This window comes from Engystomops pustulosus, chromosome 5 (assembly GCF_040894005.1).
Source record: "Engystomops pustulosus chromosome 5, aEngPut4.maternal, whole genome shotgun sequence".
Lineage (NCBI taxonomy): Eukaryota > Metazoa > Chordata > Amphibia > Anura > Leptodactylidae > Engystomops > Engystomops pustulosus.
The window spans coordinates 177,295,382-177,367,470 of NC_092415.1; positions in this window are offsets into that span (position 1 = coordinate 177,295,382).

Here is a 72,089-nt window from a genome sequence, read left to right on the forward strand (position 1 = left end):
AATATGATGGTATCACTGTATCCCTAAATAGTAGATGTGTCAAAATATAAAAACAGATATTCCCAGAGGTGAATTACGTAAAGGAAAATAGTGCTGACACATCTGAAACAAAATTTTTAAACATTTTACAATACATATTTTTTTAAATTTTTTTTTAAAAGCAATCAAAAGGTTGATGGTAGCAATGACAACATCATCACATCCCACAAAGAATGATACCTTACACAAGACCAGACACCAAAGTATGAACATTTTTTTAGTGTAAGAATATGGTGAAACCAAAACATTTTTCTGCGGAGAAAAGGTTTTAAGGATTAAAAATTGATTAAAATATAGTAAAACCTATATACATTAAGTATCCTTGTGATTGTACCAACCCAAAGAATAAAGGGGAGGTGTAATTTGTAATGCACATCAAAATCTGTCAAAACTAACAAGAATATGGTACAGCGTTTTTTCATCATTTTGGAATTTTTTATAGCTTCCTAGTACATACAATACCCTTGCTTAGAAGTACAAGAAAACAAGCCTTAAGACAACAAAAAATAAATATAGAAAAACGAAAAAAGGGGTTAAAAGGTTGCAAGCAGAAAACAAAGCCACCTTTTCAGACAATACAGTAAATCTACAACATCCTAAGACTACAGTGTCTCTCAGCATTAGGCTAGATTCACACGACCGGTGCCCGCCGTACCGTAGCACGGCGGGCACACGGCAGCGTGCGGGGAGAGGAGGAGGGGGAGAGCGCTGCTCACCCCCGCCCCTCTCCATAGGGATATATGGCGCACGGCGCCGTATGCCCTGAAAAAATAGGACATGTCCTATTTTTTCACGGGGCACGGAGCAGTACGGTGCCGCACGTGTGCTGCACCGTACCGCTCCCGTAGGGCGCCGTGCGCTCATTGCCGTCTATGGGGGACGTATATCGGCCGTATATACGTCGGCCGTATATACGTCCCCCTTGCGGTAGTGTGAATGCAGCCTTACAGTTATGATGAGGTTCAATAGTGTGATGTGTGACAACTAACCCTAAATCTTGGATCCTCTGTTATTTACTGAAAGAATGCTAAAATATTTTCTATAGAAACACTGCATGGGATCTTGCTGAGACTTCCTGCTGTGAGAGAAGGCAAGAGCACCTCGTCATGCTCAATTTGGAAACAGATCTTTCCAATATTTTTGATACAAAGAAGATAAATTATTCATGAAGAGTTGGATTCTAACTTCGATTGGTAAATGGCAAATCTGCCATGGCAGCATTTATATTTAAAGCAATGAACATTAGCCTGATTTATTGTTTCAGCTGATCTTGCTAAATAAAATAAAGATTCTATATCGACAATGCCTAAAGACTTAGGGGAGTAGCATCTGTTATGTGAGCCTGGAAAGAAACATTTCACACTTTCTCTGCTTTAATTATGTAATTGCACGCTTTAGCATATGGCACTTTAATACTCTTAAATGAAATTTCTTCACATCAGTAGCCTTAATATCGAAGATTTAACACTGCAGCACAATGAATAACAGGGATATGTTTACATTTTCTTCTAGTTAAATTGCCCTTGGTGATCATTGATCAGACCTAACAGCTCTCACCGACAAAGCTCTTTATGATTCCGAGCAGCAATCAGCAACAGGATCGTTTTTAGAAACTTTTTTAATAACCTTGATCTCCCCAATAACAATTATACATATCTAGTATTTTCTTCATTACATCTAATGTGAGTAAATACATTTATTTGAACATCTGGGTTGACGTGGTAAAAATAAATTCAGTAAATCGACTAATTTGACCGGTACAGGCCAGATTCTGTATGATTTGGGAATTTGAACAGATTCTTTTAACCCCTTAACGCTGAAGCCACTTTTCACCTTCCTGACACGGCCCATTTTTTCAAATCTGCCCTGTGTCACTATAAGTGGTTATAACTTCGGAACGCTTTAACATATCCAAGTGATTTTAAAATTGTTTTCTCGTGACACATCGTACTTCAGGTTATTTGAAAAATTTTGGTGGTATGTTTTGCATTTATTTATGAGAAAATCAGATATTTGGTGAAAATTTGGAAAAATTTTTGATTTTTGAACTTCAAAATGTTCTACTTTTTCCATACATAGTCATAACCGCAAAAAAACGTAATAACTAACATTCACTAAATGTCTAATTTATGTGGACATGGTTTTTTATGCATACTCTTATTTTTGTAAGATGTTATGGGGCTTTGAACATTAGGTGCGATTTTTCACATTTTCATAAAAAACGCTAAATCCTGCTATTGAGGGACCTGCTCAGGTTTCAAGTCACTTTGAGAGACCTAAATAAAAGTAAACCCCATAAATTACCCCATTATAGAAACTACGACCCTCAACGTACGTGAAACAACTTTTATGAAGTTTGTTAACCCTTTAATTGTTTTACAGGGGTTAAAACAAAATCGGATGCAATTTTGAAAGTAAAATTTTTTTGGCTAAATTAATATGTTTTTCAAAAAATGTACAAATTCTCAGTGGATAAAATACCAAAACGCTCCACAAAATTTGATACCCAATCTCTTCCGTATATAATAATACCCCATATGTGGTGGTGACCTGCTGTATGGGCACACGCCAGGGCATCAAAGAGAAGCTGCGCCATTCAGAGCAGATTATGCATTGTCACTTTTTATTGGCTATACAATCTTTATTTTTTTGGCAATTTGGACATATAAGGGCTTATTTTCTGCGACATGAGATGCACTTTACAAATACTTCATTTAAGTGGGTCATTAGCTTATTGATGAGATTTTATTAACTCTTGAATGTATGGGTGAAAAGAAAATTGTCAATTTTGGTTTACTTTCTTTTCATATTTTTTGGGGGTCGTACACCGTACACTAAAAATATTATATTATCTTCATTCTATAGGTCACTACAATTACGGTGATACCTCATTTATATAGTTTTTCATTTATTTTTACAATTTTACTGGATAAAAACTAATATAGAGGAAATCTCATTTGTTTTTGCATCACCATCTTTTCGGAGACATAACTTTAATATTTTTTGGTTGACAGAGCTAGTTTAGGGCTTATTTTTTACGTGTTGAGTTGTTCTTTTCAGTGGTACCATTTTTGCGCACATAACTTTTTTTGATCACTTTTTAGAACATTTTTGTGTAGAGATTTTATGAAAAATGTACATTTTTGGCGTGTTTTTCGGGTTTAGTTTTTACGGCGTTCACTGAGCGGGTCCAATAATGTTTCTGAGTTATTGTACGGATTGTTACGGACGCGGCGATACCAAATATGTGAGGTTTTTTGGCGATTTTGTGTTTTTTTTCACTTTATTGCATGTGTATAGGGAATATTTGTGTTTAGGGGACTCTAACTTTATTTAATTAATTATTTTTATTATGTAGTGTTTTTATGTAGTGTTTTTAACATTTTTATTAACTTTTACAGGTTAGCTTGAACAAGTGATCCACTGATCACTTGTTCAAGCTTTTCTTCACATTACACAGTGTAATACAGATGTATTACACTGTGTAATGTAACACACTGAGCATGCTGCGCATGCTCAGTGTGTTACAGCCGGGTCCTGTCAGAAGGCAGGACCCGGCTCCCGGAAGGAGGATCGCGCAGCCCCGGGCACCGGCAGTCCCGGGGCTGCGATCGGAGCAGCGGACCCCCCCGGTAAGCGCCGCGGGGGGGTCCGATTCTTCTGAAATGCCCCTTGCACGCCGCGGTCAGCGCGACCGCGGCGTGTCAGGGGTTAACACCCGCGATCGGAGAAATCTCCGATCGCGGGTGTTAGAGGCAGGTGTCGGCTATAATATATAGCTGACACCTGCAGCTTCTGGCGCCGGCTCCGTTCAGGAGCCGGTGCCAGAAGCATGACGTAATAGTACTGCATTTTGCGGGAACGCACCTCCCGCGATGCAGTACTATTACGTCAAATGTCGGGAAGGGGTTAAGATTCTCTTTGACGTAAATTGTTTATCATTTACGAAATATGGGTGATGTCAATGCTACGTAGTTTGTGCAGTACAGGCGGTTCCTGGGTTACGCTCAAGATAGGTTCTGCAGGTTTGTTCTCAAGTTGAATTTGTATGTAAGTCGGAACTGTATACTTTATAATTGTATCTCCAGGCAAAATTTTTTGTGTCCCTGTGACAATTGGATTTTAAAAATGTTAGGTTGTCATAAGAACCAGGATTAACAATAAATCTTAATTACATACACCTGAGATAACTGTTACAGCTGTTTATTGTACAGTACAATAAATTACCAAAATACAGAGGTACAATTGTAACTTGGGGTCGTATGTAAGTCAGGTGTTCTTTAGTAGGGGACCGCCTGTATATACTTAGACTTGTGAAGCTTATTAATTGTCATTGTCTTCTAAAACCATCAGCAAATGTATATATGGAAAGAGTATCAGACTACAAAGACCTTTTTTGCAGTCTGTTACTATGGAGACATAGATGTAAACATAATAATAATAATAATAATAATAAAATAATAATAAAAGCTCTATAAAGAAAACAAGTAATGAATAGTTATAAGAGTGGACTGTGCAGTGATCTTATTTTTTAGCTCTGGTGTATCACTTGCACTGGAAGCCAATAACTGCCATAGGTTTCAGATTATGTCTGTATCATTTTTTTGATTTATTGATTACTCAACAAGTGTAGATGTGGTGTGCAATGCATGTTAATCCGGCCCCACAGTGTTTATCAGTTTAGGTGATGCATACAGACTCACACATCAAAAGTTGTTAATCTATACTGAGTTTGGGCTAGGACAGAAGGGCTCTTGGGCTTTCTCTGGCATTATAACAACTTTTTTAATGAAAATATTCTAAAAAATAGCAAACTATGTATTCAAATATCAAATATCTTAGCTACTGTCAAGCTAAGGACTCCATTAATTGAAATGAACTGTTCGGTAGGTTCTACTATATTATTGGCCTACTATCAAAAGTAAGCCAAGGCTGTGAGTAACTCATTGGGACCCCATTACAGTTGAAGTAGGCCATGTTCTGGTGTAACTAGATAAAGGAGATCCCAAATTTAAATAGTGTTTAGAAAAATTAAGATTTCGTCTCATAAGAAAATTGTATTTGCCTACTTATATTAAGACACTCATGACTTTTAATATTTGAACTAAGAGGTGAAAGGGGCTTCTTTTTTGTGTGATGTACCACCATATTCATTGCCATCATTGTGGAATATATACATTTTGATCATTATTAATTAAGTTTTTGGTGTGGAAATTAACTGGATATTATTCATTTTTGCAATGCTTGAGGTGGAATACAGTGGGCACAATTACATTTTTACATAATTTCACCCTGTTTTTCAATTTGACAATCTACAAGGATGATGAGGTTGTAAAAAGAGTGGACATTTTAGCAAGCCAATAATTCCAAAACACTGCTAAGTAAACTTTGAATTGGTTTCAGAAAGTGAGAATAAAGATGCAAGAATGGCGTATCACCTGGCTTCAATTCAATAGAAAATCTATCGAAGGAACTTAAGCTCTGAGTTCATACTGAACCTTCAGTATTTTAAGAGTGTTTAATGGTAATCTACCACCAGGATGAAGGATTGAAAACCAAGCACACTGACATACTGGTGCGTGCCCCCTCTGGCAGGATCTGCTCTTCTTTTAGCTTCTTATATCCTTGTTTTAAAAAAAAGGCTGTAAAATGTTTGCAAATGAAGCTAAGGGGCTCTGGGCTCAATTTACAGCTATGGAGCCCAGAGCCTCTCAGACTTACTTGCGTAACTTGAAATCCTATTTTTTGTAAAAAAAAAAAAAAAAGTGCTAAAGAGAATCTAAAAGAATACCGGATCCGGCCCCAGGGAACACATATCAGCATGTAAGTGTGCTGGGTATACAATCCTTGATCCTGCTTGAAGAATCTGCCAGAATCACACCTGAGCAATCCATGCAAATCCTTTTTCCATATAGGGGGTGTTTTGTCATCACCAACACAAACATTTGTATAAAGTGTTAAAGAGAACCTGTCCACCCACAAGTCCTTATGGTTCAGTAGTTTAGTGTCCCAAATCATCCTTTAGAAAGTCCTCAGCCTTTAACCCTTCCTGACATTGGAGACATTGGACGTAGTACTACGTCACGGGTGGCAAGGACTGAATGGCGACGGTGCCAGAAGCTGTGGGTGTCGGCTGTATATTATTATTTTTTTTTAATTAACTGTGTTTTTCGGCTGTATATTATAACTGACACCTGCCACTAACACCCGCTATCGGTCTGCGTGACCACGGCGTTATGGTCTTTTGCACTAGATTGTGCAAAAGACCCCCCTGCGGCGCTTACCAGGGGGGTCTGTTGCTCGGATGGCAGCCCCAGGGTCTGCCAGTGCCCCGGGGCTGCGCAATCTTGTTTGGGAGCCTATAACATATTGAGCATGCGCATCACTTAATAAACACATTTTTTTTATAAAAAAGAATTAATTAAATAAATTGAAAGTACCCTAAACATCAACATTTCCTATACATTCCCTATACTTTACCTAATAAAGTGCAAAAAACACAAAATCATGAGAAAACCCCACATATTTGATATTGCAACATCTGTAACAATCGGTACAATAAATCATTAACATTATTGGACCCGCTCGGTGAACGCCGTAAAAACAAAACCCCAAAAACTTGTTAAAAATGTAAATTTTTCAAAAAATCACTTCACAAAAATGTTCCAAAAAGTAATCAAAAAAGTTATGTGCACCAAAATGGTACCACTGAAAAGGACAACTCAACACGTAACAAATAAGCCCTAAACCAGCTCTGTCAACCAAAAAATATAAAAGTTATGTCTCTGAAAAGATGGCGATATGAAAATAAATTAGATTTTCTCTATATTAGTTTTTCTTTAGTAAAATTGTAAAAAATATATAAAATCTATATCAATGAGGTATCACCGTAACCATAGTGATCCATAGAATAAAGATAATGGGGCAGATTTACTTACCCGGTCCAGTCGCAATCCAGCGGCGCGTTCTCCAATTGGGGTTATGCCGGGATTCACTAAGGTCGTGCGCCCGATGTCCACTAGGTGGCGCTGCTGCGCTGAAGTCCGCCGGAGTTCACCTTCTCTGTCTCGGTGTATGTGAGTGCTATTATTGCGACACAAATTTTTTTTTTAATTGAAAATTTTCTTTCCCTATATACATTTAAGAGTTAATAAAATCTCATAAATAAGCTAATGAAGTATTTGTAAAGTGCATCTAGTGTCGCTGAAAATAAGCCCTTATTTGTCCAAATTGGAAAAAAAATAAAGATTATATAGCCGTTAACCCCTTAACGCTGAAGCCACTTTTCACCTTCCTGACACGGCCCATTTTTTTAAATCTGACATGTGTCTATTTAAGTGGTTATAACTTTGGAACGCTTTAACATATCCAGTTGATTTTGAGATTGTTTTTTCGTGACACATTGTACTTCATGCTGGTTGAGAAATTTAATCAATATATTTAGTATTTATTTATGAAATAAATGGAAATTTGGCAAAAATTTCTAAATTTTCTAAATTCAAAATTTTCTACTTTTTGGAAAGTTGTTCATATCACTAAAATAACTTGATAACTAACATTTTCCATATGTCTGCTTTAACTTGGCATCATTTTTCAAACATCTTTTCCTTTATTTAGGATGTTAGGAGGCTTATAACTTTAGGTGCAATTTTTCAGATTTTCACGAAAATCATCAAAACCTACTTTTGGAGGGTCAATTTAGTTAGAAGTGACTTTATAAGGCCTACATGACAGAAAACCCCCACAAATGACACCATTTTAGAAACTACACCCCTCAAAATATTCAAAACAACCTTTGGGAATTTTGTTAACCCTTTGAGCGTTTCATGAGGGTGAAAGATAAATGAAAGTAAAATTAGAGAAATGTAATTTTATCTTACTATAGATTCATTGAACACTAAAATTTGCACCTTCACAATGGGTTAAAAAGGAAAATGCATTTTACAATATTTAGGGCAATTCCTCCTGAGTATGCCAATACCCATTTTGTCACTGTACCCTGCTGTACGGGCACAGGGGGGAACTTGGAATGGAAAGAGCGCTGTTTCGTTTTTGCAGGGCAAATATGGCTGAAAAAGTTTTCATGTGTCAGGATGCATTTGGAGAGCCATAATGGTACCAAAACAGAGAAAAGCCCCAACATGAGACACCATTTTGGAAAGTACACCCCTTGGAGAGTTTAGCAACGTGTAATTTGTGTATTTTCCCCAACAGGTGTTTGATTCAATTAGGCCCCAAAAGTGAAAAAAGGTGAAAATTTTCTCAAAAAAGTCACTTTTACCCCAAATTTTTGTAAGCCACAAGGGATAAAAGATGAAACAACCCCATAAATGTGTAAAACTATTTCTCCTAAGCACAGAACTGCACCACTTTTGCATATAAAGTGTGTTATGGGTACACAGTAGGGCTCAGAAGGGAAAGAGGGGCTTTGGCCTTTTAGAAGCCAGATTTGACAATCATCCTTTACATGTGTCAGGATGCATTTGGAGAGCCGTAGTGGTACCAAAACAGAGGGGAACCCCAACAAGTGTCACCATTTTGGAAAGTGCACCCTTTGGAGAATTCAGCAAGGTGTGATATGTGTATTTACCCCTACAGGTGTTTGCTTCAATTAGGTCCCTAAAAGGAAAAAGGTGAACATTTTCCCAAAAAAGTCACTTTTACGGCTAATTTTTGTATCCCATAAGGCATTAAAGATGAAACAACCCCAAAAAATGTGTACTAGCATTTCTCCCGAGTATAAAATTGCCCCACACATGCAAATAAAATGTTGTATGGGTACGCAGTGAAGCTCAGAAGGGAAAGAGGGGTGTTGGCCTTTTAGAAGCCAAATTTGACAGACATCCTTTACATGTGTCAGCATGCATTTAGAGAGCCGTAGTGGTACCAAAACAGAGGGGAACCCCAACAAGTGTCACCATTTTGGAAAGCACACCCCTTAGAGAATTTAGCAAGGTGTAATATGTGTATTTGTCCGTAAAGGTGTTTGATTTAATTAGGACTTAAATAGATAAAAGGAGAACATTTTCCTATAAAGGTCATTTTACTCCTAATTTTATATAGCCACAAGGGATAAAAAAATGTAATAACCCCCCAAAATGTGTAAACCTATTTCTCTCGAGTGTAGAAGTACCCCACATGTGTATATAAAATGTTGTATGGGCGCACAGTAAAAGGAAAGGGGAATGTTTGCCTTTTAGAAGCCAAATTTGACAGAAATGTTTGACATGCATTTGGAGAACCCTAGTGGTATAAAACAGAGAAGAATCCGAAAAGTGACCCTAATCTTTGAATGCACACCCCTTAGAGAATTTTGCAATGTGTAATATATGTATTTGCCCCTATAGGTGAATGATCCAATTAGGCCCTAATCATTAAAAAGGTGAAAATTTTTCCTATAAATGTCACTTTACCCCTAATTTATGTAAGCCACAAGGGATAATATATTAAATAACCCCAAAAAAGGTGTAAAACTATTTCTCCCGAGTGTAGAAGTCCCCCACATGTGCATATAAAATGCTTTATGGGCGCACAGTAGAGGAAAAGAGGGGTGTTTGTCTTTTAGAGGCCAAATTTGCAAGAAATCCTTCACATGTGTCAGGATACATTTGGAGAGCCGTAGTGGTACCAAAACAGAGGAAAACCCGAAAAGTGACCCTAATTGTTGAATGTACACCCCTTGGGGAATATAGCAAGGTGTAATATGTGGTGTAGTGTAATACACGTGGTGAAATGAGCATTTTGAACATACAGGTGGTTTCCAAATATGATGTGCAATGGAGTCCAAGATGGAAATTTCAATTATTTCTGGAAAGTTCAGTGCCCGTTATGTGGTGCCCCTTATGAGATAATCGAGGGGTATAGGGAGCAACGGGACATAACAGTTGTTACAATTATTCATTTTACCAAAATTAATTCACAACAGGTTGGGCGTGAATTGTGAATGTCTAGTGTATAAGGAGGTAGAATATACCAGGGGACCAACTAAACTTTGGTCACTCTGGAGGTGTCGCAGGTCTCTTAGTATATAGTGTCCATCCTTAGTATATAGTGTCCATCCTTAGTATATAGTGTCCATCCTTAGTATATGGTGTCCATCCTTAGTATGTAGTGTCCATCCTAACTCCTCTTTTGGAACAGACTCTTTATTGAGTCCTACCATTAGAAGCAGCAGAATTCACCGGGAAAATGCTGCCCTGGGAAATTAGTAGGGAAATTATCGCCAAGTGTTGCTCTTATTCAGCCTAGCGATGCCCATTGTGACGAATATTGCTGCTTTTGGCTGGACCAAATCGACCAGCCAATAGCGGCAAACATGGACAGAGGGGGGCAACAAAACCCCTCTGGACCGCAAGGCACAATTGGTGGCTGTCAGGAACAGCCGCCACCCTGCCCCGATCACCGTGTCTACAGACATGGTGACCGGTATTACTGACGTCATAAGTAAATTCGCTGCTATTGGCTCGTCTGAATTGATGAGCCAATAGCAGCGATAATAAACTGGGGGTGTGTGGGGGGGACGTAACCCTTCTGGTCCATGGGGCAGGATGGATGGCTGTCAGGAACAGCCGCCGTCTTACCCTGATCAGTGAACAGCCGCCGTCTTACCCTGACCGGTGTTGGAAAGTCACTACCCGCCGCACCGTTCTATAACAACGCTCGTTGGGAATAGGCTATACAATCTTTATTTATTTTTTAAGCAATCTAGACAAATAAGGGCTTATTTTTTGCGAGACGAGATGCACTGTAAAAAACTTAATTTTAGTGGGTTTTTAGCTTATTGAAGCAATTTTATTAACTTTTTACGTGTGGATGAAAATAAAATCATCAATTCTTGTTTTGGATTTTTAGCATTTTTTGGGGGGGGGGGTGTTCACTGTAGCATAACAATAATATATTATCTTTATTCTACGGATCACTACGATTACGGTGATACCTCATTTATATAGTTTTATTTTTATTTGTCCAATTTTATTGAAGGAAAACTAGAATAGAAAAAATTGCATTTGTTTTAGTATTGCCATTTTTATAGCAGCATAATTATAGTATTTTTTGGTTTACGGAGCTGGTTGTAAGCTTATTTTTTGCGTGACAAGTTGCTCTTTTTATTGGTATCATTTTGGTGCTTGTAACTTTTTTGGATCACTTTTTAGAACATTTTTTGTAAAGCAATTTGATAAAAAGTTTTAATTTTTGGCAAGTTTTTGGGTTTTTTTTTTTACCACGTTCACCGAGCGGGTCCAATTATGATTAGGATTTATTGTACAGATTGTTACGGACGCGGCGATACCAAATAAGTGGGGTTTTTTCGTGATTTAGTGTTTTTTATACTTTATTACTTGTGTAAAGGGAAATGTGGTGTTTGGGGGGACTTTCACTTTCTTTTATTATTTATTTTTATTGTAAAAAACCTTTATTTATTTATTTTGACTTTTTTTACAGTAATTGACATCTAAGCTTGAACAAGTGATCTTCTGATCACTTGTTCAAGCTTTTTTAAAGGTTACACAGTGCAATACAGATGTATTGCACTGTGTAATGTAATGCTGCGCATGCCCAGTGTCTTACAGCCGGGTCCTGCCAGAAGGCACGGACCCGGCTTCCGGATAAAGATCTCGCAGCCCCGGGCACCGGCAGTCCCGGGGCTGCGATCGGAGCAGCGGACCCCCCCGGTAAGCGCCGCGGGGGGGTCCGATTCAGCTATAATTGGCTTTAAATGCCTCTAACACGCCGCGGTCAGCGCGACCGCGGCGTGTTAGGGGTTAACACCCGCGATCGGAGAAATCTCCGATCGCGGGTGTTAGAGGCGGGTGTCAGCTATAATATATAGCCGACACCCGCAGCTTCTGGCGCCGGCTCCGTTCAGGAGCCAGCGCCAGAAGCTTGACGTAATAGTACTGCATTTTGCGGGAACGCACCTCCCGCGATGCAGTACTATTACGTCAAATGTCGGGAAGGGGTTAAAAAGGGACAATGCATAATCTGCTCTGAATGGCGCAGCTTCCCTTCAATGCCCTGGCGTGTGCCCATACAGCAGGTTACCACCACATATGGGGCATTGTTACACTCAGGAGAAATTGGGTATCAAATTTTGTGGAGTGATTTGGTATTTTAAGACACATTCATGTAGCCAATAAGAATTTTAATTCCAAAGTTCCATCTGATTTTGTTTTAACCCCTGTAAAACAATTAAAGGTTTAACAAACTTCATGAAAGTTGTTTTACATACGTTAAGGCTTGTAGTCTCTATAATGGGGTAATTTATGGGGTTTTAATTTTATATAGGCGTCTTAAAGTGACTTGAAACCTGACCAGGTCCCTCAATAGCGTGATTTTGTGGTTTTTATGAAAATGTGAAAAAGTGCACCTAGAGTTCAAAGTCCCATAACATCTTACAAATATGAGAGGATGCATAAAATACCATATTAACATAAACCAGACATTAGGTATCAAGTTTTTTTTGCTGTTATGACTGTCTGTGGAAAAAGTAGAACATTTAGAATTTTGAAAATGTAGAATTTTTCCAAATATCCGTTTTATTCAAAAATAAACGCAAAACATACCACCAACATGAAGTACAAACTGTCACGAGAAAAAAATGTAAAATTATTTGTATGTGTTAAAGCATTCCAAAGTTATAACCACTTATAGTGACACATGTCAGATTTGAAAAAATGGGCAGTGTCAGAAAGGTGAAAAGTGGCTTCCGATGCGCCTCATAGGACCCATCTCTAGGTAAGCATACTTTTTTTTGATATCGCCAATGGAGGGACTTACTAATGGGCAATTTGGGACACTAAACTACTGGTCCATAATTGTTCCAAATTGCCCTGACAGGTCCTCTTTAAAATGTCTCAGTATCAGATTCTGCCAATCAGTGACCTCAACAGGCTCTTAATTTTGGAAATCTTTGGCTTACTGTCATTACCAGTGTGAATAAGACATCTATACGAATCCACTTGTCAGACAGTATTGTCCACATATTCACAGCTTGTAAAGTTCTTGAAAGCTGTTGGCTGTGAATCAACCAAAAATTTTCTAAATTATAAATTGCAATGTTTTTAGTGCTTTGCCTTCATTAGGGGGGGCGATATAATTCGGAGAAAATACTAAATAATATACTGTATTTAATAGATTCTTTTTAAATACCTGCAGTGATTCTAATAGCAGCCCTGATCATTTAATTATAATTTCTGAGCTTGCAGTCTTTTGATAATTATAAATCAGCAAACGCTTTATATATGTATCCATAATAATAACCAAACGGATCTGCTTCTCAGCTCAACTATTGTTTCATATCCTTTTATGGTTCACATTTCCAATGCAATTATTAGCTCTGGTCAACAAAAGGACGTTTCTTTGTTAGAAATATGTTTATTTTTCCTCAATATATTTTATCTTGTTATTTATCAACCTAAGTGACAAACAAGAAAATGCTGTCAAAATGTAAATATGAAAAAAAACACAACCACATTTTATAACAGAGGAGACAAGGAGACATAAATAGTAGGATTGAAGAATACACATTAGGGCAAATATAATAACTACAGTGAAATGCAAATACAAATTTATAAAATTTTCAATAAAAATGTTTAAAAGTAAAATAGAAAATAGTTATAATAATGAACAAATAAGCAGCACGCACCTGCACTTTTTACTTAAATTTGCACTAAAATTTTCCTGTTGGACTGTTCCAACGATTGGTCCATTGTGCTGTATGTCACATAACATGAATACAATGTAGAATAGATTAGAACCACTCATACACTATGTATGTATCTTTTCTAAGGGTATATGTTATGATTACAGAAATGAGACTTCCACTGATCTTGAGCATTGGAGTCCCCATCCCCAGACATGATCAAAGATAGTTGATTACAGTGTCTGAAAAATTTCTACAAAGTACTTTAAAATAAGATGTCTTCCTTCTGCTCCATGTGCTGTTTACTTCTGGTTGGGAATTGAAAGGCATTACTGAGACCTAATAAAAGTACAGGTGTGGGTTCTTTTACAACAGCCCACAGGGGCCTAACAGTGCATGCGAACAGGACATGAGTGGCTGGATGGATAAAGCTTTGCCATGAAGTCGGGATAATACACCACCAGTGAAAGGCCTCTTCTACACCATCAGGACCAGCAGACTGAAGCGTGAAGAGGGAAGCCATGTGGTAACAGCGTGCCCTCTGAGACACTCCCGATGTTTGTAATGGGTCTAGGCTGATGGTTCAAGGGCTTTGGCAAGGGACTCACGCATGGAACTAAAATGAAGAAAAGCTTGCCGTTCCTTTATTGCAGAACTTGAAGAACAGCGACAGACTGAGCAACTTTCCAAGCTGATGGCATGCAACGCTATCTTGATAGGCAGGTTATAGGTATAAGATCCTTCTCTTATCAATGTTGGGGTAAGAACTGTCTACAACCTTGCAGTAGTGCTTCGCAGGACTGGGTAAATCTTTCTTCTACATTAGCATCACAAATCAACTCTGATATCTTCTAACAAAAAATTTCCTCAGGAAAGAGTAAATAAGGAAATACCTCAGTCTAAGGACCCAGTACCCAAGGCCAAGCCTCTATTGACTTTTGGACTCAGCATCTGGAATGTTCCAGGGAACCAACTAACCAGACAGCCTACATCTCACCCGGTGGTTACCAAAGATAAAAATTCAAATTTATAAGCATATTTAATACATATACATTACCAAAATGCGCTAGGTGCTCATGTGCAGCCTATACAGGAGGTTATCTAGAGATCACTACAGAAAGCTGAATACCTCTTTTGAAAAGCTGTGTTCCTGTGTTACAGATCAAAGTAGGGTGATCAAATCTGTGGCATCCACAAGTTTAGTAATGGCTCTAAATCCAAGTCTTACACTTTCAACTCAGGTCTCCAACATACAGCCCTATCACCAACAATCAAACAGTGGCACAGCCATCTTGATGTCAAACAAACAAAAGTACTACAAAAGCCCTCAAACCTGACTTGAGAAAGACTCAGTGTGCAAAGCAGGTTGGTCTTGCTGTGGCGTGGTGCCACCAGGTCATTCCTCAGATGCGACTTGTTCGAGGTGGCAGCTAAGGTCGAGGTACAGAAGCAACAGAAAATTTCATGGCCAGGTACAGGCAGTAGGTCAGGGATGGAGCAGGAGGTCAGGGTTGGCAGCGAAGGAGCAGAGTCAAGAGCAGGTGTGGGGTCACAACAGGAGGTCAACATGCAACAAACAATCACAAAGGGAAGTCCTGTCAAGCGCACCCTAGAAGGCAGGAACGTGGAGAGGTAAGTGAGGCTGGACCGGGTGCCGCCACGGGTGTGCCTGCGAACCGAGATGTCGCCGGGGCACCCGTGACAGAATGTACGTTTTAGAAACAATGTGGTGTGATATACACATGATTAAGTACAATTGTCGCTCCTGGGTGCTGTCCTACTTATTTATTATTCTACATACTGTCCATAATTATAATTCCTCCCATTTTGCCTGCCTAATTTACTCAAACATAAGGGGAACTATAATCACAGTCCAGATAGACGTTTTTGGCACCTGGTCATGGTGTCGAGAGCCTCAGCAGTGTACTGTGCATTTATTTTTTTTAATATAGTCCATGACAGAAAAATTTAAAATAATCATCAAAAATTCAGAACAATTAAGTTCATCATAAACACTTGGTTAAAAGATAAGTAATTTTATGGTTACGGCTTCACTAACAGACATCTTCTATAAGATTTTTTATCTAGACTGCACCTTTTTCTCTACCTTGACAGAGGTGCAGGTCCTGAGCTACCCACAGCCCATGTTCCTGCCTACTTGCCAGTACAGCACTAACCTGCAGGAGACAACTGTATGGAAGTCCTTACTCTAAGTAAGTGCTCAGAACAGAAGAAACATTAACAGAGAGACAGACAGATGGAAAGACTCACACAACTGAAGTCAGAATATCCGAGTCAAAAACCAAGATGGCGGTGAAGTACAGAATCGTTAGACAAAGCTGAAGAAAGGGGTCAAAATACAGCAATAGCAAAATAGAGAATAGATAATCACAATGATCAAGAGAATAAAATAACCAGCAATGGGTGAGAGGCTGATCAAGTATATGAGGAGTTACCATTAACTTATAACCTTGGCCATTCATCACTCACCCACAACTGACACACATGCTAAGTTCCGAATTAAACCACGCAGGTTTCCCAAAACACATACCCAGCCCAGCCAGGTCAACTACCCTCTACATGGGAACTATCAATCACAGCCCCAAGCAGAGCAGCCTGGGTGTTTTCAACATTCAGAAAGGTCAGACACTATTTCTTCTCTTTTGAACTGAAAATCATTGGACTTAGGTCACTTTACAAGACTGGATGATGCAATCACTTCTCTGTAAACAATTAATCCAGCTATTTTTTTCAGTTATATATTCTAGCTGCATCTTATACCCCTAGGCAACTTGTAATCTTGTCTGCTGGCTTTACTCATTGCATACTTGATGAATTAGATCAAACACTTTCATGTAGTCATTTTCGTCAATAATCTTCATAAAAACAAATAAGTCAAAAAGTTTTAAAAATAAATTATTTGGGGAAAATGAAACTGTTTTATGCCTGGAGTAGATATGCCTTGAAAGCAAAGCTTGATAGTGTTGTTGTGCAGTTGTATCCTGAAATACGGAAGCACTTTGAGAAACCTCTAAGTTAAATGTAGTGTTTCAGTTTGAAAAAAAATGCTGCTACTTCGGTTTCTTAAATGATCGTGCACAATCGTCACACAGGGGAAATATTAATTTACAATATACTGAAAATATAAAACCCTTTCCTCCTCCTCCAGCGTTGTGAAATATGACTTAGTCCTGATGGCTTGTTCTATTTGAATTGCTAATGAGCCTCGGCATTTGGTTCAGAAGTTCACTTTTTGAATTAATAATCCATAAAAGAATAGTTATCCCTGTATTAATACTCGAAAGCATTAGATAGAATACTTTAGGGATTTGTCACGTGCGGTAGACTTAAAGTCCTAATATGTGCTGTTGCTGAAAGATAACGGTAACAAATGAATTGCCCATTGATGACTGCCATAGAAAGGATAATTGTAGTAGCTACAATTTTCACCGTGCCTGTTCTGTATACCATTACAAAGGGAGAGGCATGAATTATCCGCATAATGTTATACCTGCAGTCATCCTGTGTTATACAGTTGTCCCAGAAAATTTTCTATCCGGCTATGTTCCTATAACAATAATGATGGCCACGGCATGAGCTTGTTAAATAAAGCTTGGAGTTAATGCAGTGCCATTAAATTACTGATTAACACACTTGCAAACTATATTACTTATACTCAGTAGATAAATGTTATTTATATATTGGATAAAACTTTTGATATACTGCAGAGAATGAACAATAGAGGTTGTGCAATGTCAAAATACAAACCAATATCAAACTTTCTATATTTGCTGCAGCTTCATTTTTAACAAAACTGACCACCACAGATCTACTTATTAAGGTCGATCCAGTGGCAGGTTCATCTAATCTATAGTAGGATAGCCCTCTTGTAAGGGCTAATCCTTTAGTCTCCCATATATTTTCCGGAGTCTTTATGTAAGAGTGGCTTGATTTGACGTTGATGAGAATATCGATGGAGCTAAAGGCAATTCTGGAGGAAAACCAGGCTACAAAAACCTGAAAATTGGGTAGTAGGTTCACCTTCGAGTAGGACAAAAATTTGAAACTTCTAATAAAAGCAACAATGCAATGGTTTAAACAAAAGATAATTCAGAAAATTGCTCAGTCAAAGTCCGGACCTAAATATCATTGAGAATCTGTGCCTTGACTTGTTCTGTGCCTGAAATTGTTGATAATGAATATTCTCCAACTAATTTGACTGAGCTAGAACCATTCTGCAAAGAAGAATGGGTAACAATTACAGCTACTAGAAGTTCAGAGCTGGTAGAGACATAACCACATAAACCTGCAGCAGCCATTGCTGCTATAAGTGAGGGGCTTAAAGTGGGGGAGCAGGGCACTCCCCAAGGTTTAGTTTTTAATTTGCAAAGATTTTAAGAAGCTTATATTTTCTTTACGGTTTACAAATATTTTGTCTTTATTGCATATAATATCAATGTAATACCTCTACGTTTCGATTGCATTCAAAAATTATTAAAGGCCCTAGGTGGATGAATAGTTTTGCAATCCACTGTAAATCTTCACTAATTCACTTCTTGACCCTCCACAGCGAAAAAAAAAAAAAAGTTTTATGTGAAAAACTTTGCAATTGTTTCTATTCACTCAGTCATCTGCTTTTGGTCTTGAGAAATATATTGCACAGTATATTGCAGTTATGTGCTGGGGAATCGGCTGAGCTCTATTCACTAGAGTAACAGATGCCAGATTGCAGGAAATTTAGTGTACAGTATATATAAAAACACTGACATTTTAGCTGAAAGGTAAAAGTGAATTTCACCCAAGAGGACCATGCAGTAATTTGAGGAACACTTTTGTGGCTGATATTACGTCAAAACATACACAGCATTCTGCAAGAGATGATAAAAGACTTTCACAAATGATGGAAATAGCTGGCAGGCAAAAAAGAAAAAGAAGTGCAAAGAGCTACCCTTGTGGTACAGGAGGGCACTTTGATAAGATCATGTTGGAGGAGCAAAGTCTATTTATATAATCGACAATCTCTGTAATTGGTGCCAGTAAATCATATAATGAACTAAGTTATTGCCTTGTCTATGAGGTAATATTTTCTGTTCTTCATGACTGCACTGAAATAGTGTGCAAGTGCATTATATCTTAAGGGTTGAACACGCTGGAAGGCATAGAAGGACATGTCCAAACCCATAATTATTAATAATAAGTTGAGGAATAGTAGATAATAAGCTCAGGGTTGGTTTATAAGGAGGGTTCCAGAGACGTGCACCCAAGGGCCCCCGTTACTTTACTTATAATGGGGCCCTCACCTGCAATATCTGACAGTCAGCTCACAGTTTCAGGAAGTGATGCACAGCGTTGGTGCCACTGTGTCTCACGTGGGACTGTCGTCAAACTGTGACAGTGACACATTGGCTCTGTCAGTGAGTGCATCTTCCCAGCAATACTCAATTGCAATCTGCATGCAGAATTCTTTTCAGCAGCAGCACTGCATGCACAGTGACATCTGATCCCCCTTTTTTAGTACCTAACTAAACAGTACCTAGTTTCCAGCCAAGTCCTAGCCAGTCAGTGTAAGGTTTACTTCCTTACAGATTCACTCGGCCCAATTGGTGAGAGAACTCATAGGGAAGCAGTGACATATGGGACTGGCATGATGACTAGCAGACAGTACCACTGCCATTGCTTATGTGCCAGCTAGGCCAGCAGCTAGGCTAACATTTAAGTAGGAGAAAGTATAGAATATTAATGATCATTTAAAATAGTAATGGGTGCCACTGTCTGGGCTACTTTCAGTGGGGGCACCCGACAGATTTTGCGTTCAGCTACCTTAATCTGGCCCTGGATAAGCTAGTTTTAAAATCATCAAAGGACTTACTTTTTACAGAATGGTAAAACTGGCTATCCAATGTCATAAAATGACCTACATTTGGAGTGTGTCCGGCTGTACAGAAACCACCATTCTTTCCATGTTTTTCAGGTTGTTAGTCTCTTCCAGTCTCTTCTCTTTTTTGGCAAAAACCTGAGTTAAATGCCTCGTGCAAAATTTATCAAGGGGTTTGTACACTTTTAGACCAAGTAGTACCACGATAGGGGTGTGAACATAAAAAAAAGAGGGGCTTAGCAGCGTGTGCAAAACCATTATGGTGCAGTTTTCTGGCATAAACTACACAAACTAATAGGAGGTACAAAGTACAAGCAGACAGTTTTAGTCTAACTTTAATGTGGACTGTCTAGTTTAACTTTAAAATGTCCCACTTTGCAACCTTTATGTGAGACATAAGTTCCATTGACTATTTGGATTGTGTCACGACTTTATAAAACTTTGCATAAATTAATAGTACAAATAAATAAAACTTCTCCACTATGAATAAGGGCACAAACTCACAGTAAAAACAAACAAACCCTCAAGCCTTTGGCACAATAAGGGAATAAATATAACAATGCAATTTCGTAAAACATTTAGAACCAGAATTACGTTTTTGAATGTTTTCAAACCAAGAAATATCATGCTGTCATAGTGATTGCTCCATCTGCTGGTAGCTTAATGGTACTTTTCTGAGTCAATGATGGAAAAGTCTAATACAAGAACTTAGACTCTTATAAGGAAAGAAAAAAATGTTGCTTGTTGTATTTTATAAAGCTTTAGTTTTCTTCAGACAAGGTCATGGTTAAGTTATTTTTGTCTAGTTTCAGTGCTGGATTATTTTTTTGACATCCTCCCTGACTCATCTAAATTGCAGGTTAAGCCTCCTGAAACACATTTAGAAGGATATTTAAGTTCCCAGGCACAGTATTGACAGGATGACATGTTGGAGGTTGGTAAACACAACCTCTTAAAGTCACTTCCACTTCAAAAAAAGCAATTAATCAAACCTGGTAAGACTGGCTAACACACTATCAATAACCTCAGGTAGTAATACAATCTAAGATATCCAATTAAAGGCAAGCAAATTGACACAGAGGAATAGGATGGTGTGAATGGAGATGGCCTCTAAGACCGATAAGTTTCTCATATGAAGGTTGCGTTTCAGATTAAGAAAGAGAAAAAAAAAAAGACAACGAGAGAGGACGGCGCCTCGTGTGATAACGGAATTTGGTTGTCAGGTAAGTATTGAAAGGTGCTCACCTGGAAGCAACTTGCAAGGTTGCAGAAAACAATTGTGGGGGTATCTATTACCCTTGGTAGATACTTCTCCTTAAGGTTACTTCAGCAGCTCCCAAACGCTCCAATAACCGGTATCCAACGGAACCGTGAGAGTATGGGTAAGGCAGGAGAAAGAGTTTGGTTTTGCGGATGGGTGCGCTTGTAACCAGCAATAAATTACCAAAGCAAATTTTGATAAAAAGCTTTGTTCGTCTTTATTATAAATGATAAACAATGTTTTGGTTCATAGGTGACGCGTTTCGGGATAACCCTTCATCAGACCAATACTAGAAAATATTTATAACAACAAAAAAACAGGACATATGTATATAAAAATATAGGTAAATACATAGATAAAATAGAAGTATAGTTAAAAGTAGAAAATGTTGAGTGATCATATGCATTTAAGCAAGCATAAAACGATGCAGAGTTACACATAAAAATAATATTAAAAGAATGTGGAAAATTTGCTGCAAACAGATAAATGGAATTTAACAATACATTTAAGGAGATGGGTGCATCTGTGTATATAGATAAATTGATAGGTAGATACAGATGAATTGATAAATAGATACAAATGTTGGGATGTGTAATAGATAATTGCCTAATTGGACGGGGGATTTATAAATAGATTAATATTTTGGAAGAATAAAAAGAGGACTAAAATAATTGTGCATATGGCTAATGCAGTTTACTCACATATTGTGTTGCTCTGTAACAGAGCTGGAGATTACGATACTTACTTGTTTAGCCGGGCAAGAGATGTGTGGCGACTGTAAACAAGCAGGCACTGCTGTGCCGACTGTATTTAACAGGTAGCAAACGCTGGCGCATGCGCAGTGGGATCGCGCGCGCGCGCCTAATCTCGGGGAAGGAAAGAGAAAGGCACGTGCGCAGTGTGTGTCATGTGGATGGAGCGCTCGGTACGATGTGCGCACAGTTCCGATGGAGAAGTGCTGCTAATATCGGGCTAAATAACATTGATAGTGGAGTGAGCTGTATCATAAGTGTAGCCAGATCCATAAAAATCTATAGACTTATATAAGTGAGGTTTGACACATGATTATGTACAGAGGCATATGGATATAAAATGGGGATTTGAAATAAGAAATGCTGGAAATTAGGAGGGAAGATACACAAGTAGATTAGTAAATACGTCAGATTAAGGTTAGTGAAGAGTTAAAAAATGCCTTATAGAAATCTTTTTTAAAATTTCCCAATTCCTGTATAACTTTTTAAAGGGTATCTATCAAACATTGATCTATCAAGTACCCCATAAGTAATCTGTTTCTCAATGGTATACAAATGGATAACTCTATTAGTGTCTCCTAGATGTTTGGTTGCCATCAAAGATGACTGCAAACACAAATACTTACCTTCTTATAAAAAAAACAATATTACCAGAATATTATCATTATTTATGTTAAACATTTTGCCAAAAAACAAGATATTTATGCCCATGATACCATGACAGTCAAAATCACAAAAGACAACACAGTACAAAATCAGGAGACAAGAGACTAAGCAGAAGGTAGGCAACTCTAATCCAGGCTAGGCAGAACAAACTTACAGGTAGGTAGCCAAATAACTGGCAGGGATTCCCAGCCACGAGAAAGCATTACGCTTGGTAACACTCATTTTGGTGACATAAAAGTTGGAACTGCTTTTAAGTAAGTTTGGGGAACGGATTGCGGAAATGATTCTACAATCTCTACTTTTGGAAATCTGGCATTGCGACCTCACGAAGTATATGCTACTCAAACTCAATATTGTACTAAAGAAAATATTGAATATAATCTAATATTGAATGTAATATGAATATAAGAAAATATAGAAATTTATAAAAAAAAAATTGGAAATCAATGTTATATGATAAATAAATGTCATATTGCTGCTCAAACTAGTGGTCTACCAATATTGTGCCAAAGGAATTTTAATGATGATGTTATATTTTGTGGCTGTACACTAGAGATGTTCAATCAGGTTGCTGAAACCTCATTCCAATGATTTCTGCAATGAGGTGTTTAAGCTGGACGCTCTAACTATAATCATCCATCATATGTGTTCCCCATTGTCAATGGTACCGTTCTTCCATTGTTCTTCTTCCTCGATGGAAAAGCACAAAATCTCATATACTAGAGCTGCTAGAAAAAAATGTAAGGTATTTTGTATAATAAGAAGCTCAAAAATACCCAGAATCAGATTAAAACTCCAGGAACACCACAAAAAAACTTTTTTATTTGTTCCACAGTGTTATGGCTGACTGAGAGGTAGCGGAGCGGAGGTTTAACCCTCATCCACTTCAGAGCTTTGCCAACAGAATTTCCAATGTCTTCAAATGAGACAATTTTAAATGTATTTATTGATAATAGAAAGACTGGAGGCGTCATAATGAAAGCAAAAAGCTGAAATATAAAATACAGTTCTAGGTATAATAGGATAAAAAGATGAAATAATATGCAAATAGTGTATCAGCAACAAAAGCAGCTATACTAAACTGAATAGGGGAATACATTTTTACAGTTTGTAATACTATATATATAGTATTATATATATACTCGAGTATAAGCCTAGTTTTTCAGCACAAAAAAATGTGCTGAAAACCCAAACTCGGCTTATACTCAAGTAAAAAAAATAGGTTTTACCAGGTTTTTGTGGTAAAATTAGGGGTCTCGGCTTATACTTGGGTTGGCTTATACTTGAGTATATACGGTATATATATACAGAATGTATTTTCAGTGTTGCTGGTTAAAGTCTTAGTAAATACATCCAGTGCTTGTGATTAATTGCATAAATATCATCTTTATTCAGGGATACACATGAGAATTTATAACTATCTCCAGAATCTTTCTTTGACCTGATTGTGTCTATGTGTAATCAACTATGGAACGTTGCATAATAAAGTCTCCTACCAATGTGCCTCATATCAGATTCATTACAAGAAAACTATATAATGAAAAAGTAACTTAAAGACATATATTGATTATAAGTTAAAAATGGAAAATGGATTAACCGTCTGGCAGGATGTGAAAGGCAAACAATACATTTCTTTCCTCTTGTTACTTTATTTTTGGGAGCATCAATATTCTTAGCAGATAACTCTCTATGAGACGAAGCAACCTTGATAAAAATAGCTCGAGGAATAAATAATATAACCAAGACCGTGAAGACTTCTTTATGGCAGAGGTCTGAGGAGGAAAAAATGACGTCAAACTTAATGATTATTCAATATTTCATAACTGCCTTGTTTTATTGAAGCTACAAGTGTTAACTTCCAAACAGTCAGAAATATATTGAAACATGAATTGGTAACAGATTTTCCTAATCCACAAAATTATATATAATCGGATTCCACTTTGATATGTTGCTATTGTGTTTATTTGGCACAACACAATGGGGCACATTTACTTACCCGTTCCTTGAAGTTCACCGAATTTCTGACGATAATGCACTGTGCCGTAGTTCACTAAGATCGAGCGCCCGATATCCTGCAGGTGTCGCTTCCCCACTCAGGTCCGACGGAGTTCATCCTCTGTAGCATAAAAGTGAATTGTCTTCCGACACAATTTGAAAGTTAAATCCCGCGCTCAGTCCGAATCAGTCAGATCGTGCGAATGCACGTCCCCCAATTTCTGTGGAAGCCAGCGCAGCTGCGACAGAAACTGATCACGGGAGACACAATCCCAGCACGGACACCTGTTAAATACCTGTCAGAGCTGTGCAAACCCGAAAAGGGTGAAAAGTCCGACTACAGTGAGCAACCCGACCCTTTGTAAATAAGCCCCAATATTCCTATGTAGACCTGAGGTTTGGGAAGTATAAGAAGCAGGGCCAGTCAGCATCCAGTTCATTAGGAAATACCTTGGTAAGTTCCAGTTGGTACTCAATAGAAGCATGAAACCACATCACCGGCACTGAGATCTGTTGGCAGATGAAGGGCCACCAATATGTCAATAAACCATCCGCTGACCTAAATTTGTTACCTAAAAGATGCTGCTGTATTTCATTAGTATTGGTAATATAAGTATATAAACGTTTAATATTTATAACAGATGCATAAGTTATGTCATAAATACATGATAGATGCATATGCTTCTCAAAGACCTACACCAATCTTGAGATTAAGGATCCACATACATGTAAGGTCAAAGCAGAGATGACAGCGCATGCGCGAGAGTTGAGACACGATGGAGATTACAGAGAGAAAGGAGGCGCTGTTATGTAAAGATGCGGCTGTGAGGGCCGGTGCCTTCTTGACTGCTGTGCCCGGAACCCCACCCCACTGACTGCAAGAGGACTATGAATATAAGTTAATGTTTCTGTCTGCAGGCAGCGTTTACACTTTATAAATACATGTCACACAGGCAACCGGCCACAGGTACATATTGTGGTTTCATAGTGTTTCACCTGGTGACAGATTCCCTTTAAGTTATACCGGATTAACATATAGTAAATGAATTTCTGATTTTTTGGGGATCTGACAGCTGAGATTCCCACATATCCAGAGAACAGGAGCTCTGTTCTGACTTCTAAATAAAGAAGTTAAAAATACACAATGCCACTGTATATGGGACTGTAGATAGCTGAGTTCAGTCCAGCAATACCATTTACAGTGAATAGAGCAGTAGGATGTATGCCTGACTTGATGCACTGTTTAGATTCTCATGATCAAAGTGGTTTGCACATGAAAGAAAGTTCTCAAATTTTAATCCCCTAGTGATGTTTTCGCAATAAAGATAATTTTTAACCCCCTTATTTTACCATTTTAGCTTTCAAAACTCTCAGTTATGGTAAGTTTAATAGTTCAGAATGTGGGTGGGGATTCTCTAAGCAGACATTTTGTGATTCCTCTAGTGCTGTGAGATGCCATGTGCTGACAATGTGGTTAGCTTATCAGAATACAGGTTTATCTACACTTTCACTTCTGAGAATTCACTAGCATCTGACACATAGAAAAAGAGAGATGGGACAGATAAGAGATGAGATATGATGAGATCCATGAGAAGGATATAACAAACAATGACACACTTCAGCACTGCTACATCTGAGCTATAAAACACACATCTCTGCTAAAACTCCTTCCCCTGCTATTAAGATCTTATCTTGCCTGTAGTTTGCAAATTAAGTCGCCTCCCACTGCAGCTTGCCGGCAGGAAGTGCTTGTTTATGAGCAGGTCTTGTAATGCAGGGGGGAGGGGCTGCATGCAGAGAGCACTGCAGTGTGCAGACAAAGAAGCTATTCATGGGAAGAATTCTACCATAGTCGGGTTCCGGGGGCAACAAAAATGGGTTCTTGCTAGTCTTGCTTTCCACAGGTTATTTGATATTGGCCACGTTCCTGACTATTCTCATGTCTTACTTGCTATCTAGTTGTTACATGTTTTCACCTACCTAGGAAGTGACCGAAGCTAAGGAATTGGCGACTGTTTAGTTTGGACCAGGCAGGTGATAGTTTGGGGGACTAATAATTAGGGCTCATTGTTCTTGTCCGTGTCCTGCCCTTACAGTTTGTCCATAACTACTGCTCACACCATTTAGATGTTCAGCTTATAAAAAGATAGTATAGAGAGTGTAGTGGCCAGAACTTGTTACTACAGTAGCGGCTGCATTTATATGGGAGCCATAGATATAATTACAGCTTCAGGCCGCCACAAACAGCATGGAGGCAACTACTTCCAGTTTCATTACTTCCAACTACTACTGCAGGTTCCATGTTCTCTTCTTATGTGGATATGCCATTGATAGTAAATGGACAATCCAAGGTCACATCAATAGATATTTCTTGATATTGCAAATTTGCATTATATATACAGCTTTTCTTGTAAGAACAAGACCTCGTACAGAAATGTTGACACAGAAAGAGAAAGTATTGCCCACCCTAGGTGGATATTTAAACTATATACGCCATAAAAATATTAATGCCAACAGAAATTCAATATTTTTAAATATACAGTATGTTTTATTGCAATAATTCATATAGACGTTTCTATAAACCAGTAAGCTGTATTTTCATGAAGGAAATTGGGCATCAAACATATAATTACTCCACAAAAACAGTCTACATCCGTCAGTGACATTTTCTAGATTGAGTCGTACAATTTGTGAACTCTGTTTTTGCATTTGTCACTCTATAGCGGTAAATAAATACCGTTATTAAGCTTCAAAGTCGGCACTCATCTAAATGCATGTAATTGATTGTGGGGGGACGTGGGTAAATATAGGTTCATAGCTATGGGATGTCTAACATAATTGTACGCACCTGATATTGGCAAAATGTTCCATTGCGTTTCACGTTCCTTCTAGATATTTTGCGTTGTGTCCTACAATCTACCAATATTGATGTTGCCTAATGCACATTTGTTTCGAGTATTAGAGCAAATCGGAGCATCAATTTATTTTCATGATAACCAGCAGAAAAGCTCTTAATAACACGTTCATTAACTTCATTGTTTTAACTTCTGTACAAAATCAGTATTCACCACAACACAAGTAATTATTGAATTAAGCGTTATTATTTTATTCGCCCTGTTCATTTACGCAAGAAGCATAAATTGCGTCTTTGTTAGTGTTTGTCGAGCAGAGGATTATTAAAAAATTTCCGGAATGGAGTAAGTATACAATTAAACCTTTTCCAATGCTCTGCTGTGTTTACATTGGTTATCGGTAATTTGGCAGGAAAGTAAAGGTAGTTATTGGGGGAGATTTATCACTACCTTTCTTCTAAATGTTAAAGCACCAAAGTTGCAGATTTTTTGCAAAAGCAAAATCCCTGCCTTCCTTTCTTTTGGCTGCAATATGCAGGCAATGGGGGTCATTTACTAAGGGCCCGATTCGCGTTTTCCCGACGTGTTACCCGAATATTTCCGATTTCGCCGTTTTTTCCTGAATTGCCCCGGGTTTTTGGTGCACGCGATCCGATTGTGGCGCATCGGCGTCGGCATGCACGCGACGGAAATCTGGCCGAACAGAAACCCAACGAATTCGGAGAAACCGCCGCATTTTTAAAAAAAAAAGTGTCGCTGGACACGCGCTTACCTTCACCAAGTATAGCATCGTGAACTCTGGCGGGCCTCGGCGGACTTCAGCGCAGCACCGACACCTGGTGGACGTTGGAGGAACTACCTTAGGGAATCGCTGGAAGACCTGAATCCACCGCAGAGAACGCGCCACTGGAACGCGAATGGACCGGGTAAATAAATGTGCCCCAATGTAACCAAAAACATTATATAAAGAAAGGGGGAGATTTATCGGACAGCCGTCTGGGAGACTTTTTTTGTGTCAGCCAAATGCATGGTAAACATTCAAAAATGCATGCGTAAATGTCGCACTATCCGCAGTTGGTGGAATACATGGCGTTTATTTGTGTGTGAACTGTGGCTTACTGCTTGTGTTTGGATTAACTGAGCCACAACCTGCTCCTTGCATTTTAGTCCTGCCCAGCAAGGGTTACTAGCCTGATGGACAGTTCCCCCAGTGTGTGCTGGAGGCGTGACCGGGAACTGCCTTATATACCTGTCTCATCAGATATGGCTGGTTATTTTTAGTCTTGTCTTGCCTGTGTATCTAGTTCAGTCTTACCTGTCTCCTTTTGTCTTCCTGTATCTGTACCTGACCTGTATATAGCCCGCTTGATCTGGACCTGACCTGTGTATATCCCGCCTGTACCTGTACCTGTATCTGACCTGTGTATTACCTGCCTGTAGACCTGTAAATATCTGTTGTTTTGTCCCTGTCTCAGTCCTGTGTTTGTATTCTGTGCACCAGTGTGAAATTTGGTCTATTCCTGTATTCTGGTTACCTGTTCAGTCCTGTGTCAGTTTCTGTTACCAGTGTGAACACTGACCTATATCTGTATTCCGGTTACCTGTCCGCTCCACCATCCAGCAGCTGCCAGATGAAGTAGGTTTTCCTGTCATCTTGTAGGGTCGCTCAGGGACTGTCAGATAGGTTCCTGATAGTGGGTTTGCCCTTATCAGGGCGGTTTATCTGCTTTAGGCAGGGTCTTAGCCCGCAGGAATGTCGCAGGGTGAGTTCGCCACCACTTACCTAGTCTGACAGCTTGCGCCAAGCCTGTTTGTGGTTGCGCGTTTGCTGGACAGGTACTGAAACGGACTGAAAATGCATGCTTTAACCCCTTAACGACTTGGCCTTTTTTAGTTTTTTCACTTCCATTTTTCACTCACCAACTTCAAAAATCTATAACTTTTTTATTTTTCCACATAAAGAGCTGTGTTATGGCTTATTTTCTGCGTAACAAATTGCACTTCATAGTGACAGTATTTAATATTCTATGGCGTGTACTGGGAAGCGGGAAAAAAATTCCAAATGCAGTGAAAATGGTGAAAAACCACATTTGTGACGTTTTCTTGTGGGCTTGGATTTTACAGCTTTCACTCTGCTTCCCAAATGACATGTCTACTTTATTCTTTGGGTCGGTACGATCATGTGGATACCAAATTTGTATAGGTTTTATAATGTTTTCATACATTTAAAAAAATTAAAACCTCCTGTACAAAATATTTTTTTTTTATTTTGCCATCTTCTGGGGCCAATAACTTTTTCATACTTTGGTGTACGGAGCTGTGGATAGTGTCATTTTTTGTGAATTTTGATGACGTTTTCATTACTATAATTTTCGGGACTGTGCGACCTTTTGATCACTTTTTAATATATTATTTTTATTAATTTTTTTTCAAAATGGCAAAAAAATGCCATTTTCGACTTTGGACGCTATTTTCCGTTACGGGGTTAAACGTAGTGAAAAAACATTATCATATTTTGATAGATCGGGCATTTTCGGACGCGGCGATACCTAATGTGTTTATGATTTTTACTGTTTATTTATTTTTATATCAGTTCTAGGGAAAGGGGGGTGATTTAAATTTTTAGGTTTTTTTTATTATAATTTTTTTTTTTTTAACTTTTTTTTATTTTTACTTTTACTATTTTTCAGACTCCCTAGGGTACTCTAACCCTAGGTAGTCTGATCGATCCTATCATATACTGCCATACTACAGTATGGCAGTATATGTGGATTTTACTCCCCATGCATTACAATGTGCAATTAGCACATTGTAATGCATGGGTTAAAACGAAGTAGCCTCGGGTATTCGGAACACCCGAGGTTAGCATGGCGATGGATCGCCGCTCCCCGTGACGTCATCGGGGAGCAGCGATCCACGACAAGATGGCGGCGCCCATGCTGTGCCATCTCTTTGAAGCCGCCGGCAGCATTGCAGCAAAGACTTACCGGCTATGGAGAGGGCTCGGCCCGCGAGCCCTCTCCATGCACCGGGACCCGGCGCGTGCCGTACTAGTACGGTGCGCGTCGGGAAGGGGTTAAAATGGTCAGAAAACCATCCTTAGGCATCACCCATAGGTGGATTTTCCTTGTGTTGATTTGCACCTGTACCTGACAGTCTGACATTGCTCCCTAGTGCGGAGGATGCAACTTGGTCCTTTTTCAAATGGACTGAAAATGCATTCATTTTTGTATATTTACCATGCTTTTGGCTGGTTATATATAGATTTCTGCACTTCTAGAAATGAAGATAAACCGATTTATACCAGCCAAATACATGGTATACATACGAAAACACATGCATTTTCAGTCTGTTTATAAAGGACCAAGAACACACCATGTGAAAGCACCCAAAGACAAATATGACTAAAAACCTAGACAAAAACGGAACTAGACAACTAGAAAAACTAAAGCAAGATTTATCTTCCCCATTTTTTTTTTACATAAGAGAATCAAATTGATAATTTGGGAATATTTCCATTATTAGTGAAAAAACAGGAGATAAAGACAACGAGATTAATCTCATTGGTGAATTAAAGGGGTATTCCCATCTGGACATTCACATTTAATTTAATTCATTTGCCACATGTAAATATTTCTTCAATTGGATGTTATAAAAAAATGTTCCTGTGTGAAGATCATTTCTCATAAATGTAGCTATGTTGTCCCTTAGTAATGAGATAGCTTACTTGGATGCGACCACCTCACATTTTGGCAGCGGTGGCCAGATATGCGCTATTGAGTCCTGTCCGACCGCTTGGCTTCAGCAATCATTAGCACAGGACGGCTGTGGGACATGCAGAACTCCCGGACATTTCATATACAAAACCTTTTGTTTCTTTGTGCAATCCCTCCAGCAGTCTTGTTTCTAAGGGACAATATGACTACATTTATGAGAAATTATCTTCAAATGGGTATTTTTTTTTTAATAACATCAAATTGAATAAAAATGTATATATATGGCAGATTAATTAAACTAAATGTGGGTGCCCAGACGAGAATACCCCTCTAATGGTGGCAATAATTAGAGCAGAGGCCTCCACTTTCAGTTAAAAATGTTCATTAGGGCAAATAAACCAGGAATCATTTAAAGGAAATAGATGCAAATAAGCTTCAAATCTTTTTGTCTCTAAGGGGTTGTAGGCAATATGAAGTATGTTAAAAATGTAGCAAACTAAAGGAAATAACAACACAAAAAGTTGTCACTGGGTTGTAATTTGGCAACAAGACCAATGTAAAAGTTGAAGGGAGACCACCAGCAGTTTTGATCATACAAAGTTGCACAACAAGTAAGGCACTGGCCCTGAAGAGCTGTGTAACCAAAACTGTTGTTAGTAGCAGGACTGTGATTATGTATGTATATTCCACAATTATAGCTGAACATAGAGCACTGGCTTCTGGCTGGATATTAAAGAGGAACGTAAGGCTAGAGAGCATTTTGAGTGCAGAGAACACAGCAGTGTGAGGAGATTTCTCCAGTGGTCAAAATCCAGCTGTAATCCTGGAATATAAATTCATTTTTCACAGTCCTGCTGCTACTTACTACAGACACAAAGGTATGGTTATACATCTCTCCAGGGACCGTACACTGTATTCAGCTTTGTATGGTCAAAACTGCTGGCAAACTCCATTTTGATGATTAAGGCTGAACATATATTAAAATTATTTCCAACAACATTTTGTAAACAGTTTGACAGTTTTATATTTTTTTTAAAAAGAATCACTGTATAACTGAAAAATTCTAAAAATTTTAATAAAATAAATATTTCACATTCAGAGGTAGAAAACTTGTGCAAACCTAGTTCAGCTCTCAGCTTGGCAATACTCTGTGGTCTTTATACTTAGCAGCTGGATATATCTCAGTGTTAAGCCTCATGCACATAAAGGTTTTTTTGTTTTTGCGGTATTTTAGTTTTGCGGATGGCATACTGCAACATTGATTTCTGCATGTGATTTCTGAGAATGTTTGTGACTTGGCCCTTCACATAGAGGTCAACTAACAGACTAGAAAGAGGGAGGGTGAGGACCACCTAAGTGAGTGCTGCACACCCCTCCCCTCTCCATAGCGAAGCACGGAGCCCAGCCATAAACACAGGGAACAATAGAGAATGCTCCATCTTTTTCCCGTGCTCAGTACGGTACGCCGCCTACGTGCCCACACGGCATGTGTGAAAGAGGCCTAAGGCAGAGTCGACAAAATGGGTCAGCAACAGCGGGAGCAAACAATGACAAAATCACAGTCCAATAGAAAAGTGAGAAATACAGGCCAGAGATTAGATACCAGAGCAAGTGTGAACAAAGCTTTACAGAAGTTTGACTAGTAAAGCGTGCACCTGTGCTGAACATTTATAGTGAGTCTAGACCCCTCCACTGGTGGATAGATCAAGCAATGACTGGCACAAAGAGTTAACTCTTGCAAGACAAGGGCAGAGTGCAGAGTGAAGGGTGTGGCAGATATCAGGTCTGTCAGCCATTAGAGCCCAGTTCATACTGCCGGATGAGACAGTAGGAATAAAACTCAATGGGGCACATGTATCATAGTCTCAGCTAGGCAAATAGTCAAATTTTAGCTGTTTTTGTGCCATTTTTGCAAAGGAAGGTTTTTTTTTCATGCACCCGATTTTAACATGTAAATTAGAATTATTTCACATGCTTTAACTGTTTAACATTTTGCACAGTAACCTCTTTTGTCAAAATTCTAAAATTTTAGCATTTTTTACATTTTTTTTATTGGTTACCTCTAAGGGTGAGGTCACATGTAGCGGTTTAATTGCTTTTTTTAATGCATTTTGAAACTAATTACAACAGCTGAGGAGAGGTGATTTGCCTTATTTCATTACTGTTAACATTTGCGTTTACTAAACGCAATATAAACGCCAGGTTAACACATGTGTTATCATTGAGTTTACTATGCGTTTTGTAAATTCAAATGTTAACAGTAATGTAATTATGCAAATCACCTCTCCTCAGCTGTTGTAATAGGTTTCAAAATGCATTAAAAATGCAACATGTTAAATCCCAAATTAACAGTAGTGTCCACTCCCGTATATATCCCCCTCACGTGTCTTGTGTCCACTCCTGTATATAACCCCTCACATGGCTTGTGTCCTCTCCTGTTTATAACCCCCTCACATGGCTTGTGTCCTCTCCTTTACATAACCCCCTCCCGTGGCTTGTGTCCTCTCCTGTATATAACCTCCTGACGTGGCTTGTGTCCTCTCCTGTATATAACCCCCTCACGTGGCTTGTGTCCTCTCCTGTATATAACCCCCTCACTTGGCTTGTGTCCACTCCTGTATATAACCCCCTCCCGTGGCTTGTGTCCACTCCTGTATATAACCCCCTCCCGTGGCTTGTGTCCACTCCTGTATATAACCTCCTCACGTGGCTTGTGTCCACTCCTGTATATAACCCCCTCCCGTGGCTTGTGTCTTCTCCTGTATATAACCTCCTGACGTGGCTTGTGTCCTCTCCTTTATATAACCCCCTCACATGGCTTGTGCCTACTCCTGTATATAACCCCCTCACGTGGCTTGTGTCCTCTCCTGTATATAACCCCCTCACGTGGCTTGTGTCCTCTCCTTTATATAACCCCCTCACTTGGCTTGTGACCACTCTTGTATATAACCCCCTCACGTGGCTTGTGCCTACTCCTGTATATAACCCCCTCACGTGGCTTGTGTCCTCTCCTGTATATAACCCCCTCACGTGGCTTGTGTCCTCTCCTTTATATAACCCCCTCACTTGGCTTGTGACCACTCCTGTATATAACCCCTCACGTGGCTTGTGTCCACTCCTGCATATAACCCCCTTACGTTGCTTGTGTCCATGTGTATTTGAGACATTTGCAACAAAAAGTTTTAAAAAGAAGCCAAAATTTGCACCTGCCAGGATAGGAAAAACTGAACATGTATCACAAGTAAAAAGACAGGATCATATATAAGGTGCAAAAAAGAGCCGCCAAATGTCTCTACAATTCACCTCAGAGAGACAAAACTATGATACATGTGCAGTGGCATAACTAGGAGGTGCTGGGCCCCATGACAAACTTCTGCATGGGGCCCCCCTTCCCCTGGAAAAAAAAATATAGACATATTTTGTACAAACATATTTTTACAATTACACACATTTATATACTTATATCTCCTTCACGCTCTGCGCCGTACAGAGCTACAAAGGGTTTTGAAGAGTGCTCATGGGGTGAGCCCTCTTCATACAGAGGTTGGGTTCACTGCAAACACCCACAGCTAATACCCACAATTGGTGCTGGCATTGATTTAGTGGGTGCCGCCATCTTTGTTGAGATCACTGCTCCCAGTGACATCATCAGGGAGCAGCGATTGGTCGCCATGACAGCCTCAGGTCTGCTATATGGCTTCTGGAGATTTATTAAAATGCACCAGTGGCTCACTGTAATGAATCCTATGTAAAAATGCCACATGACTGCAAAAACCTAAAAATTAAAATCACCTCCCCTTTCCTTAGAACTGATATACAACTAAATAAACAGTAAAAATCCAAAACACGTTACTCATCGCTGCTTCCCAAAATGCCAGATCAAAATATAAAAATGGTTAATACTGGCAGTGAACCCCATAACAGATAATAGCCGAATATCTGAAATGCCACTTTTTCACACAATTTTACCTCACATAAGGCATGGAGTTTGGGCGGGGGGCTGCAGCCGGAGTTTAGGTGAGTGGGCCGGCTGGAGTTTGGGTGGGAGTTGTTTGGTGGGCCGGCCTGAGTTTAAGTGGGTGGGCGGGCCGGAGTTTGGCTGGGGGGTGACGGGCGGTGTTAGGGGAAACGCAAGCTCGGATACAGAGTTGCCGCGGCATCATTTAATAGTACTCCAGAAGCCTGGAGGGGGCGTGCCGATCGGTACGCCACTGTGCATGTGGCCCAATGTCTCCTAAATCTACTAGCACAGATAGAGGAAGACGCTGACGCAGACGTAACACATTCACTTTCTATAGAGCCATTGGGGGAGATTTATCAGAAGTGTCTGACGTAAAACTCTTATAGTTGCCCATGAAACCAATCAGAGCTGCTGTGGGAAAATGATAGCTGACCTCTGATTGGTTGCCATTAGCAACTAGAACAGTTTTGCTCTCAGACACTACTGATAACTCTCTATTTGATATTTTCCAAAGCTAAATGTGTTTATCTCTTTTATGTCGGTAAACATGTAAAATGCTCATGGCAAAATAATAATCTTCCCCTTTTTATTTTTGAAGATTGTTCCCTTCGTCTCTGCTTTTAGGCTCTGAGATGTTTGAAGTTGTATCTTTTAAATCACTTTTTAAAAGTGTTTTATGGGGGGTTTTTTTCATAAAAATTTCAGAAACGAAAACAATAACTTAATGCTCCGATACACAAAGCTATAGACAAGTTGTTGCGGAAACAAAAAGATGAATTGCTTTTATGCTAATGCAATCATTAATGTGTCTAATGGATGTGAAAATCAATAATGGATGTTCACCACCTACTGCACCTACCGAGCCTTATAATAATATGTATGAGTTTCAACTGTTAAGAGCAGAACTGTACAAGAAATGATCATTCGGTCCAGACGCAGACACATTTCGGTGTTAATTACACTAATAATATGCAAATGTGTTCAAAGTAAATGAGACTAGGTCACCTTTCATTAGGATGGAGTAAATGATACAATGCAAATGACACTGAAGGTATTTAGTCTCAAAAAAACAAACAAATATATCCCAGCCTTCAGGTTCCGATCCCGTGCCGTTCCGCAGCACTTTCAGTTTTTAGAGCGCCTGCAAATAACTTCACTTATGAATACACACCGTCAGCCTTTTAATGGCAACATATTCTTGAGTTTATTGTTGTTTGAGTAAAAATTTATGTTTCCGCCATCTATTTTATTTTGTTCAGTTTTTAAATGTGCCAAAAAAGGTATCAGTTTATACAACTTTATATGTATTATTCATCTGGCATTGAGTGCAGAATTGAATATTGTTTTGTATGCAGTATTTGCTATAAAATTCTGGAATATTTAAAAAAAAAAGGTGTTCGGCTAGTAAATTGTACTTGCAATTTTAATTTACAGTAGTAAAGTGAGTATAGTCCAGAACTGAAGTCATTGATTTGGATCCAGACAATTTTGGGGCACTTCTAAAGGTCTATTGACTTACCCGGTCCTGTTGCGATCCCGTGGTGCGTTGTCAGACAAGGATTCGGGTCTGCCGCGATTCACTAAGCTCGTCCGCCCGAGTTCCTGCATCCGTCGCTTCTGCGCCAAAGTCCGCCGGAGTTCACCTGCTTCTTCCTGGTGCATGTGAGTGCTTGATCTTACGACAAAATTCCATTTTTAAATTCTGCGGTTTGTCCTAATCCGTCGGGTTGTCTGATGGCCAGGCCCCCCCAACTTTTGTTTCATGCAAGCCAGCGCCACAATCCAATCGCGTGCGCCAAAAACCTGTGTCAATTCGGAGCAAAATGGAAATAATCGGGAAATCCAACGAAAGTGCGCTTTTCGGACCCTTAGCAAATGTGCCCCGTTGTGTAGTGTCATAAGAACCAATAATAAAGCTTACTTGCAGACATGATTATAGCTGTTTAGTGTAGCCTAAGGATAAAGTACAGTAAATTACCAACATACAAAAGTAGGAGTCGTCTGTAAGTTGGGTGTTCTTACGTAGGGGAACGCCTGTACTGATCTTAGACTGAGGAATGAACAGTGATCTGGTATATATTGGTGTTGTATAAGTGGTGGAAAAGAATATTTTACTGCTATGATATAAATGTAAAACTTTTTAACATACATCGGTGTAGTCAAGTACAAATAACCTAAATGAATAAAAACAAATCTCATGCACACAATACAGAAAAGATAACCTGGTCTTTGGCTTCTGAATTTGCAACAGCTGCAATGTATTCCTGTAGGATCTTGAATGAAAACAACTAATTTTGTATGGACGTTGATGCAGATTGGACAGCAGCCAGAATTCTACAATGAAAACTCTGCAGTGGTTCCTACGCATGTGCCTTATTTTGCTAACATTTTAGGAACCAAGTACATTCTGAAATTTTGAATGGGAGTAATAGTGAGCTATATCGGCAAATTCTATTCTGTAAAATGAATTAATAGGGGCACATTTATCAAGCTGTTTATGACTCAATCCTGTTGTAATTTTCCCCCAAAACTTAATTACATTACACCATTTTTATCAGTTCTTATACTAGTATAGCTGCAAAAAAAATTTTTGATGCAGTTTTGTGGTGTAAGCCAACTTTTAGGAGGTGCAAAGTTAGGGGTTGGCCATTTCACTTCAAGTTATCTATAATATATGGAGGATAAAATATTATTTAAATTATCAATATACACCTGTTAAAGGTTCTGCCCCGTTTCTTGATATGTAAGGTAAAGCCCCTGGTTCTGAAATGTCTTTTGCCATATCAGCTGCCGTGTGATGCTAGCAGCCCATGACCAATATACCTTCCAGGCCCTTAAGCTTCTATTTATGAATACTGTCCTAATTTTCTGGAAGGAGAATTGTTCATGGACAGCTAGAGATCACATGACCCTCCATCTGCTCCATTTTATGTACAGGAATGGAAGTTTATGTGACAAAAGAAATTTCTGAATCAGGAGGCTTTACTTAACATATCAAGAACCGATGCAGAACATTGTTAAATTACCTAATATCCTGCCCTTACACATTCAAAAAAAATATTACGTAAACTGGCCAACCCCTTTAAACTAGACTGTCTTATAGGTGATTTATCAGATTTATCTTTTAGCATCAAAAACTTTGATAATTGTCTAGTTATGAACTGTCTTACTTTGAGACACTTAGATAAATCTGGCTCATTAAAGGGGTTTTCCCATGAACGAAAGTTAGGCCCTCTCCACGGGATAGGGCCTTACTTTCTGATCATTGGGGGTCTCAGTGCTCAGTGCTCAGGTCTCAGACTGATCAGCAAGTTCCCATGGATAGGGCCTAACTTTCGTTCATGGGAAAACCCATTTAAGTTACAAGTTACTTTTCCAGTGTTGGAATTGGCATTTCATTTTTAACCATTACTACAGTCATGGCCAAAAGTTTTGAGAATGATACAAATGTAAATTTATACAAAGTATACTGCATCACGGTTTATAATGGCAATTTGCATATACTCCAGAATGTTATAAAGAGTGATCAGCTTAACAGCAATTAATTGCAAAGTCAATATTTGCTTAGAAAATGAACTTTTCCCCCCAAAACACATTTCAACTTCATTGCAGGCGCCTTAAAAGGAGCAGCTAACATCGTGTCAGTGATTGCTCCAGTAACACAGGTGTGGGTGTTGATGAGGACAGGGCTGGAGATCAATCTGTCATGATTAAGTAAGAATCACATCACTGGACACTTTAAAAGGAGGCTGGTGCTTGGCATCATTGTTTCTCTTCTGTTAACCATGGTTATCTCTAAAGAAACACGTGCAGTCATCATTGCACTGCTCAAAACTGGCCTAACAGGGAAGAGTATTGCAGCTAGAAAGATTGCACCTCAGTCAATAATCTATCGCATCATCAAGGAATTCAAGGAGAGAGGTTCCATTTTTGCCAAAAAGGCTGTAGGGCACCCAAGAAGGACCAGCAAGCGCCAAGACCGCCTCTTAAAAGTGTTTCAGCTTCGGGATCGGGCTACCAGCAGTGCAGAGCTTGCTCCAGAATGGCAGCAGGCAGGTGTGAGTGCATCTGCACGCACTGGGAGGAGGAGACTCTAGGAACAAGGCCTGGTGTCAAGGAGGGCAGCAAAGAATCCACTTCTCATCAGAAAAAACATCAGGGACAGACTGATATTCTGCAAAAGGTACAGGGAGTGGACTTCTGAGGACTGGGGTAAAGTCATTTTCTCTGATGAATCCCCTTTCCGATTGTTTGGAACATCTGGAAAATAGCTTGTTCGGAGAAGACAAGGTGAGTGATACCACCAGTCTTGTCTCATGCCAACTGTAAAGCATCCTGCAACCATTCATGGGTAGGGCGGCTTCTCAGCCAAGGGAATCGTCTCTCTCACAGACTTGCCAAAAAACACATCCATGAATAAAGAATGGTACCAGAATGTCCTCCAAGAGCAACTTCTCCCAACCGCCCAAGAGCAGTTCGGTGATCAACAATGCCTTTTCCAGCATGATGGAGAACATTGCCATAAAGAAAAGGTGATAACTAAATGGCTCAGGGAACAAAACATAGAAATTTTGGGTCTATGGTCTGGAAACTCCCCAGATCCTAATCCCATTGAGAACTTGTGGTCAATCATCAAGAGACGGGTGGACAAACAAACACCAACAAATTGTGACAGAATGCAGCAGTGATTGTGCAGGAATGGACTGCTATCAGTCAGGATTTGGTCCAGAAGTTGATTGATGAATTGCAGAGGTCCTGAAGAAGAAGGGTCAACACTGCAAATATTGACTTGCTGCATTAACTCATTCTAACTGTCAATAAAAGCTTTTGTTAATCATAATATGATTGCACTTGTATTTCTGTATGTGATAAAACCATCTGACAAACACACATAAAAACCAGAGGGCAACAGATCATGTGAAAATATAACATTTGTGTCATTCTCAAAACTTTTGGCCATGACTGTAGTTGCATAATAATAATAATAATTATTATTATTGTAGCTTGATACAAAAAAATGATTTGACCGCTTAGAGTACACACTCTTACTGTACTCTTATGTACTCTTTGAAATTTTTATTGAAACTCTAAAGTGCTTAGATGATTCTGCTCTAAGTTCTAATAGAACTCGTGTCAGTTTTCCATGAACTATTGAAAAAGTAACACATTGAAATGGTTACATAAGAACTATGTATTGAATAGAGACTCACTGATTTTTCGATGTCAACCATGTTATTATACTGCATATGATGCCATTATTATGATGATGATATATTAATACAGTGTCATCTAGAATAACTGCAAAAGTAGATAGAGCAAGTGCTAATACAATGATACAGTACAATAGTGAACATTGTGTTCTTATTCATTCGGTGTCCTCCAACCTATGTGCTTCAGTGAGGGAAATGTAGCATAGGATATAATTGAATTTGTATTATTCTGTTGTTACTCTTCCTAGTATAAAGAGTAGAATAAATTGAGGCCATTGTACATTAGCCATTAGATTTGATACCATGGGTGACATTTATTATTTTATCAAACATTAATATGCCATCTCAATGGCAATAATTTCTCATTATACTTTAAAAATATTAGTTATGATTCAAGGTCAGAAAGTTCTGCCTCTTGCTCTTGGAAGATGGATTTGATATTAATAATTTTTTTATAAGGCTGCAATAAATCTGTCTTTTTAGTTTTTAATATGTTAATCTTGACTTTCCCTCATGTACCTTAATAACAAGTATTTCTGTTACAATTATTTACTCTGTAAACGATGTGCCCTTTCCTCATATCAAGTGATTCTTAGTCTTTTGTTTTTTCTTTTAGAAGTGCTTGATATCTGTCTCTCGTATTTTTGCTAAAAAATAATCTTTTAGGCTGGAGAACAAATTGATTTATCTTAAATTGAAATGTCTGATAAAGCATTGCAGATGGCCAGCAATAGAAATTCATTGGATTACATTATTTGTAATTGTTTTTGGGTATTAAATGTTTCACCAAGAAAAAAAAATTGTCTTGCATATAAAAAGTCAATATTTAGCTTTGTAATAAAAAAATCTAAAAGTTACAGCGTGTGGAAGGAGAGTAGTGAAAATCGGAATCAAAATAAAACAAAAAACATTTTGTTTTGAAGGGGTTAAACAGCAGCTTAATCAAAATGAATACAAACCTTTTTCCCTGCTGGTTTTAAGCAAGATGTATTTTAGGTTCAACTTGAAAAGCCAACATCAGGCATTGTGCCAGGCTTTGTGTAGGAGGCTGATGCTATCTGGGCATTCACATTCAAATTCATGAATCTTTTGTAAATATTAGAGATGAGCGAACATGCTCGTCCGAGCTTGATGCTCGGTCGAGCATTAGGGTACTCGAAACTGCTCGTTGCTCGGACGAATACTTCGCCCGCTCGAGAAAATGGCAGCTCCCGCCGTTTTGCTTTTTGGCGGCCAGAAACAGAGCCAATCACAAGCCAGGAGACTCTGCACTCCACCCAGCATGACGTGGTACCCTTACACGTCGATAGCAGTGGTTGGCTGGCCAGATCAGGTGACCCTGGGATAGACTAGCCGCTGCCCGCGCTGCTCGGATCATTCTGTGTCTGGATGCCGCTAGGGAGAGAGCTGCTGCTGGTCAGGGAAAGCGTTAGGGTGTTCTATTAGCTTACTGTTAGGCAGGAGTGATTCTCAAAGAACCCAACAGCCCTTCTTAGGGCTACAATAACATTCTACTTTTTTTATTTTAATTTGCATCTAGTACCATTTTGTGAGGAATTAGCAGGGGGACTTGCTACCGTTGTGTTTAGCTCTTAGTGGCACACATATCCATAGCAAAGACCGAAGTGGGAAAATTTAGTAGGGGTTGGATTTCAATTAGGCACTAACTCAGTGTCATCTCATCTGGCATAGTAGTGTGCTTTGATACTTGGCTAGAAAATAGCCATAGGAGAATACAAAGAGCTTACTTACGCCTACAGTAGCGTTCTATATATTTGATTTCTGGTTGATCTGCTGGTGGCTGTACTTTCTGCAGTGCATGTACTAGCCAATTCTGAGCAATTTGTAGTGAGACTTGCGACCGCTGTGTTCTGCGCTTAGTGACGCACATATCCATAGCAAAGACCGAAGTGGGAAAATTTAGTAGGGGTTGGATTTCAATTAGGCACTAACTCAGTGTCATCTCATCTGGCATAGTAGTGTGCTTTGATACTTGGCTAGAAAATAGCCATAGGAGAATACAAAGAGCTTACTTACGCCTACAGTAGCGTTCTATATATTTGATTTCTGGTTGATCTGCTGGTGGCTGTACTTTCTGCAGTGCATGTACTAGCCAATTCTGAGCAATTTGTAGTGAGACTTGCGACCGCTGTGTTCTGCGCTTAGTGACGCACATATCCATAGCAAAGACCGAAGTGGGAAAATTTAGTAGGGGTTGGATTTCAATTAGGCACTAACTCAGTGTCATCTCATCTGGCATAGCAGTGTGCTTTGATACTTGGCTAGAAAATAGCCATAGGAGAATACAAAGAGCTTACTTACGCCTACAGTAGCGTTCTATATATTTGATTTCTGGTTGATCTGCTGGTGGCTGTACTTTCTGCAGTGCATGTACTAGCCAATTCTGAGCAATTTGTAGTGAGACTTGCGACCGCTGTGTTCTGCGCTTAGTGACGCACATATCCATAGCAAAGACCGAAGTGGGAAAATTTAGTAGGGGTTGGATTTCAATTAGGCACTAACTCAGTGTCATCTCATCTGGCATAGTAGTGTGCTTTGATACTTGGCTAGAAAATAGCCATAGGAGAATACAAAGAGCTTACTTACGCCTACAGTAGCGTTCTATATATTTGATTTCTGGTTGATCTGCTGGTGGCTGTACTTTCTGCAGTGCATGTACTAGCCAATTCTGAGCAATTTGTAGTGAGACTTGCGACTGCTGTGTTCTGCGCTTAGTGACGCACATATCCATAGCAAAGACCGAAGTGGGAAAATTTAGTAGGGGTTGGATTTCAATTAGGCACTAACTCAGTGTCATCTCATCTGGCATAGTAGTGTGCTTTGATACTTGGCTAGAAAATAGCCATAGCAATAGGATAGCATTGTTTGGTTTTAAAAACTCAAAAAAAAAACAAAAAACACAAAAAAAAAACAAAAAACACAAAAAAAAACAAAAAACACAAAAAAAAACCAAAAAAAGTTAAAAAAAAAAAAAGTTATAACTCTCATTTTAAAAATGTTTAACCCGAGGGCTAGGGGTAGATGACGAGGGCGGGGACGTGGGCGTCCAACTACTGCAGGGGTCAGAGGCCGTGGTCCTGGGCGGGGTGAGACACCACCTGCTGATGAGGGAGCAGGGGAACGCCGCAGAGCTACACTCCCTAGGTTCATGTCTGAAGTTACTGGGACTCGTGGTAGAGCACTGTTGAGGCCAGAACAGTGCGAACAGGTGATGTCGTGGATTGCTGACAATGCTTCGAGCAATTTGTCCACCACCAGTCAGTCTTCCACGCAGTCCACCCATGTCACCGAAATCGCCACTCCTCCAGCTCCTGCACCTCAGCCTCCTCCCCCCCAGTCTGCCCCCTCCCAGGAAAATTTGGCATTTGAACCGGCATACTCTGAGGAACTGTTTTCTGGACCCTTCCCACAGTCACAAACCACTTGTCCGGTTGCTGCTGAGCAATTTTCCGATGCCCAGGTTTTCCACCAGTCACAGTCTGTGGGTGATGATGACCTTCTTGACGTAGTGGAAGTGTGTAAAGAGGTGTCCGACGATGAGGAGACACGGTTGTCAGACAGTGGGGAAGTTGTTGTCAGGGCAGGAAGTCCGAGGGGGGAGCAGACTGAGGGATCGGAGGATGATGAGGTGACAGACCCAAGCTGGGTTGAGAGGCCGGGTGAACACAGTGCTTCTGAGACGGAGGAGAGTCCTCGACCAGAACAGGTTGGAAGAGGCAGTGGTGGGGCCAGACGGAGAGGCAGGGCCAGAGCTGGTGCATCAGCGCCAAATGTGTCAACTAGTGAAGCTCCCGTGGCGAGGGCTCTTGCGGCGAGGGCTAGATCTTCAGAAGTCTGGAGGTTCTTTAAGGAAACACCGGATGACCGACGGACTGTGGTGTGCAACATTTGCCAAACCAGGCTCAGCAGGGGTTCCACCACTACTAGCTTAACTACCACCAGTATGCGCAGGCATATGAATGCTAAACACCCCACTCAGTGGCAACAAGCCCGTTCACCTCCGGCCGTGCACACCACTGCTCCTTCCCCTGTGTCAGCTGCTAGTCAGCCCCCTGCCCAGGACCCTGCCACAAAAACCCCATCGTCGCCTCCACGATCCTCCACAGCATCCACCAGCGTTCAGCTCTCCATACCCCAGACGCTGGAGCGGAAACGCAAATATAGTGCAACCCACCCGCACGCCCAAGCCCTTAATGTGCACATCTCCAGATTGCTTAGCCTGGAGATGCTGCCCTATAGGCTAGTAGAGACCGAGGCCTTTCGCAACCTCATGGCGGCGGCCGCCCCTCGGTATTCGGTCCCCAGCCGCCACTACTTTTCCAGATGTGCCGTCCCAGCCCTGCACCAGCACGTGTCAGACAACATCATCCGTGCCCTGACCAACGCCGTTTCTGACAAGGTCCACCTGACCACGGACACGTGGACGAGTGCTGCCGGGCAGGGCCACTATATATCGCTGACGGCACATTGGGTTAACTTGGTGGAGGCTGGGACCGAGTCTGACCCTGGGGCTGCTCATATACTGCCGACGCCGAGGATTGCGGGGCCTACCTCGGTCCAGGTATTTCAGGCCTACTATGCCTCCTCCTCCTCCCACCCCTCCTCCACCTCCTCCTCCGAACTACCATCCGTGGGCACGGCGCCATCAGTCGGTAGCTCTAGGCACAGCAGCAGTGCCGTCGCTAAGCGACAGCAGGCGGTGCTCAAACTGCTGAGCCTAGGCGACAAAAGGCACACCGCCCAAGAGCTATTACAGGGCATCACGGCGCAGACTGATCTGTGGCTGGCACCGCTGAACCTCAAGCCGGGAATGGTTGTGTGTGACAACGGCCGTAACCTGGTGGCGGCTCTGCAACTCGGCAGACTGACACGTGCCATGCCTGGCCCATGTGTTAAATCTGATAGTTCAGCGTTTCCTCAAGACATACCCCAATCTGTCTGATTTGCTCACGAAGGTGCGCCGCATCTGTGCGCATTTCAGGAAGTCCAGCCCAGATGCTGCCACTCTCAGGGCAGCGCAGCGCCGCCTCCAACTGCCCGCTCACCGACTGTTGTGCGACGTGCCCACGAGGTGGAATTCAACACTGACCATGTTATCCAGAGTTTACCAGCAGCGCAGAGCGATTGTAGACTGCCAGATGTCAACTTCCACCAGAACTGGTAGTCAGGTCAGTCAGCTTCCTCAAGTCTACAATGAGGAGTGGACGTGGATGTCTGATATCTGTCAGGTGCTGAGTAACTTTGAGGAGTCAACACAGATGGTCAGTGGCGATGCCGCCATCATCAGCCTCACCATCCCGCTGCTTGGCCTGTTGAAAAACTCTCTGGTCAGCATGAAGTCGGAAGCTTTGCGCTCGTCACAAGAGACAGGGGAAGAATATTCCCTTGTTGATAGCCAAAGCACCCTCAGGTCTGTTTCTTAGCGCATATCGGAGGAGGTGGAGGTGGAGGAGGATGAGGAGGAAGAGGAGGAGAATGTTGGCGAGACACAAGAGGGGACCATTGTTGAGTCCTTCACTGTTCAGCGTGTATGGGCAGAAGAAGAGGAGTTGGAGGAGTTGGAGGAGGAGGAAATGGACAGTCAGGCCAGTGAGGGGAGTGAATTCTTACGCGTTGGTACTCTGGCGCATATGGCAGATTTCATGCTAGGCTGCCTATCCCGTGACCCTCGCGTTCAAAGAATTTATTCCAGCACCGATTACTGGGTGTTCACTCTCCTGGACCCACGGTACAAGCAAAATCTTTCCACTCTCATCCCTGCAGAGGAAAGGAGTGTGAGAATGCATGAATACCAGCAGGCCCTGGTGCACAAGCTGAAACAGTATTTCCCTTCTGACAGCGCTAGCGGCAGAGTGCGTAGTTCTGCGGGACAAGTAGCGAGGGAGAGTAGGCGAGCAGGCAGCTTGTCCAGCACTGGCAAGGGTACGCTTTACAAGGCTTTTGCCAGCTTTATGTCACCCCAGCAAGACACTGTCACCTGTCCCCAGTCTCGGCAGAGTAGGGCTGATCTTTACAGAAAGATGGTGAGGGAGTACGTAGCTGACCATACCATCGTCCTAAATGATCACACAGCTCCCTACAACTACTGGGTTTCAAAGCTGGACATGTGGCACGAACTGGCGCTGTACGCCTTGGAGGTTCTTGCCTGCCCTGCCGCTAGCGTCTTGTCCGAGCGGGTTTTCAGTGCAGCTGGTGGCATCATCACCGATAAGCGTACACGCCTGTCGACTGACAGCGCTGACAGGCTGACGCTTATTAAAATGAATAAAGGCTGGATTTCTCAGAATTTCCAATCTCCACCAGGTGAAGGAAGCTCAACCTGAATAATTGATCCACTCCTCCTCCTCCTCATTTTCCTCCTTCTCCTCCTCTTTGTACAGTAAAGCAGAGGAAAATGGCTATTTTTTGACAGGGCCCACTGGCTCTTGCTATAGTACTTCATGCATTTAATTTTTCTGGAGGGCCACCTACCCGGTCCTCTGTTTGAAACAATTTTTGTGAGTGCCACATACAGGCACTCAATCTATTCCATTTTTCTGGAGGGCCACCTACCCGGTCCTCTGTTTTAAAAAATTTTTGGGACTGCCACATACAGGCACTCAATCTATTCCATTTTACTGGAGGGCCACCTACCTGCTCCTCTGGTTTGAAAAATGTTTGGGACTGCCACATACAGGCACTCAATCTATTCAATTTTACTGCAGGGCCACCTACCTGCTCCTCTGGTTTGAAACATTTTTGGGACTGCCACATACAGGCACTCAATCTATTCCATTTTACTGGAGGGCCACCTACCTGCTCCTCTGGTTTGAAAAATGTTTGGGACTGCCACATACAGGCACTCAATCTATTCCATTTTACTGCAGGGCCACCTACCTGCTCCTCTGGTTTGAAACATTTTTGGGACTGCCACATACAGGCACTCAATCTATTCCATTTTACTGGAGGGCCACCTACCTTCTCCTCTGGTTTGAAAAATGTTTGGGACTGCCACATACAGGCACTCAATCTATTCCATTTTACTGGAGGGCCACCTACCTGCTCCTCTGGTTTGAAAAATTTTTGGGACTGCCACATACAGGCACTCAATCTATTCCATTTTACTGCAGGGCCACCTACCTGCTCCTCTGGTTTGAAACATTTTTGGGACTGCCACATACAGGCACTCAATCTATTCCATTTTACTGGAGGGCCACCTACCTGCTCCTCTGGTTTGAAAAATGTTTGGGACTGCCACATACAGGCACTATCCAAATTAAATTGTCTCCATAGCAGCCTCCACACGTTGTCTCCATTGCTACCTCCAAAAGTCGTCCATATAGCTGCCTCCATACATCGTCCCTTTATCAAACGAGGTGTGTCAGGCAGAAATTTGGGTTGTTTTCATGGATTCCACATCAAAGTTGTTAACTTTGTCGCCACCCTGCTGTGTTATCCACAAAATATACTGGCAAACTTTTACCATTTAGGGATATTATTTCAGCGCTTCTTGCGCATCTGTTTACATTCCCCTCACCCGGCATATCCTAAACTTATAAGAACGCTACTACACTTGATCTTATACAAAAGGTTCTTAGAAGTGCTGTTTGGGGAGTAGCCTAGAGACAGGGGCTTGGATTGGCGAAAGCTCGCCTGGCAGCGGAGCGCCAGCTCCATGCGCATCATGCGCTTCTTGCGCATCTGTTTACATTCCCCTCACCCGCCATATCCCAAACTTATAAGAACGCTACTACACTTAACTTGGTGCAGGCTGGGACCGAGTCTGACCCTGGGGCTGGTCATATACTGCCGACGCAGAGAATTGCGGGGCCTACCTCGGTCCAGGTCTCAAAGGCCTACTATACCTCCTCCCACCCCTCCTCCACCTCCTCCTCCTCCGAATTACCATCCGTGGGCATGGCGCCATCAGTCGGTAGCTCTAGGCACAGCAGCAGTGCCGTCGCTAAGCGACAGCAGGCGGTGCTGAAACTGCTGAGCCTAGGCGATAAAAGGCACACCGCCCAAGAGCTATTACAGGGCATTCCACATCAAAGTTGTTAACTTTGTCACCACCCTGCTGTGTAATCCACAAAATATACTTGCAAACTTTTACCATTTAGGGATATTATTTCAGCGCTTCTTGCGCATCTGTTTACATTCCCCTCACCCGCCATATCCTAAACTTATAAGAACGCTACTACACTTGATCTTATACAAAAGGTTCTTAGAAGTGTTGTTTGGGGAGTAGCCTAGAGACAGGGGCTTGGATTGGCGAAAGCTCGCCTGGCTGCAGAGCGCCAGCTCCATCCCAAGATCCAACATAGTTGCAGCACCTTTAATCTACTACTAGTTCACTGCCTCCATAATAATAATAATAATAATCTTTATTTATATAGCGTCATCATATTCTGTAGCGCTTTACAAATCATAGGAAACAAATACAAATGTAATGTAACAGAGCACAACATTTGTATGGAACAACAGGAGTGAGGTCCCTGCTCGCCAGAGCTTACGGTTTATGAAGATGATGGGGTAACACGAGGTAAAAGAATATTTAATGGTCAAGCCATTCTTCTTAGGGAATAGAAAAAAATATAATAAATGGAATTGCTGTCGCTTGAACCACTCAGCCGTCATCTTATATACCAGGTCCAGGGTGAATGGGACTGCAGAGAAGTCTGGTGCCTGTTGGTTGCTGGATAACAGATGGGAGGACGACACAGGACGGGTTAGTAGAAGAGTTAAAACTTCATGCAGTTAATGAGTGTTATAGGCTTGCCTAAAGAAATGGGTTTTAAGAGCACGTTTGAAACTTTGGAGGTTAGGTATTAGTCTGATAGTCCGGGGCAGAGCATTCCATAGAATTGGTGCAGCTCTAGAGAAGTCTTGGAGACGCGAGTGGGAGGTCCGCACTAGGGTAGAGGTTAATCTAAGATCACTGGCGGATCTAAGAGCACGGGTTGGGCGATAGACTGAGATAAGAGAGGAGAGGTAGGGGGGTGCAGCATTATACAGAGCTTTATGGATGAGGGTTATTATTATTTTAAACTGTATTCGAAAGGAGACTGGCAGCCAGTGCAGCGACTGGCATGAACTGTAAGCATACATGGTCCCCTTATCAAACGAGCTGTGTCAGGCAGAATTTTGGGTTGTTTTCATGGCTTCCATGTTAACTTTGTCGCCACCCTGCTGTGTAATCCACAAAATATACTGGCAAACTTTTATCATGTACCGATATTATTTGAGCGCTTCTTGCTCACCTCCTTTGGTTCCTCTCTGACACCCATTGGTTTGAAGCCTGAGTCCAATTAGGGTATGTCGCCATGCCACTCTCTAGCCTGCTGCCGCTGCCTCTGCATGCCGTCCCCTATAGTGTCAGGGTCAATTATTGGATGTTTTAGATGCTATCTAGCTTCATTCTGTCACTCTGTCATGGCCATGCTGTTGCCCATAATTTTGGCATAATGGTGCGATTAGGCAGCCTCAGAGGCATCCATGCATGCTGCCCCTGCTGTTTCCTGTCCATTTCCGTGGTGTTTCCATCCTTTTCTGAGGTTCCCAGGTGTTTGGCCAAGCTTCCCTGTGCAGAGCCTTGGTCCCCTTGAAAAATGCTCGAGTCTCCCATTGACTTCAATGGGGTTCGTTATTCGAGACGAGCACTCGAGCATCGGGAAAAGTTCGTCTCGAATAACGAGTACCCGAGCATTTTAGTGTTCGCTCATCTCTAGTAAATATACATTTCTTTAATTAGATGTTATTAAAAAAAAATTACCTTTGTAAAATAATTTGTAATAAATGTAGTCACATGGTCCCTTAGAAACAAGAATGTGTCCTTGGATACGACCACCTCTGCTGTAGAGAGTGCACAAGGAAACAAAAAGTTTTTGTATGTGTAATGTTCAAGAGTTACTTCATGACCCACAGCCGTCCTGTGGTGATGAATGCTAAAGCCAGGTGGTCAGGCAGAACTCAAAAGTGCATGTCTGGCCACTGCTGCCAGAGTGCTGGGTGGTCATATCCAAAGAAAGCTATCTTGTTTCTAAGAGACAACATGGCTACATTTATGAGAAATTATCTTCATACAAGAACATTTTTTCAACGCCTTCAACAACCAATTGAAGAAATGTTTACACATGGCAAATGATTTAAATTAAATGTGAATGCTAAGATGGAAATACCCCTTTAACAGTGACTGCAACATGTTAGACCTCCTATGCAGCTACTGGGATAACCCTGGGTACAAAAAATATATATATTATTTGTAAAGGACATCTACCACCCGGATGAAAGACTGTATGCAAATAAACCTGGCTCAAGGCTCCATTAACCCTTATGGAGCCTGGAGCCTCTTAAGCTCATTTGCATACTGTCCTTCATCCTGGTGGTGTATGCATTTTAAGTTTTGTGAATTAAAACATAAAATCAAAAAGTTAAAAAAAAAACATAAATTTTAGAAAATCAACCCTAAAAAGTGTCTCTCTAGCTAATTGCTGTATTACCACTCACTTAAATATGCAAATTATTAGAAATTATAATAAAGAATTAGAAATATTAATATAAAGTCTTTTATAGGATCAAATACCATAATCCTAATTCTTAAAGGGGTTTTCCCAGAAATGCAAGTTAGGCCCTATTCAGACGCCACAGATCACCAAAACGTATGTACTTCCGTAGGACCCCTCGTCGCCTCCGTCAGACTAATGGAGCAGACGGCCGTGCATTAACCTCTATGGAGCTGAAGGAAATTGCCAAGCGCCGCGCTCACTGATCTCCGTTAGCTCCATAGAGATAAATGGAGCAGAACGGTCATGCGTGACCATCTGTTGGACCCCATCGGACCCCTTGTTTTTGTGATCTGTGGGGTCTCAGCACTAAAACCCCCACTGATCAGCAAGTTAGGCCATATCCCATGGAGATTTGGACATTTCTAAAGCAGATTGTTCATCTCTTTCACATAGAAATATATTATTTGTGTAAGCATGTTACTAATGTGGATTTTTTTTTGCCTTTATTTTATATTTCTAATTTACTTTATCCTTCAATTGCTGAAGAAAAATCATCAGTCACTTTAACCCCAGGATACCAATTGCTGTTCTCATAGAGGTAACTGGGAATAAGAAAATTTGCTAAGTGACTGGAGTCTAATGCTACAAAGAAATGCTTTCAATTTCAGAAAACACTAGGAAGCGATTGAATGCTTAGCAGCGAGCGTTGGCATTTATGAGGGAACATTAAATGTATCAAAATAAGCAAAAACAAAGCAAAAATATGAAATGATTTATCTTTAATAGGAAGGGAGATCATTCTACCAGGCTTTACTTTTAAGTCAAGTTCAGTAGGGTTTGTGTACATAGTTTTTCATCTTGAAGGACAACAGCATGGAGCAGTTTAATAATTGCCTGAATCTTTAGAAAACTTCCCTTCGCTGTAAATAAGCAAAAAATTTTGAAACCGGCTTATTGAACATTTTCAATCGTACTTTTTTTTTTTTCTTCCCTAGGGAATTAGATGACGAAAGTGCGAGAAATGTTGGAAGACAACTAGTTTTCATTTAATTAGTGTTACAGAGTAATGCATTGGTGTGATATACTGGCACGCATCATTAGTGCAGCTTCCTATATTGAAACTATTAAATGAGTGTATTCCAGTAATAATCCGTCACTGAATATTTAGCTATGCTGGCAATGCAGTTTTTTCTTCATCTCATCTTATAATCATCTTTTCATGTGTTTTTTTTTTTGTGTTTTGAAAGTGGGAGATATTCTTTATAAATGGATTGGGTTACATTAAAGGGGTTTTCCCACAAAACGAATTAGGATAGAGCCTAACTTGCTTTTCATTGATGAGACCCCCACAGATCACAAGAATGGGAGGGCCCAATGTACCTTCGTTGGACCCCTCGTCGCTCACAGAGATGAACAAAGCAGTCGGTAACGTATGGCTGAGCTGCCCCATTCATGTCTATGGGACGGACAGAGATTGCCGAGCGCCGTACTGAGCTATCTCCATCAGCTCCATACAGATGAACAGGGTAGCCTGGCCATTTGCGACCAGCTGAGCAATGAGGGATCTGAGGGGGGTGCAGTGGCGTAACTAGGAGTGGCAGGGCCCCATAGCCATGCAAGTTACAATCACACATTTATACAGATATGCACACTCATATAGAGCATATACACACACATTCAGTGACATATACAAACCAACAGCATATGTACACACATACAGTATATGCAGACACCATAAACCATATACACAGATGCAGCATATATACATCACATATATGTTATATACATATTATGATGTACAATGTGCAGCATAATATGGATATAATGATGCACGTCCTCCACTCTTTAGTGTGTCAGGTTGGATGGTGGGGCCCCCTGACACTGTGGGCCCCATAGCGGTTGCTATGGCTGCTACCACTGTAGTTATGCCCCTGGGGGGTTGGGTACATCAGACTCCATCAAACTCCCAGTTCCTGTGATCTGTTTATTATCCAACATAGCTACTGAGTCATATTGAACTATTTTCTGCTGTATAAAGGATACGATGGATCTTACTATGAAAAGGGATGCAGCTAAATTGTTTTGACTTGCAAAGAATAGTACAGCAATACTTGTACACAGCACATGGACAAAAGCAGAACCATTTATATGTAAACAGTAGACTTTTTTTTCTTAAAGGGGTTCATCCATGAAAAAAGTTAGGCTCTATCCACAGGGCCAGTGATAAGAGAGGTGGGATAACACATCTGCTCTGGCGAGGTCCACAACCCAAAGGGAATATGGAGCATAGTCCCATTCTAAAATCTACAATGGGTGCCCGGATTTCATAACAACATTCCTGATCCTAAAACGGCATCTTAGCCATTGGAATACATTGGAATATATAATTTCATGGTCCCAATGATGTATCTAGTGTAGACACAAAGACAATTCAGTAATAATAACACATTCAATATTATTAACTAAATGAAACAATACAATTTTCTTTTTAAGCAAAACATGCACATAATTATATCTATTCTGAAATGTTGCTGAACGTAAGGACAGATTGAAGTTTTAGGTGAGAATAAAAGTTTTTCTGTAATTCAACTGTGGCTCGCTATAAGGTGGTAGGAGAAATAGAGCAGTTTCATATAACAAGGTATTGTTATAGTGACAATAAGTATATCATTTCTGAAAAAAAAGGAATTGTAACTTCAAATTGCTGTATCTGCTCGAGCTACTTGCAAACGTTTATATCAATCTCTCCCAAAGTACAATGTAGCAAAACTGAAGCCTGAGCGAAGATCTTCCCAATTTCAGTACACAGGCACAAAATGTTTTTGTATCTGATTTTGTGGATTTTTTCTCTTGTAACTTCTGTTTAAAATGTACCTGTGCTGTAAAGGACAAGTAAATCAAAAGCGTTAACCCTTTTATCTTCTTCTAAACCGCCTGTATTGGATTTCCTGGGATTTACTATGTTTAAATGACACCTCCGGTTATCCAGTGGATCAGGTCATATTCACTATTCTGTCCTAGGAAAATATAGAATATTTCGTAACTGAAATCTAAGTTTTCATGATACATCTATTTCTTAAAAATTGCTTGAAAAGAATAAAAGTATAAATATTTGATTTATAAATTAACAAAATGCTAAGTAAATAAACAAAAGACAAATCTTAATCCAATCAATATTTTTCAAAACAGCAACAATTCTCAAAGATTTTGAAGGAACTCGGCGGAGAGATTGTTCTAAACATCTAGGAGATTTTACCGCAGATCTGATGCATGTTCACATCCTTCTTAATGTAATCCGAGACAGACTCAATGATGTTGAGATCAGGGTTTGGCAGAGATCATACAGTTCACTTCACATTTTGTTAATTGATAAACATTTTTATTTTTTTTATTTTATTTTTACCTGCTTAACGCTTTTGTACAGTACAGTTCTTAGAATGTGTTGGTTAATGGCTCATTTTTTATATGACTTGTCTTGTATATAGGATAGAATTTGTTTCTATATCAGTATGTAGTTAATGTTATAATTAAGCAAGAATTTACATATTTTTAGGTAATTAAAAATTGCCCTTTGTGGTAATTAAAATATAATGGTCAAGGTGTAGAAGGTGGCAAGTTTCCTGTTAACTTTTAACTCCGCTAATGTAACTATATCCAGTGTATAACAAAAACAAAACTTTATATTTTCAACATTTTGATAAAAAAAGACAGGAATATCTTTCAGTGGGAGCTTATTAGATGAGATCAACTTTTTCCAAGCTTTGTCTCATTTTTGATTCAGCAATATTTTTTATTTACTGGTTGCAAAACACAATTGCATGCCTGTTTTATTGGTTGTGTTAATTTTAAAAGTGAAAAAATACATATATGTCACATTCCTTAGTGTCACTTTGACATAACAAATGGCACATGGCAAGTGGGGGTTTTATTTCAAGTTGTGCATTGGGTCTATGAGCTCCATGCTATACCTCTTCTTCCATTAAGTGATCAGTATAGTACGTAGACCAATTACAGATCCCAATGTTGGCACACCTACCTGATTAATAATTAACAATAATGCAACTTACTTGTGAATTACAAAATGGGTAACATTCCATCCACAACAGCACATACTACACAAACACAATCAAATAACAACCATGTTGTGGGAAAGGGAGAACCACTGTCCCTTAAATGGGTTTTCCCAAAAAAGAAAGTTCAAAAATTTTAATCTTCTAGTGATGTTTACACAGTAAAGATAATTTTTAACCCCCTCACTTTACAGTTACACTCAGTTTTATCAGTGTTTAGCTCCTATCACTCAGACCTTGTCAGTGTAAGATTCCAGGGTGTGGACGGGGACTCTCTAAGCAGACACCACATGATTCCTCTGTGCTATGCGATGCTGTGTGCTTACGATGTGCTTAGATTATCAGGGTACAGGTTTGTCTACACTTGTCTTTTTCTATGTGTCAGATACTAGTAGAATGTTCAAAAGCTAAATGGATGAGAGAGGAGACAGATCAGAGATGAGAAATGATGAGATCCTTGAGATAGATATGAAACACAATGACGGCCTCAGATCTACTAACTCCCCTATAAAACACATAAAGTTAGCTCTGCTATATGCCTCCCTACCATACTATAAAGATCTTATCTGTAGTTTGCAGAGTAAGTCTTTGCATGCTGCTTGCCAGCAAGAAGTGTTTGTGTGTGAGCTGGTCTTGTAATGCAAGGGGGAGGGGCATAAGGCAGAGAGCACACTGTAGTGTGCAGACAAGAGAAGCTATTCATAAGAAGACTCTACCCTGCCCAACCTTACTCAGAAGATCTACAGTCAGATCCCAGGGCAACTGAAAATGTATACACCAGGACTAATTGAGACAGATTATAATTATATCTGTGAAATGCTGTATTTTTGTTAATAACAGTGAATGAGAGATTTTTTTAGTTTTTTTTCCTCAGTATATTTAAGAATCTTGCCTTCGTGGGAATACCCCTTTAAGTTGGAAACCATAAAAGAAATTGTAGGAAAATCTGGTTAGATGAGTACCTCAAAATTGAAAGGCACAACAAAAGTTGAAGAGAGGGATCAAAGGAAAAAATTGGAAGGGGGAGCAGTCTCATTTTCAAAGGTTTTTAAAAGCTAGTGTTACATACAATACTTGAAGATTTGCTAAATAATAAAGCACATTTGTAGGCTGTGTCGCAGAATATCTCTGACAGCTGCAGTGATAAACAAGAATCAAGCAAGTTTTATTTCGGCTGTAATTAGAGATGAGCGAACATGCTCGTCCGAGCTTGATGCTCGGTCGAGCATTAGGGTACTCGAAACTGCTCGTTGCTCGGACGAATACTTCGTCCGCTCGAGAAAATGGCAGCTCCCGCCGTTTTGCTTTTTGGCGGCCAGAAACAGAGCCAATCACAAGCCAGGAGACTCTGCACTCCACCCAGCATGACGTGGTACCCTTACACGTCGATAGCAGTGAAAGCTGGCCAGATCAGGTGACCCTGGGATAGACTAGCCGCTGCCCGCGCTGCTCGGATCATTCTGTGTCTGGATGCCGCTAGGGAGAGAGCTGCTGCTGGTCAGGGAAAGCGTTAGGGTGTTCTATTAGCTTACTGTTAGGCAGGAGTGATTCTCAAAGAACCCAACAGCCCTTCTTAGGGCTACAATAACGTTCTACTTTTTTTATTTTAATTTGCATCTAGTACCATTTTGTGAGGAATTAGCAGGGGGACTTGCTACCGTTGTGTTTAGCTCTTAGTGGCACACATATCCATAGCAAAGACCGAAGTGGGAAAATTTAGTAGGGGTTGGATTTCAATTAGGCACTAACTCAGTGTCATCTCATCTGGCATAGTAGTGTGCTTTGATACTTGGCTAGAAAATAGCCATAGGAGAATACAAAGAGCTTACTTACGCATACAGTAGCGTTCTATATATTTGATTTCTGGTTGATCTGCTGGTGGCTGTACTTTCTGCAGTGCATGTACTAGCCAATTCTGAGCAATTTGTAGTGAGACTTGCGACCGCTGTGTTCTGCGCTTAGTGACGCACATATCCATAGCAAAGACCGAAGTGGGAAAATTTAGTAGGGGTTGGATTTCAATTAGGCACTAACTCAGTGTCATCTCATCTGGCATAGTAGTGTGCTTTGATACTTGGCTAGAAAATAGCCATAGGAGAATACAAAGAGCTTACTTACGCATACAGTAGCGTTCTATATATTTGATTTCTGGTTGATCTGCTGGTGGCTGTACTTTCTGCAGTGCATGTACTAGCCAATTCTGAGCAATTTGTAGTGAGACTTGCGACCGCTGTGTTCTGCGCTTAGTGACGCAAATATCCATAGCAAAGACCGAAGTGGGAAAATTTAGTAGGGGTTGGATTTCAATTAGGCACTAACTCAGTGTCATCTCATCTGGCATAGTAGTGTGCTTTGATACTTGGCTAGAAAATAGCCATAGGAGAATACAAAGAGCTTACTTACGCATACAGTAGCGTTCTATATATTTGATTTCTGGTTGATCTGCTGGTGGCTGTACTTTCTGCAGTGCATGTACTAGCCAATTCTGAGCAATTTGTAGTGAGACTTGCGACCGCTGTGTTCTGCGCTTAGTGACGCACATATCCATAGCAAAGACCGAAGTGGGAAAATTTAGTAGGGGTTGGATTTCAATTAGGCACTAACTCAGTGTCATCTCATCTGGCATAGTAGTGTGCTTTGATACTTGGCTAGAAAATAGCCATAGGAGAATACAAAGAGCTTACTTACGCATACAGTAGCGTTCTATATATTTGATTTCTGGTTGATCTGCTGGTGGCTGTACTTTCTGCAGTGCATGTACTAGCCAATTCTGAGCAATTTGTAGTGAGACTTGCGACCGCTGTGTTCTGCGCTTAGTGACGCACATATCCATAGCAAAGACCGAAGTGGGAAAATTTAGTAGGGGTTGGATTTCAATTAGGCACTAACTCAGTGTCATCTCATCTGGCATAGTAGTGTGCTTTGATACTTGGCTAGAAAATAGCCATAGGAGAATACAAAGAGCTTACTTACGCATACAGTAGCGTTCTATATATTTGATTTCTGGTTGATCTGCTGGTGGCTGTACTTTCTGCAGTGCATGTACTAGCCAATTCTGAGCAATTTGTAGTGAGACTTGCGACCGCTGTGTTCTGCGCTTAGTGACGCACATATCCATAGCAAAGACCGAAGTGGGAAAATTTAGTAGGGGTTGGATTTCAATTAGGCACTAACTCAGTGTCATCTCATCTGGCATAGTAGTGTGCTTTGATACTTGGCTAGAAAATAGCCATAGGAGAATACAAAGAGCTTACTTACGCATACAGTAGCGTTCTATATATTTGATTTCTGGTTGATCTGCTGGTGGCTGTACTTTCTGCAGTGCATGTACTAGCCAATTCTGAGCAATTTGTAGTGAGACTTGCGACCGCTGTGTTCTGCGCTTAGTGACGCACATATCCATAGCATAGACCGAAGTGGGAAAATTTAGTAGGGGTTGGATTTCAATTAGGCACTAACTCAGTGTCATCTCATCTGGCATAGTAGTGTGCTTTGATACTTGGCTAGAAAATAGCCATAGCAATAGGATAGCATTGTTTGGTTTTAAAAACTCAAAAAAAAACAAAAAACACAAAAAAAAACAAAAAACACAAAAAAAAACAAAAAAAAGTTAAAAAAAAAATTAAGTTATAACTCTCATTTTAAAAATGTTTAACCCGAGGGCTAGGGGTAGAGGACGAGGGCGGGGACGTGGGCGTCCAACTACTGCAGGGGTCAGAGGCCGTGGTCCTGGGCGGGGTGAGACACCACCCGCTGATGAGGGAGCAGGGGAACGCCGCAGAGCTACACTCCCTAGGTTCATGTCTGAAGTTACTGGGACTCGTGGTAGAGCACTGTTGAGGCCAGAACAGTGCGAACAGGTGATGTCGTGGATTGCTGACAATGCTTCGAGCAATTTGTCCACCGCCAGTCAGTCTTCCACGCAGTCCACCCATGTCACCGAAATCGCCACTCCTCCAGCTCCTGCACCTCAGCCTCCTCCCCCCCAGTCTGCCCCCTCCCAGGAAAATTTGGCATTTGAACCGGCATACTCTGAGGAACTGTTTTCTGGACCCTTCCCACAGTCACAAACCACTTGTCCGGTTGCTGCTGAGCTATTTTCCGATGCCCAGGTTTTCCACCAGTCACAGTCTGTGGGTGATGATGACCTTCTTGACGTAGTGGAAGTGTGTAAAGAGGTGTCCGACGATGAGGAGACACGGTTGTCAGACAGTGGGGAAGTTGTTGTCAGGGCAGGAAGTCCGAGGGGGGAGCAGACTGAGGGATCGGAGGATGATGAGGTGACAGACCCAAGCTGGGTTGAGAGGCCGGGTGAACACAGTGCTTCTGAGACGGAGGAGAGTCCTCGACCAGAACAGGTTGGAAGAGGCAGTGGTGGGGCCAGACGGAGAGGCAGGGCCAGAGCTGGTGCATCAGCGCCAAATGTGTCAACTAGTGAAGCTCCCGTGGCGAGGGCTCTTGCGGCGAGGGCTAGATCTTCAGAAGTCTGGAGGTTCTTTAAGGAAACACCGGATGACCGACGGACTGTGGTGTGCAACATTTGCCAAACCAGGCTCAGCAGGGGTTCCACCACTACTAGCTTAACTACCACCAGTATGCGCAGGCATATGAATGCTAAACACCCCACTCAGTGGCAACAAGCCCGTTCACCTCCGGCCGTGCACACCACTGCTCCTTCCCCTGTGTCAGCTGCTAGTCAGCCCCCTGCCCAGGACCCTGCCACAAAAACCCCATCGTCGCCTCCACGATCCTCCACAGCATCCACCAGCGTTCAGCTCTCCATACCCCAGACGCTGGAGCGGAAACGCAAATATAGTGCAACCCACCCGCACGCCCAAGCCCTTAATGTGCACATTTCCAGATTGCTAAGCCTGGAGATGCTGCCCTATAGGCTAGTAGAGACCGAGGCCTTTCGCAGCCTCATGGCGGCGACCGCCCCTCGGTATTCGGTCCCCAGCCGCCACTACTTTTCCCGATGTGCCGTCCCAGCCCTGCACCAGCACGTGTCAGACAACATAATCCGTGCCCTGACCAACGCCGTTTCTGACAAGGTCCACCTGACCACGGACACGTGGACGAGTGCTGCCGGGCAGGGCCACTATATATCTCTGACGGCACATTGGGTTAACTTGGTGGAGGCTGGGACCGAGTCTGACCCTGGGGCTGCTCATATACTGCCGACGCCGAGGATTGCGGGGCCTACCTCGGTCCAGGTGTTTCAGGCCTACTATGCCTCCTCCTCCTCCCACCCCTCCTCCACCTCCTCCTCCGAACTACCATCCGTGGGCACGGCGCCATCAGTCGGTAGCTCTAGGCACAGCAGCAGTGCCGTCGCTAAGCGACAGCAGGCGGTGCTCAAACTGCTGAGCCTAGGCGACAAAAGGCACACCGCCCAAGAGCTATTACAGGGCATCACGGCGCAGACTGATCTGTGGCTGGCACCGCTGAACCTCAAGCCGGGAATGGTTGTGTGTGACAACGGCCGTAACCTGGTGGCGGCTCTGCAACTCGGCAGACTGACACATGTGCCATGCCTGGCCCATGTGTTAAATCTGATAGTTCAGCGTTTCCTCAAGACATACCCCAATCTGTCTGATTTGCTCACGAAGGTGCGCCGCATCTGTGCGCATTTCAGGAAGTCCAGCCCAGATGCTGCCACTCTCAGGGCAGCGCAGCGCCGCCTCCAACTGCCCGCTCACCGACTGTTGTGCGACGTGCCCACGAGGTGGAATTCAACACTGACCATGTTATCCAGAGTTTACCAGCAGCGCAGAGCGATTGTAGACTGCCAGATGTCAACTTCCACCAGAACTGGTAGTCAGGTCAGTCAGCTTCCTCAAGTCTACAATGAGGAGTGGACGTGGATGTCTGATATCTGTCAGGTGCTGAGTAACTTTGAGGAGTCAACACAGATGGTCAGTGGCGATGCCGCCATCATCAGCCTCACCATCCCGCTGCTTGGCCTGTTGAAAAACTCTCTGGTCAGCATGAAGTCGGAAGCTTTGCGCTCGTCACAAGAGACAGGGGAAGAATATTCCCTTGTTGATAGCCAAAGCACCCTCAGGTCTGTTTCTCAGCGCATATCGGAGGAGGTGGAGGTGGAGGAGGATGAGGAGGAAGAGGAGGAGAATGTTGGCGAGACACAAGAGGGGACCATTGTTGAGTCCTTTACTGTTCAGCGTGTATGGGTAGAAGAAGAGGAGTTGGAGGAGTTGGAGGAGGAGGAAATGGACAGTCAGGCCAGTGAGGGGAGTGAATTCTTACGCGTTGGTACTCTGGCGCATATGGCAGATTTCATGCTAGGCTGCCTATCCCGTGACCCTCGCGTTCAAAGAATTTATTCCAGCACCGATTACTGGGTGTTCACTCTCCTGGACCCACGGTACAAGCAAAATCTTTCCACTCTCATCCCTGCAGAGGAAAGGAGTGTGAGAATGCATGAATACCAGCAGGCCCTGGTGCACAAGCTGAAACAGTATTTCCCTTCTGACAGCGCTAGCGGCAGAGTGCGTAGTTCTGCGGGACAAGTAGCGAGGGAGAGTAGGCGAGCAGGCAGCTTGTCCAGCACTGGCAAGGGTACGCTTTACAAGGCTTTTGCCAGCTTTATGTCACCCCAGCAAGACACTGTCACCTGTCCCCAGTCTCGGCAGAGTAGGGCTGATCTTTACAGAAAGATGGTGAGGGAGTACGTAGCTGACCATACCATCGTCCTAAATGATCACACAGCTCCCTACAACTACTGGGTTTCAAAGCTGGACATGTGGCACGAACTGGCGCTGTACGCCTTGGAGGTTCTTGCCTGCCCTGCCGCTAGCGTCTTGTCCGAGCGGGTTTTCAGTGCAGCTGGTGGCATCATCACCGATAAGCGTACACGCCTGTCGACTGACAGCGCTGACAGGCTGACGCTTATTAAAATGAATAAAGGCTGGATTTCTCAGAATTTCCAATCTCCACCAGGTGAAGGAAGCTCAACCTGAATAATTGATCCACTCCTCCTCCTCCTCATTTTCCTCCTTCTCCTCCTCTTTGTACAGTAAAGCAGAGGAAAATGGCTATTTTTTGACAGGGCCCACTGGCTCTTGCTATAGTACTTCATGCATTTAATTTTTCTGGAGGGCCACCTACCCGGTCCTCTGTTTGAAACAATTTTTGTGAGTGCCACATACAGGCACTCAATCTATTCCATTTTACTGCAGGGCCACCTACCTGCTCCTCTGGTTTGAAACATTTTTGGGACTGCCACATACAGGCACTCAATCTATTCCATTTTACTGGAGGGCCACCTACCTGCTCCTCTGGTTTGAAAAATGTTTGGGACTGCCACATACAGGCACTCAATCTATTCCATTTTACTGCAGGGCCACCTACCTGCTCCTCTGGTTTGAAACATTTTTGGGACTGCCACATACAGGCACTCAATCTATTCCATTTTACTGGAGGGCCACCTACCTGCTCCTCTGGTTTGAAAAATTTTTGGGACTGCCACATACAGGCACTCAATCTATTCCATTTTACTGCAGGGCCACCTACCTGCTCCTCTGGTTTGAAACATTTTTGGGACTGCCACATACAGGCACTCAATCTATTCCATTTTACTGGAGGGCCACCTACCTGCTCCTCTGGTTTGAAACATTTTTGGGACTGCCACATACAGGCACTCAATCTATTCCATTTTACTGCAGGGCCACCTACCTGCTCCTCTGGTTTGAAACATTTTTGGGACTGCCACATACAGGCACTCAATCTATTCCATTTTACTGGAGGGCCACCTACCTGCTCCTCTGGTTTGAAACATTTTTGGGACTGCCACATACAGGCACTCAATCTATTCCATTTTACTGCAGGGCCACCTACCTGCTCCTCTGGTTTGAAAAATGTTTGGGACTGCCACATACAGGCACTATCCAAATTAAATTGTCTCCATAGCAGCCTCCACACGTTGTCTCCATTGCTACCTCCAAAAGTCGTCCATATAGCTGCCTCCATACATCGTCCCTTTATCAAACGAGGTGTGTCAGGCAGAAATTTGGGTTGTTTTCATGGATTCCACATCAAAGTTGTTAACTTTGTCGCCACCCTGCTGTGTTATCCACAAAATATACTGGCAAACTTTTACCATTTAGGGATATTATTTCAGCGCTTCTTGCGCATCTGTTTACATTCCCCTCACCCGGCATATCCTAAACTTATAAGAACGCTACTACACTTGATCTTATACAAAAGGTTCTTAGAAGTGCTGTTTGGGGAGTAGCCTAGAGACAGGGGCTTGAATTGGCGAAAGCTCGCCTGGCAGCGGAGCGCCAGCTCCATGCGCATCATGCGCTTCTTGCGCATCTGTTTACATTCCCCTCACCCGCCATATCCCAAACTTATAAGAACGCTACTACACTTAACTTGGTGCAGGCTGGGACCGAGTCTGACCCTGGGGCTGGTCATATACTGCCGACGCAGAGAATTGCGGGGCCTACCTCGGTCCAGGTCTCAAAGGCCTACTATACCTCCTCCCACCCCTCCTCCACCTCCTCCGAATTACCATCCGTGGGCATGGCGCCATCAGTCGGTAGCTCTAGGCACAGCAGCAGTGCCGTCGCTAAGCGACAGCAGGCGGTGCTGAAACTGCTGAGCCTAGGCGATAAAAGGCACACCGCCCAAGAGCTATTACAGGGCATTCCACATCAAAGTTGTTAACTTTGTCGCCACCCTGCTGTGTAATCCACAAAATATACTTGCAAACTTTTACCATTTAGGGATATTATTTCAGCGCTTCTTGCGCATCTGTTTACATTCCCCTCACCCGCCATATCCTAAACTTATAAGAACGCTACTACACTTGATCTTATACAAAAGGTTCTTAGAAGTGCTGTTTGGGGAGTAGCCTAGAGACAGGGGCTTGGATTGGCAAAAGCTCGCCTGGCTGCAGAGCGCCAGCTCCATCCCAAGATCCAACTAACATAGTTGCAGCACCTTTAATCTACTACTAGTTCACTGCCTCCATAATAATAATAATAATAATCTTTATTTATATAGCGTCATCATATTCTGTAGCGCTTTACAAATCATAGGAAACAAATACAAATGTAATGTAACAGAGCACAACATTTGTATGGAACAACAGGAGTGAGGTCCCTGCTCGCCAGAGCTTACGGTTTATGAAGATGATGGGGTAACACGAGGTAAAAGAATATTTAATGGTCAAGCCATTCTTCTTAGGGAATAGAAAAAAATATAATAAATGGAATTGCTGTCGCTTGAACCACTCAGCCGTCATCTTATATACCAGGTCCAGGGTGAATGGGACTGCAGAGAAGTCTGGTGCCTGTTGGTTGCTGGATAACAGATGGGAGGACGACACAGGACGGGTTAGTAGAAGAGTTAAAACTTCATGCAGTTAATGAGTGTTATAGGCTTGCCTAAAGAAATGGGTTTTAAGAGCACGTTTGAAACTTTGGAGGTTAGGTATTAGTCTGATAGTCCGGAGCAGAGCATTCCATAGAATTGGTGCAGCTCTAGAGAAGTCTTGGAGACGCGAGTGGGAGGTCCGCACTAGGGTAGAGGTTAATCTAAGATCACTGGCGGATCTAAGAGCACGGGTTGGGCGATAGACTGAGATAAGAGAGGAGAGGTAGGGGGGTGCAGCATTATACAGAGCTTTATGGATGAGGGTTATTATTATTTTAAACTGTATCCGAAAGGAGACTGGCAGCCAGTGCAGCGACTGGCATGAACTGTAAGCATACATGGTCCCCTTATCAAACGAGCTGTGTCAGGCAGAATTTTGGGTTGTTTTCATGGCTTCCATGTTAACTTTGTCGCCACCCTGCTGTGTAATCCACAAAATATACTGGCAAACTTTTATCATGTACCGATATTATTTGAGCGCTTCTTGCTCACCTCCTTTGGTTCCTCTCTGACACCCATTGGTTTGAAGCCTGAGTCCAATTAGGGTATGTCGCCATGCCACTCTCTAGCCTGCTGCCGCTGCCTCTGCCTCTGCATGCCGTCCCCTATAGTGTCAGGGTCAATTATTGGATGTTTTACATGCTATCTAGCTTCATTCTGTCACTCTGTCATGGCCATGCTGTTGCCCATAATTTTGGCATAATGGTGCGATTAAGCAGCCTCAGAGGCATCCATGCATGCTGCCCCTGCTGTTTCCTGTCCATTTCCGTGGTGTTTCCATCCTTTTCTGAGGTTCCCAGGTGTTTGGCCAAGCTTCCCTGTGCAGAGCCTTGGTCCCCTTGAAAAATGCTCGAGTCTCCCATTGACTTCAATGGGGTTCGTTATTCGAGACGAGCACTCGAGCATCGGGAAAAGTTCGTCTCGAATAACGAGTACCCGAGCATTTTAGTGTTCGCTCATCTCTAGCTGTAATATTTCAGATATTGACAATAACAATACCACAAAATTAAAATTGACAACAATCTAATGCAGATATGTAAAATGGCATGAGATTAAACTGACAGCACAATCTGTATCTGAATACAAATTAATTGTAAACAAAATCACAAAAAGGTAGCATCATTTACAGCAATTGTTGAGCCATGATGGATCCTTAATAGAGATGAGCGAGCACTAAAATGCTCGGGTGCTCGTTACTCGAGCCGAACATTTCCAGATGCTCGAGTGCTCGTTTCGAGTAACGAGCCCCATTGTAATCAATGGGAGACCCGAGCATTTTTCAGTAAAATTATAAACTTAACGAGCACAGTGAAAGAACACAGTGCAGAACAGATTGCAGATGTTCGGGAACATCTGCGATCTGTTCCGGAGACACGCGTGCAGAACGGTGTTCTCCGCAATAGTATTTGAAGAACAATATGTGTAGAGAACAACTTGCAGATGTTGCCAAACATCTGCAAGTTGTTCTTCACACATATTGTTCTTCAAATACTATTGCAGAGAACACCGTTCTGCACGCGTGTCTCCGGGACATCTGCGATCTGCTCCGGAGACACCCGTGCAGAACGGTGTTCTCCGCAATAGTATTTGAAGAACAATATGTGTAGAGAACAACTTGCAGATGTTGCCAAACATCTGTAATGTGTTCTTCACACATATTGTTCTTCAAATACTATTGCGGAGAAAACCGTTCTGCACGCGTGTCTCCGGAACAGATTGCAGATGTTCCCGAACATCTGCAATCTGTTCTGCACTGTGTTCTTTCACTGTTTTCTTTAATTAAACAATTAAATTAAATGTTTTAATTGTATCTTTTTACTGTTCTTCACTTTTTTTTAAAAATTAAATGCTCGTTATCGAGCAGGGCAAATACTCGTCCGAGCAACGAGCCGGTCCGAGTATGCTAATACTCGACCGAGCATCAAGCTCGGACGAGTATACTCGCTCATCACTAATCCTTAATATTAAATTCACTTAGGTTTACCAGAAAAATAATAATAATAACTTGGCGTTCTGATGGCTTACACTGGAAATTTTAAAGATAAAAGAGGCTTTTTATCAAGAAAAAAATATAATATAAATAAAGGATAGAAAAAATGTAATTAAAACTAAATAAAATATGTTCATTTCACTGCCGTACAATATGGTATAGGCATCTAGACAGTTATTCACACTGCGCTACAAGACAGAATGGGCATCCATACAGAGTTCTCACTATTGTTGAATGCTATGGCATAGTTGTGATTATTAAGGGCCAAAAGCTGGTTGAAAGGGTTTCTCCGGTGTACCCTGTACTCTGTATTAATGGGGTTTCCTATGAACAAAAGTTAGGCCCTATCCAAGGGATGGGACCTAACTTGCTGATCTGGGGGCGTCTCAGTGATGAGACACCCACAGATCACGAAAACAAGGGGTACCATGTACCTCCATTGGACCCCTCGTTACTCCATCAGACTAATGGAGTAGATGGCTCTGCACGACCGTTCTGCTCCATTAATCTCTATGGAGCAGACGGAGATCGCCGAGCGTTTTAAAAAATGTAATAGAAAAACTGTTTTGGAGTTCTAGAAGTGGTTATACACCTATGTCCTGAACAATAGGAGCAAAATTGGTTCAGACTGATTCAATTTAGACCCAAGACAAGTATTTTGAAAAATTTGGGGAAGCTTCAGCGTTTTGAATCTTGAATGATTTGCTCATGTCAACTGATGTGATTTACACCAACCTCATCTGGTCTAAGATATATATTAAAAATGTACAAAAATTCTATTTATACAATAATTTAGATGATATTGGGGGGGGGGGAATATACTGTACAATAATAACAGCTTCATCTTCCTTTGTGATACTATGTAATGCAACATTTTATCGAAGTCGACTGTAAATCCACAAAGACAGAAAACTCACACCTCTGAAAAAAAGATTTTATTACATGATTCATAATTTGACAACTAATAGCTGAATGATGGAACATTTTATAGTTCTTGAGAGAGTCATCACTACTATTTCAAATATCAAATACCCTACAATAAGGAGAACTCAAGAGTGATGTGTTTAAAAACATTTTTACTTTTTATTTCATATATATTATGAAATACAGACATTAACTCGTTTGTACAAAAATTAAAATGATCCCAAGATAATAGGGGAGACTTTAGCAGCCCCTCTATAGCAAGCCGGTGTTACATTTTTAACAGTGCATCAGACAAAGAACATCTCTTTCTATAGTAAATAGTATACAAATTATTACCTTCTTGCTATGGCTGTTATCTGCCCCTCGCCCCGAGGCGCGTTTCGCCTATTGCTTCCTCAGGAGGCGTGTTTAACTAGGAGGTATGTCCGGTTATTTATGGCCATGGGTATCGGACATGTGATTGCTAGGGATGCTGTGATAGGTGGGAATGTATGTCAGTAATCTGCTCTGTTAATACTTAGTTGAGTCACCTGCTGAATGGCGCATGCCCTCCTGTTGCTTCCGCCTGTACCAAAATGGTGACGTCCCTCCTCCGGCTACCGCCGCGCCTGCGCAGTCCCGAAATAGCGAGAAAATCAATCTCCCCTATCCGGGCATGCGCATGCGCATAGGCATTTGCCGGAGGAAGCCGTCGCCGGCGGAGTCAGCAGTTGGGATGCGCTCACAGGTGAATATGAAAAAAAGGCAAAGGGATAAAGGAGAAGGTTATTTTTCATATGTGTGCATCTAATGTAGTATACAGCAAGCCCCTAGTAGTATACAGCAGCCCCTAGTAGTATACAGCAGCCCCTAGTAGTATACAGCAGCCCCTAGAAGTATACAGCAGCCCCCCTGTAGTATACAGCAGCCCCCAGTAGTCTACAGCAGCTCCCCTGTAGTATACAGCAGCCCCCATGTAGTATACAGTAAGCCCCTAGTAGTATACAGCAAGCCCCTAGTAGTATACAGCCTGCCCATAGTAGTATACAGCCTGCCCCCAGGGCCCTTAAAAAATAAACTTAAATACTCACCCTCCGATGTCAGCGCGGCTCCCCGATGTCGACACGGCTTACCGATGTCCCCGATGTCAGCGCGTCCTGTCTTCTTTCTTCTCCGCGGCTCCTCTTCTCTCTTCTTTCTTCTATCATCGACGCGGCCATGTTTTCTTCATGGTCGCACATACTATGACGTCAGCAGCGGCGCGTCATAGTATGCGCCTGCTAGAAGAAAACATGGGCGTCGGAAGAGTGAAGAGGAGCCGCGGAGAAGAAAGAAGACGGGGCGCGCTGACATCGGGGACATCGGTAAGTCGCACCGACATCGGGAAGCCGCGCTGACATCAGAGGGTGAGTATTTAAGTTTATTTTTTTAAGGGCCCTGGGGGCAGGCTGTATACTACTAGGGGCAGGCTGTATACTACTAGGGGCTTGCTGTATACTACATGGGGGCTGCTGTATACTACAGGGGAGCTGCTGTAGACTACTGGGGGCTGCTGTATACTACAGGGGGGGCTGCTGTATACTTCTAGGGGCTGCTGTATACTTCTAGGGGCTGCTGTATACTACTAGGGGCTGCTGTATACTACTAGGGGCTGCTGTATACTACTAGGGGCTGCTGTATACTACTAGGGGCTGCTGTATACTACATGGGGGCTGCTGTATACTACAGGGGGCTGCTGTATACTACTAGGGGCTTGCTGTATACTACTAGGGGCTTGCTGTATACTACTAGGGGCTTGCTGTATACTACTAGGGGTGTACTAGTAGTATACTAGGCTTGCTGTATACTACAGGGTGGCTGCTGTATACTACTGGGGGCTGCTGTATACTACTAGGGGCTGCTGTATTCTTCTGGGGGCTGGCAGGCTGTATACTACTGGGGGCTGGCAGGCTGTATACTACTGGGGGGGTTTGACCAATGCATTTCCCACCCTCGGCTTATACTCGAGTCAGTAGTTTTTCCCAGTTTTTGGTGGTAAAATTAGGGGTCTCGGCTTATACTCGGGTCGGCTTATACTCGAGTATATACGGTAATTGTGTTGAGAACAGTGCTGGCGGCGTGAAATGAAGAGTGGACTATTTTTTAAAAATAATACCTGGTTGCTGTGTGTGTTCTAATATTCTAGAGATGTCATATGTGTGTGAGATTAAAATCGTCCCTAGGTGCCCCATTGACATATACATAGGTCACTTTGAGAACTTTAACAACGTCACTTTCTAAGTGCGTAAAATTAAGATTCTCCCTAAGTGTTCCAATAGACATATACGATAAAAGTGATAATGTTAATTAATCGTGAAATACTTAACAGTTAAGTTAATAAGATGTGAATATCCTTATTCCTCAGTGCCAAGAAAGTGCAAAACAAATCTATAGTCCCTTAAAATAATTCTAAGTGATGGTGCTGTCCTATCCCTGGACATCAAAATTGTTGGTGCTGTGCCTAGGTGCTGTGCCATTGGTGTAAGTGTCATGTTTATTAAGTCCTATCCCATCCCTTACAGGTCAATAGCCTGTTCCCATATTCATAATTGTGCAATATGATTTATTGCCATTTTAATAATGGCGTCGGGTGCATTTTTGGTAATACCAGAAGGGCCCTAAATTATTGAATGCACTGAAATCATTTTTGACTGCTGCATATTCCATATTCAAAACTCTACAATCTAATGGCAATCAATACATATAAGCCTTTATATTAATGGTAAACAGTAAAGATGTTCCAACCTTTTCTCTGGGGTTTTATATATACATATGGTTACTAGACCTTTTCATCCTCGTTAACGATTTGATTCCTTTTCTTATGTTTTCTCTCTTTGCATTTGACATTCTTACTTGTACGTACAGCATGTTCGCAAATCGTTCTTTAATGCCAGGATGTCTTGGGTTTTTTCTTCTCTGTTTTAACTTTTTAGAACAAAGCTGTCTATCTTGCATATGTATCTTTGAATCGATTTTATTTATTCATCCCAGTTCGTCTCCTTTTTCCATATAGGGCCTTGATCACCTCACAACCTTCCATCAACAGGCTCCATCCCATCTGGTAAGTACTGTCCCCCATGACCGCCTGGACATTTCATAGAATTGGAATCATCAGAAACCACAGTTAAAACCATATATACATCCAACACAAAACATTTCATAAAAAGGATCCAAAGCTTAAAGATTCATTAAGTCCTGAAGGTGCCATTGTGCCTAGTTTAAAGATCCATTTACATTTAATTTGTGCCAATATCTTCATCAGATCTCCCCCCGCACACACAAGTGTAACTTATCGATGCCTCTGAATACCAATCCTTTGGAGATGCATTGGTGATGTAGTTTAAAATGTCTTGGTAATGTCTTCAAGGATTCAATGTGTTCTTCTGATCTTGCGTTCTCGATATCCCGTAAATGTTCAACAACTCGTAATTTAAAGTCCCTTGTCGTTAGGCCACACGGGCATGTTTCATGGTATATTATCCCGGGGGTTTTACATGAAATATATTGTGTGATCTTATATTCCTTTTTATACTCTTGGTCCCAAAATGTATTGCATCTTTGAATGTTATTGCACGCTTTACAGTTTTTACATGGGAAGCATCCCCATTTTGGGCCTTTCGTTCCAAAGGAGTTCCCCTTTTCCGGAATATAGTGACTGTGGACCAACCGGTCTTCAAATTTTGTGCTCTTTGTGCTGTAATTTTTGGTTGTTTTGTAATTATTTTGCTTAAGTTCTTATCTGTGTGTAAAATTGGCCAATATTTAGATATCGTGGAGGTCAGTTTTTTCCAGTCATTATTGTATGTTGTAATTAGGCGTGTGGTATTGCCTTCTCTGGCTGCTTTCCATTTTTTATCCTCATCATTGGGGCATAACAGCACATTTCTGGGTGTAAGTTTGGCCCTTCGGTAGGCCCTTCTGATATTCCTTTTTGAATATCCCCGTTCTATGAAACGTTCCTTCAAATCCACCGCTTGTTGTTCAAAGCTAGATTCATCGGAGCAGATCCGCTTTAACCTTAGAAACTGCCCTACCGGTATCCCTTTTATTGTTGAGGGAATATGTGCTGACTCAGCATGCAGCAATGAATTTGTGGCAGTGTGTTTCCGATATACCTCGGTTTTGATCTTACCTTCTTTGTCCACCTTCATCCTAATGTCCAAAAAATCCATTTCAGAGCCTACTTTGTATGTCAATTTTATGTTCTCTGTGTTTTTGTTTAAATCTTGCATAAAGTCGTGCAGTTCTTCCATAGTCCCTTGGATGCGATACATCATCGATGTATCGCATCCAATTGTAAACATGCTCAGTCCCTCGGATGGGGTCCGTTTGGAAGATTTTTCTTTCCCATGCTCCTGGAAATAAGTTAGCGTATGAGGGGGCGCACGCAGCCCCCATTGCCTTGGGTTTGGAAGAAGAAGCGGTCTTTGAATGTAAAGAAATTATGTGTCAAGATGAAATCCAATAGTTTTATGAGAAATTCCGAAAGGTTATTGGGGAGATTGCTTGATGCCAAGAAGAATTTTGCTGCTGTCAGGCCATCGGCATGTCTGATTGAGGTGTATAAGGCTTCTACGTCAGCCGTTACGAGAAGCATATTCTCTTCCATTGCTACATCGTTCAGCCTGTTCAGAGCCGCTGTTGTGTCCTTAATAAGAGGGTAATTCCTTCACTATCTCTTTAAGGAAATGGTCTACAAACAGACAAATTTTTTCGCACATACCTTCATTCCCTGAGACAATGGGTCTCCCTGGTGGGTCATCCTTATCTTTATGAATTTTTGGTATAGTATAAAATGTCGGTATTCTTGCTGATTTATTAATCAATCCATCCATGGTGTTTTTTGAAATAATCCCAGCTTGTACTGCAGATGTTAAAATATTTAGAAGTTCCTTCTGAAAATAGAAAAGGGGAGAAGCATCAAGTTGTCTGTAGCAGTTTTTGTCATTCAGTAATTTGAACGCTTGTTTCTCGTATTTCTCTTTCGCCCAGATGACTAGATTCCCCCCTTTGTCAGCTTGCTTAAATTCGACGTCCTTCCATCTTTCCATCTCCCTAAGTGCTTCCCTTTCCTCCTTCCTCATGTTGTTGAATCTCCCTTTTGAGTCATCGTTTTCAAGGTCGTACATTGCAGCTTTCACAAATGCTTCCACCGCGGGACATTGTGATAAGGGGGGACATTTTGTAGATTTTAATCTAACTATTCCCTCAGTA